We start from the raw sequence: 70,921 nt of genomic DNA on the forward strand, positions 1-70,921 counted from the left end.
ACTGGCAGAACAGCAGTGGGGATCTGTGCTAAACTAGAGACAGCACGTCTCATGGTGCTCGTCCTCGGCAGAGCCTCTTTCCAAAAAGTCAAACGTCGGACTCCTTCTCCAACAAGGAAGGTCGCAGCACTGAAAGTTGGTGCTGATCTTTACCTTCCCTTGGCACCCTATCTACAGGCACAACAGCAGTGGGGATCTGTGCTTAACTAGAGACAACACATCTCGTGGTGCTCGTTCTCGGCAGAGCCTCTTTGCGAAAAGGCAAACGTTCGACTCCTTCTCCCAAAATGAAGATCGCCGACCTGAAAGCTGGTGCTGCTCTTCACCTTCCCTTGGCACCCTATCTACAGGCACAACAGCACTGGGGATCTGTGCTTGCCTAGAGACAGCACATCTCCTGGTCCTCGTCCTCGACAGAGTCTCTTTCCGATAAAGCAAACGTCCAAATCATTCTCCCACAAGGAAGGTCGCAGCCCTGAAAGCCGGTGCTGCTCTTCACCTTCTCTTGGTGCACTATCTACAGGCAGAACAGCACTGGGGATCTGTGCTTTCCTAGAGACAGCACATCTCATGGTGCTCGTCCTCGGCAGAGCCTCTTTCCGAGAAGTCAAACATCCGACTCCTTCTCCCAAATGGAAGGTCGCAGCCCTGAAAGCTGGTGCTGGTCTTCACCTTCTCTTGGTGCACTATCTACAGGCACAACAGCAGTGGGGATCTGTGCTTGCCTAGAGGCAGCACAGCTCATGGTGATCGTCATCGGCAGAGCCTCTTTCCGGAAAGGGAAACATCCAACTCCTTCTCCCACAAGGAAGGTCGCAGCCCTGAAAGGTAGTGCTGCTCTTCACCTTCTCTTGGTGCACTATCTACAGGCACAACAACACTGGGGATCTTGTGCTTTCCTAGAGACAGCACATCTCATGGTGCTCGTCCTCGGCAGAGACTCTTTCCAAAAAGGCAAACATCCGACTCGATCTCCCAGAAGGAAGGTCGCAGCCCTGAAAGATCGTGCTGCTCTTTACAATCCCTTGGTGCCCTATCTACAGGCACAACAGCACTGGGGATCTGTGCTCTCCTAGAGGCAGCACATCTCATGGTGCTCGTCCTCGGCAGAGCCTCTTTCCAGAAAGGCAAACGTCCGACTCCTTCTCACACAAGGAAGGGCGCAGGCCTGAAAGCTCTGTCTCGTCTTCACCTTCCCTTGGCACCCTATCTACAGGCACAACAGCAGTGGGGATCTGTGCTTGCCTAGAGAGAGCACATCTCCTGGTGCTCGCCCTCGGCAGAGCCTCTTTCCGAAAAGGCAAACGTCCGACTCCTTCTCCCAAATGGAAGGGGCCAGCCCTTGAAGCACTTGCGGGTCTTCACCTTCTATTGGTGCACTTTCTACAGGCACAACAGCACTGGGTCTCTGTGCTTTCCTAGAGACAGCACATCTCATGGTGCTCGTCCTCGGCAGAGCCTCTTTCCAAAAAAGCAAACGTCCGACTCCTTGTCTCACAAGAGAGGTCGCAGACCTGAAAGATTGTGCTCCTCTTCACCTTCCCCGTGCAGCTCACTCACTAGGACAACAGCACTGGGGATCTGTTCTAACCTAGAGACAGCACATCTCATGGTGCTTGTCCTCGGCAGAGCTTCTTTCCGAAAAGGCAAACGTCCAACTTCTTCTCCCACAAGGAAGGTCGCAGCCCTTAAAGCACTTGCCGGTCTTCACCTTCCCTTGGCACCCTATCTACAGGCACAACAGCACTGGGGATCTGTGCTTGCCTAGAGACAGCACATCTCATGGTGCTCGTCCTCGGCAGAGCCTCTTTCCGAAAAGTCAAACGTCCGACTCCTTCTCCCACAAGGAAGGTCGCCGCCCTGAATGCTGGTGCTGCTCTTCAACTTCTCTTGTTGCACTATCTACAGGCAGAACAGCACTGGGGATCTGTGCTTTCCTAGAGACAGCACATCTCATGGTGCTCGTCCTCGGCAGAGCCTCTTTCCGAGAAGTCAAACATCCGACTCCTTCTCCCAAATGGAAGGTCGCAGCCCTGAAAGCTGGTGCTGCTCTTCACCTTCTCTTGGTGCACTATCTACAGGCACAACAGCAGTGGGGATCTGTGCTTGCCTAGAGGCAGCACATCTCATGGTGCTCGTCCTCGGCAGAGCCTCTTTCCGGAAAGGGAAACATCCAACTCATTCTCCCATAAGGAAGGTCACAGCCCTTGAAGCACGTGCGGGTATTCACCTTCTCTTGGTGCACTATCTACAGGCACAACAACACTGGGGATCTTGTGCTTTCCTAGAGACATCACATCTCATGGTGCTCGCCCTCGACAGAGCCTCTTTCCAAAAAGGCAAACATCCGACTCGATCTCCCAGAAGGAAGGTCGCAGCCCTGAAAGATCGTGCTGCTCTTTACAATCCCTTGGTGCCCTATCTACAGACACAACAGCACTGGGGATCTGTGCTCTCCTAGAGGCAGCACATCTCATGGTGCTCGTCCTCGGCAGAGCCTCTTTCCAGAAAGGCAAACGTCCGACTCCTTCTCACACAAGGAAGGGCGCAGGCCTGAAAGCTCTGTCTGGTCTTCACCTTCCCTTGGCGCCCTATCTACAGGCACAACAGCAGTGGGGATCTGTGCTTGCCTAGAGAGAGCACATCTCCTGGTGCTCGCCCTCGGCAGAGCCTCTTTCCGAAAAGGCAAACGTCCAACTCCTTCTCCCAAATGGAAGGTCGCAGCCCTGAAAGCTGGTGCTTCTCTTCACCTTCTCTTGGTGCACTATCTACAGGCAAAACAGCAGTGGGGATATGTGCTTTCCTAGAGACAGCACATCTCGTGCTGCTCGTCCTCGGCAGAGCCTGTTTCCGAAAAGGCAAACGTCCCACTCCTTCTCCCAAATGGAAGGAACCAGCCCTTGAAGCACTTGCGGGTCTTCACCTTCTCTTGCTGCACTTTCTACAGGCACAACAGCACTGGGTCTCTGTGCTTTCCTAGAGACAGCACATCTCATGGTGCTCGTCCTCGGCAGAGCCTCTTTCCGAAAAAGCAAACGTCCGACTCCTTGTCTCACAAGAGAGGTCGCAGACCTGAAAGATTGTGCTCCTCTTCACCTTCCCCGTGCAGCTCACTCACTAGGACAACAGCACTGGGGATCTGTTCTTACCTAGAGACAGCACATCTCATGGTGCTTGTCCTCGGCAGAGCCTCTTTCCGAAAAGGCAAACGTCCCACTCCTTCTCCCACAAGGAAGGTCGCAGCCCTGAAAGCTGATACTGCTCTTCACCTTCTCCTGGTGCACTATCTACAGGCACAACAGCACTGGGGATCTGTGGTTTTGTAGAGACAGCACATCTCCTGGTGCTCGTCCATGGCAGAGCCTCTTTCCGAAAAGGCAAACGTCCCACTCCTTCTCCCACAAGGAAGGTCGCAGCCCTTAAAGCACTTGCCGGTCTTCACCTTCCCTTGGCACCCTATCTACAGGCACAACAGCACTGGGGAGCTCTGCTTGCCTAGAGACAGCACATCTCCTGGTGCTCGTCCTCGGCAGAGCCTCTTTCCGAAAGGACAAACGTCCGACTCCTTCTCCCAAATGGAATGTCGCCGCCCTGAAAGCTGGAGCTCCTCTTCCCCTTCCCTTGCCACCATATATACTGGCAGAACAGCAGTGGGGATCTGTGCTAAACTAGAGACAGCACGTCTCATGGTGCTCGTCCTCGGCAGAGCCTATTTCCGAAAAGGCAAACATCCGACTCCTTCTCCCACAAGGAAGGTCGCAGCCCTGAAAGCTGGTGCTGCTCTTCACCTTCTCTTGGTGCACTATCTACAGGCACAACAGCAGTGGGGATATGTGCTTTCCTAGAGACAGCACATCTCGTGGTGCTCGTCCTTGGCAGAGCCTCTTTCCGGAAAGGCAAACGTCCGACTCCTTCTCCCAAATGGAAGGGGCCAGCCCTTGAAGCACTTGCGGGTCTTCACCTTCTCTTGCTGCACTTTCTACAGGCACAACAGCACTGGGTCTCTGAGCTTTCCTAGAGACAGCACATCTCATGGTGCTCGTGCTCGGCAGAGCCTCTTTCCGATAAAGCAAACGTCGGACTCCTTCTCCCACAAGGAAGGTCGCAGCACTGAAAGTTGGTGCTGATCTTTACCTTCCCTTGGCACCCTATCTACAGGCAGAACAGCAGTGGGGATCTGTGCTTAACTAGAGACAACACATCTCGTGGTGCTCGTTCTCGGCAGAGCCTCTTTCCGAAAAGGCAAACGTCCGACTCCTTCTCCCAAATTGAAGGTCGCCGACCTGAAAGCTGGTGCTGCTCTTCACCTTCCCTTGGCACCCTATCTACAGGCACAAAAGCACTGGGAATCTGTGCTTGCCTAGAGACAGCACATCTCCTGGTCCTCGTCCTTCGCAGAGTCTCTTTCCGATAAAGCAAACGTCCCAATCCTTCTCCCACAAGGAAGGTCGCAGCCCTGAAAGCCGGTGCTGCTCTTCACCTTCTCTTGGTGCACTATCTATAGGCACAACAGCAGTGGGGATCTGTGCTTGCCTAGAGACAGCACATCTCATGGTGCTCGTCCTCGGCAGAGCCTCTTTCCGAAAAGGCAAACGTCCGACTCCTTCTCCCAAATGGAAGGTCGCCGCCCTGAAAGCTGGTGTTGCTCTTCCCCTTCCCTTGCCACCCTATCTACTGGCAGAACAGCAGTGGGGATCTGTGCTAAACTAGAGACAGCACGTCTCATGGTGCTCGTCCTCGGCAGAGCCTCTTTCCAAAAAGTCAAACGTCCGACTCCTTCTCCCACAAGGAAGGTCGCCGCCCTGAAAGCTGGTGCTGCTCTTCAACTTCTCTTGTTGCACTATCTACAGGCAGAACAGCACTGGGGATCTGTGCTTTCCTAGAGACAGCACATCTCCTGGTGCTCGTCCTCGGCAGAGCCTCTTTCCGAGAAGTCAAACATCCGACTCCTTCTCCCAAATGGAAGGTCGCAGCCCTGAAAGCTGGTGCTGCTCTTAACCTTCTCTTGGTGCACTATCTACAGGCACAACAGCAGTGGGGATCTGTGCTTGCCTAGAGGCAGCACAGCTCATGGTGCTCTTCCTCGCAAGAGCCTCCTTCCGAAAAAGCAAATGTCCGACGCGTTCTCCCACAAGGAAGGTCGCAGCCGTGAAACCTGGTGCTGCTCTTCACTTTCCCTTGGTACCTTATCTACAGGCACAACAGCACTGGGGATCTGTGCTTTCCTAGAGACAGCACATCTCATGGTGCTCGTCCTCCGCAGAGCCTCTTTCCGAAAAGGCAAACGTCCGACTCCTTCTCCCACAAGAAAGGTCGCAGCCCTGAAAGCGGGTGCTGCTCTTCACCTTCTCTTGGTGCACTCTCTAGAGGCAGAAAAGCAGTAGTGATATGTCCTTTCCTAGAGACAGCACATCTCATGGTGCTCGTCCTCGACAGAGCCTCTTTCCGAAAAGGCAAACGTCGGACTCCTGCTCCCACATGGAAGTTCGCAGCCCTGAAAGATCTTGCTGCTCTTTAGCATCCCTTGGTGCCCTATCTACAGGCACAACAGCAGTGGGGATCTCTGCTTTCCTAGAGACAGCACATCTCATGGTGCTCGTCCTCGGCAGAGCCTCTTTCTTAAAAGGCAAACGTCCGACTCCTTCTCCCACAAGGAAGGTCGCAGCCCTGAAACCTGGTGCTGCTCTTCACCTTCTCTTGGTGCACTATCTACAGGCACAACAGCACTTGGAATCTGTGCTTTCCTAGAGACAGCACATATCTTGGTGCTCGTCCTCCGCAGAGCCTCCTTCCGAAAAAGCAAACGTCCGAATCCTTCTCCCACAAGGAAGGGCGCAGCCGTGAAACCTGGTGCTGCTCTTCACTTTCCCTTGGCACCTTATCTACAGGCACAACAGCAGTGGGGATATGTGCTTTCCTAGAGACAGCACATCTCATGGTGCTCGTCCTCGGCAGACCCTCTTTCCGATAAAGCAAACGTCCCACTTCTTCTCCCACAAGGAAGGTCGCAGCCCTGAAAGCTGGTGCTTCTCTTCACCTTCTCTTGGTGCACTATCTACAGGCACAACAGCAGTGGGGATATGTGCTTTCCTAGAGACAGCACATCTCGTGCTGCTCGTCCTCGGCAGAGCCTCTTTCCGAAAAGGCAAACGTCCGACTCCTTCTCCCAAATGCAAGGAACCAGCCCTTGAAGCACTTGCGGGTCTTCACCTTCTCTTGGTGCACTTTCTACAGGCACAACAGCACTGGGTCTCTGTGCTTTCCTAGAGACAGCACATCTCATGGTGCTCGTCCTCGGCAGAGCCTCTTCCCGAAAAGGCAAACGTCCGACTCCTTCTCACACAAGGAAGGTCGCAGACCAGAAAGATTGTGCTCCTCTTCACCTTCCCCGTGCAGCTCACTCACTAGGACAACAGCACTGGGGATCTGTTCTTAGCTAGAGACAGCACATCTCATGGTGCTTGTCCTCGGCAGAGCCTCTTTCCGAAAAGGCAAACGTCCCACTCCTTCTCCCACAACGAAGGTCGCAGCCCTGAAAGCTGATACTGCTCTTCAACTTCTCCTGGTGCCCTATCTACAGGCACAACAGCACTGGGGATCTGTGCTTTCCTAGAGACAGCACATCTCATGGTGCTCGTCCTTGGCAGAGCCTCTTTCCGAAAAGGCAAACGTCCAACTCCTACTCCCACAAAGAAGGTCGCAGCCCTGAAAGCTGGTGCTCCTCTTCACCTTCTCTTGGCACCTTATCTACAGGCACAACAGCAGTGGGGATATGTGCTTTCCTAGTGACAGCACATCTCACGTGGCTCGTCCTCGGCAGACCCTCTTTCCGATAAAGCAAACGTCCCACTCCTTCTCCCACAAGGAAGGGCGCAGCCCTGAAAGCTGGTGCTGCTTTTCACCTTCTCTTAGTGCACTATCTACAGGCAAAACAGCAGTGGGGATCTGTGCTTTCCTAGAGACAGCACATCTCATGGTGCTCGTCCACGGCAGAGCCTCTTTCCGAAAAAGCAAACGTCCGACTACTTCTCTCACAAGAAACGTCGCAGCCCTGAAAGCTGGTGCTGCTCTTCACCTTCTCTTGGTGCACTATCTAGAGGCAGAACAGCACTGGGGATCTGTGCTTTCCTAGAGACAGCACATCTCATGGTGCTCGTCCTCGACAGAGCCTCTTTCCGAAAAGTCAAACGTCCCACTCCTTCTCCCACAAGGAAGGTCGCAGCCCTTGAAGCACTTGCGGATCTTCACCTTCCCTTGGCACCCTATCTACAGGCACAACAGTAGTGGGGATCTGTGCTTGCCTATAGACAGCACGTCACATGGTGCTCGTCCTCGGCAGAGCCTCCTTCCAAAAAGGCAAACATCTGACTCTTTCTCCCACAAGAAAGGTCGCAGCCCTGAAAGCTGGTGCTGCTATTCGCCTTCTCTTGTTGCAATATCTACAGGCAGAACAGCACTGGGGATCTGTGCTTTCCTAGAGACAGCACATCTCATGGTGCTCGTCCTCGACAGAGCCTCTTTCCGAACAGGCAAACGTCGGACTCCTTCTCCCACATGGAAACTCGCAGCCCTGAAAGATCTTGCTGCTCTTTAGCATCCCTTGGTGCCCTATCTACAGGCACAACAGCAGTGGGGATCTTTGCTTTCCTAGAGACAGCACATCTCATGGTGCTCGTCCTCGGCAGAGCCTCTTTCCGAAAAGGCAAACGTCCGACTCCTTCTCCCACAAAGAAGGTCGCAGCCCTGAAAGCTCTTGCTGCTCTTCACCTTCCCTTGGCACCTTATCTACAGGCACAACAGCAGTGGGGATCTGTGCTTTCCTAGAAACAGCACATCTCGTCGTGCTCGTCCTCGTCAGAGCCTCTTTCCGAAAAGGCAAACGTCCGACTCCTTCTCCCACAAGGAAGGTCGCAGCCCGGAAAGATCTTGCTGCTCTTTACCATCCCTTGGTGCACTATCTACAAGCACAACAGCACTGGGGATCTGTGCTTTCCTACAGACAGCACATCTCATGGTGCTCGTCCTCGGCAGAGCCTCTTTCCGAAAAGGCAAACGTCCCACTCCTTCTCCCACAAGAAATGTCACAGCCCTGAAAGCTGGTGCTGCTCTTCACCTTCTCTTGGCACACTATCTACAGGCAGAACAGCACTGGGGATCTGTGCTTTCCTAGAGACAGCACATCTCATGGTGCTCGTCCATGGCAGAGACTCTTTCCGAAAAGGCAAACGTCCCACTCCTTATCCCACAAGAAATGTCACAGCCCTGAAAGCTGGTGCTGCTCTTCACCTTCTCTTGGTGCACTATCTACAGGCACAACAGCACTGGGAATCTGTGCTTTCCTATAGACAGCACGTCTCATGGTGCTCGTCCTCGGCAGAGCCTCTTTCCGAAAAGGCAAACGTCCGACTTCTTCTCCCACAAGGAAGTTCACAGCCCTGAAAGATCTTTCTGCTCTTTAGCATTCCTTGGTGCCCTATCTGCAGGCACAACAGCACTGGGGATCTGTGCTTTCCTAGAGACAGCACGTCTCATGGTGCTCGTCCTCGGCAGAGCCTCTTTCCGAAAAGGCAAACGTCCGATTCCTTCTCCCACAAGGAATGGCGCAGCCCTGAAAGCTGGTGCTGCTCTTCACCTTCCCTTGGCACATTAACGACAGGCAGAAAAGCACTGGGGATCTGTGCTTTCCTAGAGACAGCACATCTCATGGTGCTCGTCCTCGGCAGAGCCTCTTTCCGAAATGGCAAACGTCCGACTCCTTCTCCCACAAAGAAGGTCGCAGCCCTGAAAGCTGGTGCTGCTCTTCACCTTCCCTTGGCACCTTATCTACAGGCACAAAAGCACTGGGGATCTGTGCTTTCCTAGAGACAGCACATCTCATGGTGCTCGTCCTCGGCAGAGCCTCTTTGCGAAAAGGCAAACGTCCGACTACTTCTCCCACAAGAAAGGTCGCAGCCCTGAAAGCTGGTGCTGCTTTTCACCTTCTCTTGGTGCACTATCTAGAGGCAAAAAAGCAGTACTGATATGTCCTTTCCTAGAGACAGCACATCTCATGGTGCTCGTCATCGGCAGAGCCTCTTTCCGAAAAGGCAAACGTCCGACTCCTTCTCCCACAAGGAATGGCGCCAGGCCTTGAAGCACTTGCGGGTCTTCACCTTCTCTTGGTGCCCTATCTACAAGCACAACAGCACTTGGGATCTGTGCTTTCTTAGAGACAGCACATCTCATGGTGCTCGTCCTCGGCAGAGCCTCTTTCCGAAAAGGCAAACGTCCGACTCCTTCTCCCACAAGAAAGGTCGCAGCCCTGAAAGCGGGTGCTGCTCTTCACCTTCTCTTGGCACACTATCTACAGGCAGAACAGCACTGGGGATCTGTGCTTTCCTAGAGACAGCACATCTCATGGTGCTCGTCCATGGCAGAGCCTCTTTCCGGAAAGGCAAACGTCCCACTCATTATCCCACAAGAAATGTCACAGCCCTGAAAGCTGGTGCTGCTCTTCACCTTCTCTTGGTGCACTATCTACAGGCACAACAGCAGTGGGGATCTGTGCTTTCCTATAGACAGCACGTCTCATGGTGCTCGTCCTCGGCAGAGCCTCTTTCCGAAAAGGCAAACGTCCGACTTCTTCTCCCACAAGAAAGTTCACAGCCCTGAAAGATCTTTCTGCTCTTTACCATTCCTTGGTGCCCTATCTGCAGGCACAACAGCACTGGGGATCTGTGCTTTCCTAGAGACAGCACGTCTCATGGTGCTCGTCCTCGGCAGAGCCTCTTTCCGAAAAGGCAAACGTCCGATTCCTTCTCCCACAAGGAAGGTCGCAGCCCTGAAAGCTGGTACTGCTCTTCACCTTCCCTTGGCACATTATCGACAGGCAGAAAAGCACTGGGGATCTGTGCTTTCCTAGAGACAGCACATCTCATGGTGCTCGTCCTCGGCAGAGCCTCTTTCCGAAAAGGCAAACGTCTGACTCCTTCTCGCAAAATGAATGTCGCCGCCGTGAAACCTGGTGCTGCTCTTCACCTTCTCTTGTTGCACTATCTACAGGCAGAACAGCAGTGGGGATCTGTGCTTTCCTAGAGACAGCACGTCTCATGGTGCTCTTCCTCGGCAGAGCCTCTTTCCGATAAAGCAAACGTCCGACTCCTTCTCTCACAAGAAACGTCGCAGCCCTGAAAGCTGGTGCTGCTCTTCACCTTCCCTTGGCACATTATCGACAGGCACAACAGCACTGGGGATCTGTGCTTGCCTAGAGACAGCACATCTCCTGGTGCTCGTCCTCGACAGAGTCTCCTTCCGATAAAGCACACGTCCCAATCCTTCTCCCACAAGGAAGGTCGCAGCCCTGAAAGCCGGTGCTGCTCTTCACCTTCTCTTAGTGCACTATCTACAGGCACAACAGCAGTGGGGATCTGTGCTTGCCTAGAGACAGCACATCTCATGGTGCTCGTCCTCGGCAGAGCCTCTTTCCGAAAAGGCAAACGTCCGACTCTTTCTCCCAAAAGGAAGGTCGCCGCCGTGAAAGCTGGTGCTGCTCTTCCCCTTCCCTTGGCACCCTATATACAGGCAGAACAGCAGTGGGGATCTGTGCTTAACTAGAGACAGCACATCTCATGGTGCTCGTCCTCGGCAGAGCCTCTTTCCGAAAAGGCAAACGTCCGACTCCTTCTCCCAAATGGAAGGTCGCCGCCCTGAAAGCTGGTGCTGCTCTTCCCCTTCCCTTGGCACCCTATATACAGGCAGAACAGCAGTGGGGATCTGTGCTTTCCTAGAGACAGCACATCTCATGGTGCTCGTCCTCGGCAGAGCCTCTTTCCGATAAAGCAAACGTCCCACTTCTTCTCCCACAAGAACGGTCACAGCCCTGAAAGCTGGTGCTGCTCTTCACCTTCTCCTAGTGCACTATCTACAGGCACAACAGCACTGAGGATCTCTGCTTTCCTAGAGACAGCACATCTCATGGTGCTCGTCCTCGGCAGAGTCTCTTTCCGATAAAGCAAACGTCAAACTCCTTCTCCCACAAGGAAGGTCGCAGAACTGACAGTTGGTGCTGATCTTTACCTTCCCTTGGCACCCTATCTACAGGCAGAACAGCACTGGGGATCTGTGCTTAACTAGAGACAACACATCTCGTGGTGCTCGTTCTCGGCAGAGCCTCTTTCCGAAAAGGCAAACGTCCGACTCCTTCTCCCAAATTGAAGGTCGCCGACATGAAAGCTGGTGCTGCTCTTCACCTTCTCTTGGCACCCTATCTACAGGCACAACAGCACTGGGGATCTGTGCTTGCCTAGAGACAGCACATCTCATGGTCCTTGTCCTCGACAGAGTCTCTTTCCGATAAAGCACACGTCCCAATCCTTCTCCCACAAGGAAGGTCGCAGCCCTGAAAGCCGGTGCTGCTCTTCACCTTCTCTTGGTGCACTATCTACAGGCACAACAGCAGTGGGGATCTGTGCTTGCCTAGAGACAGCACATCTCATGGTGCTCGTCCTCGGCAGAGCCTCTTTGCGAAAAGGCAAACGTCCGACTCTTTCTCCCAAAAGGAAGGTCGCCGCCGTGAAAGCTGGTGCTGCTCTTCCCCTTCCCTTGGCACCCTATATACAGGCAGAACAGCAGTGGGGATCTGTGCTTAACTAGAGACAGCACATCTCATGGTGCTCGTCCTCGGCAGAGCCTCTTTCCGATAAAGCAAACGTCCGACTCCTTCTCCCAAATTGAAGGTCGCAGCCCTGAAAGCTGGTGCTGCTCTTCACCTTCTCTTGGTGCACTATCTACAGGCAGAGCAGCACTGAGGATCTCTGCTTTCCTAGAGACAGCACATCTCATGGTGCTCGTCCTCGGCAGAGCCTCTTTCCGAAAAACAAAACGTCAAACTCCTTCTCCCAAATAAAAGGTCGCCGCCCTGAAAGCTGGTGCTGCTCTTCCCCTTCCCTTGCCACCCTATATACTGGCAGAACAGCAGTGGGGATCTGTGCTTTCCTAGAGACAGCACGTCTCATGGTGCTCGTCCTCGGCAGAGCCTCTTTCCGAAATGGCAAACGTCCGACTCCTTCTCCCACAAGGAAGATCGCAGCCCTGAAAGCTGGTGCTGCTCTTCACCTTCTCTTGGTGCACTATCTACAGGCACAACAGCACTGGGGATCTGTGCTTGCCTAGAGGCAGCACAGCTCATGGTGCTCGTCCTCGGCAGAGCCTCTTTCCGGAAAGGCAAACGTCTGACTCCTTCTTCCAGTAGGAAGGTCGCAGCCCTGAAAGCTCTTGCGGGTCTTCACCTTCCCCGTGCAGCTTACTCACAAGCACAACAGCACTGGGGATCTGTGCTTAATAAGAGACAGCACATCTCATGATGTTCATCCTTGGCAGAGCCTCTTTCCGAAAAGGCAAACGTCCGACTCCTTCTCCCACAAGGAAGGGCGCAGGCCTGAAAGCTCTGTCTGGTCTTCACCTTCCCTTGGCGCCCTATCTACAGGCACAATAGCACTGGGGATCTGTGCTTTCCTAGAGACAGCACATCTCGTGGTGCTCGCCCTCGGCAGAGCCTCTTTCCGAAAAGGCAAACGTCCAACTCCTTCTCCCAAATGGAAGGTCGCAGCCCTGAAAGCTGGTGCTTCTCTTCACCTTCTATTGGTGCACTATCTACAGGCACAACAGCAGTGGGGATATGTGCTTTCCTAGAGACAGCACATCTCGTGCTGCTCGTCCTTGGCAGAGCCTCTTTCCGGAAAGGCAAACGTCCGACTCCTTCTCCCAAATGGAAGGGGCCAGCCCTTGAAGCACTTGCGGGTCTTCACCTTCTCTTGGTGCACTTTCTACAGGCACAACAGCACTGGGTCTCTGAGCTTTCCTAGAGACAGCACATCTCATGGTGCTCGTGCTCGGCAGAGCCTCTTTCCGAAAATGCAAACGTCCGACTCCTTGTCTCATAAGAGAGGTCGCAGACCTGAAAGATTGTGCTCCTCTTCACCTTCCCCGTGCAGCTCATTCACTAGGACAACAGCACTGGGGATCTGTTCTTAACTAGAGAAAGCACATCTCATGGTGCTCGTCCTCGGCAGAGCCTCTTTCCGATAAGGCAAACGTACCACTCCTTCTCCCACAAGGAAGGTCGCAGCCCTGAAAGCTGGTGCGGCTCTTCACCTTCTCTTGGTGCACTATCTACAGGAACAACAGCACTGGGGATCTGTGCTTTCCTAGAGACAGCACATCACATGGTGCTCGTCCTCGGAAGAGCCTCTTTCCGAAAAAGCAAACGTCCGACGCGTTCTCCCACAAGGAAGGTCGCAGCCCTGAAAGCTGGTGCTGCTCTTCACCTTCCCTTGGCACATTATCGACAGGCACAACAGCAGTGGGGATCTGTGCTTTCCTAGAGACAGCACATCTCGTCGTGCTCGTCCTCGCCAGAGCCTCTTTCCGAAAAGGGAAACCTCCGACTCCTTCTCCCACAAGGAAGGTCGCAGCCCTGAAAGATCTTGCTGCTCTTTACCATCCCTTGGTGCCCTATCTACAGGCACAACAGCACTGTGGATCTGTGGTTTCATAGAGACAGCAAATGTCATGGTGCTCCTCCATGGCAGAGCCTCTTTTCGAAAAAGCAAACGTCCCAATTCTTCTCCCACAAGGAAGGTCGCAGTCCTGAAAGCTGGTGCTGCTCTTCACCTTCTATTGGTGCACTATCTACAGGCAGAGCAGCACTGGGGATCTGTGCTTTGCTATAGACAGCACATCTCATGGTGCTCGTCCTCGGCAGAGCCTCTTTCCGAAAATGCAAGCGTCCGACTCCTTCTCCCACAAGGAAGGTCGCAGCCCTTGAAGCACTTGCGGATCTTCACCTTCCCTTGGCGCCCTATCTACAGGCACAACAGCAGTGGGGATCTGTGCTTGCCTATAGAGAGCACGTCACATGGTGCTCGTCCTCGGCAGAGCCTCCTTCCGAAAAGGCAAACATCTGACTCTTTCTCCCACAAGAAAGGTTGCAGCCCTGAAAGCTGGTGCTGCTATTCGCCTTCTCTTGTTGCAATATCTACAGGCAGAACAGCACTGGGGATCTGTGCTTTCCTAGAGACAGCACATCTCACGGTGCTCGTCCTCGGCAGAGCCTCTTTGCGAAAAGGCAAACGTCCGACTCCTTCTCCCACAAGAAAGGTCGCAGCCCTGAAAGCTGGTGCTGCTTTTCACCTTCTCTTGGTGCACTATCTAGAGGCAAAAAAGCAGTACTAATATGTCCTTTCTTAGAGACAGCACATCTCATGGTGCTCGTCATCGGCAGAGCCTCTTTCCGAAAAGGCAAACGTCCGACTCCTTCTCCCACAAGGAATGGCGCCAGGCCTTGAAGCACTTGCGGGTCTTCACCTTCTCTTGGTGCCCTATCTACAAGCACAACAGCACTTGGGATCTGTGCTTTCTTAGAGACAGCACATCTCATGGTGCTCGTCCTCGGCAGAGCCTCTTTCCGAAAAGGCAAACGTCCGACTCCTTCTCCCACAAGAAAGGTCGCAGCCCTGAAAGCGGGTGCTGCTCTTCACCTTCTCTTGGCACACTATCTACAGGCAGAACAGCACTGGGGATCTGTGCTTTCCTAGAGACAGCACATCTCATGGTGCTCGTCCATGGCAGAGCCTCTTTCTGAAAAGGCAAACGTCCCACTCCTTATCCCACAAGAAATGTCACAGCCCTGAAAGCTGGTGCTGCTCTTCACCTTCTCTTGGTGCACTATCTACAGGCACAACAGCAGTGGGGATCTGTGCTTTCCTATAGACAGCACGTCTCATGGTGCTCGTCCTCGGCAGGGCCTCTTTCCGAAAAGGCAAACGTCCGACTTCTTCTCCCACAAGAAAGTTCACAGCCCTGAAAGATCTTTCTGCTCTTTACCATTCCTTGGTGCCCTATCTGCAGGCACAGCAGCACTGGGGATCTATGCTTTCCTAGAGACAGCACGTCTCATTGTGCTCGTCCTCGGCAGAGCCTCTTTCCGAAAAGGCAAACGTCCGATTCCTTCTCCCACAAGGAAGGTCGCAGCCCTGAAAGCTGGTGCTGCTCTTCACCTTCCCTTGGCACATTATCGACAGGCAGAAAAGCACTGGGGATCTGTGGTTTCCTAGAGACAGCACATCTCATGGTGCTCGTCCTCGGCAGAGCCTCCTTCCGAAAAGGCAAACGTCCGACTCCTTCTCCCACAAGGAAGGTCGCAGCCCTGAAAGCTGGTGCTGCTCTTCACCTTCTCTTGGTGCACTATGTAGAGGCAGAAAAGCAGTAGTGATATGTCCTTTCCTAGAGACAGCACATCTCATGGTGCTCTCCCTCGGCAGAGCCTCTTTCCGAAAAGGCAAACGTCCGACTCCTTCTCCCACAAGGAAGGGCGCAGGCCTTGAAGCACTTGCGGGTCTTCACCTTCTTTTGGTGCCCTATCTACAGGCACAACAGCACTGGGGATCTGTGCTTTCTTAGAGACAGCACATCTCATGGTGCTCGTCCTCGGCAGAGCCTCTTTCCGAAAAGGCAAACATCCGACTCCTTCTCCCACAAGGAAGGTCGCCGCCCTGAAAGCTGGTGCTGCTTTCACCTTCTCTTGGCACCTTATCTACAGGCAAAACATCAGTGGGGATCTGTGCTTTCCTAGAGACAGCACATCTCATGGTGCTCGTCCTCGGCAGAGCCTCTTTCCGAAAATGCAAGCGTCCGACTCCTTCTCCCACAAGGAAGGTCGCAGCCCTTGAAGCACTTGCGGATCTTCACCTTCCCTTGGCGCCCTATCTACAGGCACAACAGCAGTGGGGATCTGTGCTTGCCTATAGACAGCACGTCACATGGTGCTCGTCCTCGGCAGAGCCTCCTTCCAAAAAGGCAAACATCTGACTCTTTCTCCCACAAGAAAGGTCGCAGCCCTGAAAGCTGGTGCTGCTATTCGCCTTCTCTTGTTGCAATATCTACAGGCAGAACAGCACTGGGGATCTGTGCTTTCCTAGAGACAGCACATCTCATGGTGCTCGTCCTCGACAGAGCCTCTTTCCGAAAAGGCAAACGTCGGACTCCTTCTCCCACATGGAAGGTCGCAGCCCTGAAAGATCTTGCTGCTCTTTAGCATCCCTTGGTGCCCTATCTACAGGCACAACAGCAGTGGGGATCTTTGCTTTCCTAGAGACAGCACATCTCATGGTGCTCGTCCTCGGCAGAGCCTCTTTCCGAAAAGGCAAACGTCCGACTCCTTCTCCCACAAAGAAGGTCGCAGCCCTGAAAGCTCTTGCTGCTCTTCACCTTCCCTTGGCACCTTATCTACAGGCACAACAGCAGTGGGGATCTGTGCTTTCCTAGAGACAGCATATCTCATGGTGCTCTTCCTCGGAAGAGCCTCCTTCCGAAAAAGCAAACGTCCGACGCGTTCTCCCACAAGGAAGGTCGCAGACCTGAAAGCTGGTGCTGCTCTTCACCTTCCCTTGGCACATTATCGACAGGCACAACAGCAGTGGGGATCTGTGCTTTCCTAGAAACAGCACATCTCGTCGTGCTCGTCCTCGCCAGAGCCTCTTTCCGAAAAGGCAAACGTCCGACTCCTTCTCCCACAAGGAAGGTCGCAGCCCGGAAAGATCTTGCTGCTCTTTACCATCCCTTGGTGCACTATCTACAGGCAGAGCAGCACTGGGGATCTGTGCTTTCCTACAGACAGCACATCTCATGGTGCTCGTCCTCGGCAGAGCCTCTTTCCGAAAAGGCAAACGTCCCACTCCTTCTCCCACAAGAAATGTCACAGCCCTGAAAGCTGGTGCTGCTCTTCACCTTCTCTTGGCACACTATCTACAGGCAGAACAGCACTGGGGATCTGTGCTTTCCTAGAGACAGCACATCTCATGGTGCTCGTCCATGGCAGAGACTCTTTCCGAAAAGGCAAACGTCCCACTCCTTATCCCACAAGAAATGTCACAGCCCTGAAAGCTGGTGCTGCTCTTCACCTTCTCTTGTTGCACTATCTACAGGCACAACAGCACTGGGAATCTGTGCTTTCCTAGAGACAGCACATCTCATGGTGCTCGTCCTCGGCAGAGCCTCTTTCCGAAAAGTCAAACGTCCCACTCCTTGTCTCACAAGAGAGGTCGCAGACCTGAAAGATTGTGCTACTCTTCACCTTCTCTTGGTGCACTATCTACAGGCACAACAGCAGTGGGGATCTGTGCTTTCCTATAGACAGCACGTCTCATGGTGCTCGTCCTCGGCAGAGCCTCTTTCCGAAAAGGCAAACGTCCGACTTCTTCTCCCACAAGGAAGTTAACAGCCCTGAAAGATCTTTCTGCTCTTTACCATTCCTTGGTGCCCTATCTGCAGGCACAACAGCACTGGGGATCTGTGCTTTCCTAGAGACAGCACGTCTCATGGTGCTCGTCCTCGGCAGAGCCTCTTTCCGAAAAGGCAAACGTCCGATTCCTTCTCCCACAAGGAAGGTCGCAGCCCTGAAAGCTGGTGCTGCTCTTCACCTTCCCTTGGCACATTATCGACAGGCAGAAAAGCACTGGGGATCTGTGCTTTCCTAGAGACAGCACATCTCATGGTGCTCGTCCTCGGCAGAGCCTCTTTCCGAAAAGGCAAACGTCTGACTCCTTCTCGCAAAATGAATGTCGCCGCCGTGAAACCTGGTGCTGCTCTTCACCTTCTCTTGTTGCACTATCTACAGGCACAACAGCAGTGGGGATCTGTGCTTTCCTAGAGACAGCACGTCTCATGGTGCTCTTCCTCGGCAGAGCCTCTTTCCGAAAAGGCAAACGTCCGACTCCTTCTCCCAAATGGAAGGTCGCCGCCCTGAAAGCTGGTGCTGCTCTTCCCCTTCCCTTGGCACCCTATATACAGGCAGAACAGCAGTGGGGACCTGTGCTTTCCTAGAGACAGCACATCTCATGGTGCTCGTCCTCGGCAGAGCCTCTTTCCGATAAAGCAAACGTCCCACTTCTTCTCCCACAAGAAAGGTCACAGCCCTGAAAGCTGGTGCTGCTCTTCAACTTCTCCTAGTGCACTATCTACAGGCACAACAGCACTGAGGATCTCTGCTTTCCTAGAGACAGCACATCTCATGGTGCTCGTCCTCGGCAGAGTCTCTTTCCGATAAACCAAACGTCGGACTCCTTCTCCCACAAGGAAGGTCGCAGCACTGACAGTTGGTGCTGATCTTCACCTTCCCTTGGCACCCTATCTACAGGCAGAACAGCACTGGGGATCTGTGCTTAACTAGAGACAACACATCTCGTGGTGCTCATTCTCGGCAGAGCCTCTTTCCGAAAAGGCAAACGTCCGACTCCTTCTCCCAAATTGAAGGTCGCCGACATGAAAGCTGGTGCTGCTCTTCACCTTCCCTTGGCACGCTATCTACAGGCACAACAGCACTGGGGATCTGTGCTTGCCTAGAGACAGCACATCTCCTGGTCCTCGTCCTCGACAGAGTCTCCTTCCGATAAAGCACACGTCCCAATCCTTCTCCCACAAGGAAGGTCGCAGCCCTGAAAGCCGGTGCTGCTCTTCACCTTCTCTTAGTGCACTATCTACAGGCACAACAGCAGTGGGGATCTGTGCTTGCCTAGAGACAGCACATCTCATGGTGCTCGTCCTCGGCAGAGCCTCTTTGCGAAAAGGCAAACGTCCGACTCCTTCTCCCACAAGAAAGGTCGCAGCCCTGAAAGCTGGTGCTGCTTTTCACCTTCTCTTGGTGCACTATCTAGAGGCAAAAAAGCAGTACTAATATGTCCTTTCTTAGAGACAGCACATCTCATGGTGCTCGTCATCGGCAGAGCCTCTTTCCGAAAAGGCAAACGTCCGACTCCTTCTCCCACAAGGAATGGCGCCAGGCCTTGAAGCACTTGCGGGTCTTCACCTTCTCTTGGTGCCCTATCTACAAGCACAACAGCACTTGGGATCTGTGCTTTCTTAGAGACAGCACATCTCATGGTGCTCGTCCTCGGCAGAGCCTCTTTCCGAAAAGGCAAACGTCCGACTCCTTCTCCCACAAGAAAGGTCGCAGCCCTGAAAGCGGGTGCTGCTCTTCACCTTCTCTTGGCACACTATCTACAGGCAGAACAGCACTGGGGATCTGTGCTTTCCTAGAGACAGCACATCTCATGGTGCTCGTCCATGGCAGAGCCTCTTTCTGAAAAGGCAAACGTCCCACTCCTTATCCCACAAGAAATGTCACAGCCCTGAAAGCTGGTGCTGCTCTTCACCTTCTCTTGGTGCACTATCTACAGGCACAACAGCAGTGGGGATCTGTGCTTTCCTATAGACAGCACGTCTCATGGTGCTCGTCCTCGGCAGGGCCTCTTTCCGAAAAGGCAAACGTCCGACTTCTTCTCCCACAAGAAAGTTCACAGCCCTGAAAGATCTTTCTGCTCTTTACCATTCCTTGGTGCCCTATCTGCAGGCACAACAGCACTGGGGATCTGTGCTTTCCTAGAGACAGCACGTCTCATGGTGCTCGTCCTCGGCAGAGCCTCTTTCCGAAAAGGCAAACGTCCGATTCCTTCTCCCACAAGGAAGGTCGCAGCCCTGAAAGCTGGTGCTGCTCTTCACCTTCCCTTGGCACATTATCGACAGGCAGAAAAGCACTGGGGATCTGTGCTTTCCTAGAGACAGCACATCTCATGGTGCTCGTCCTCGGCAGAGCCTCTTTCCGAAAAGGCAAACGTCTGACTCCTTCTCGCAATATGAATGTCGCCGCCGTGAAACCTGGTGCTGCTCTTCACCTTCTCTTGTTGCACTATCTACAGGCAGAACAGCAGTGGGGATCTGTGCTTTCCTAGAGACAGCACGTCTCATGGTGCTCTTCCTCGGCAGAGCCTCTTTCCGATAAAGCAAACGTCCGACTCCTTCTCTCACAAGAAAGGTCGCAGCCCTGAAAGCTGGTGCTGCTCTTCACCTTCCCTTGGCACCTTATCTACAGGCACAAAAGCACTGGGGATCTGTGGTTTCCTAGAGACAGCACATCTCATGGTGCTCGTCCTCGGCAGAGCCTCCTTCCGAAAAGGCAAACGTCCGACTCCTTCTCCCACAAGGAAGGTCGCAGCCCTGAAAGCTGGTGCTGCTCTTCACCTTCTCTTGGTGCACTATGTAGAGGCAGAAAAGCAGTAGTGATATGTCCTTTCCTAGAGACAGCACATCTCATGGTGCTCTCCCTCGGCAGAGCCTCTTTCCGAAAAGGCAAACGTCCGACTCCTTCTCCCACAAGGAAGGGCGCAGGCCTTGAAGCACTTGCGGGTCTTCACCTTCTTTTGGTGCCCTATCTACAGGCACAACAGCACTGGGGATCTGTGCTTTCTTAGAGACAGCACATCTCATGGTGCTCGTCCTCGGCAGAGCCTCTTTCCGAAAAGGCAAACATCCGACTCCTTCTCCCACAAGGAAGGTCGCCGCCCTGAAAGCTGGTGCTGCTTTCACCTTCTCTTGGCACCTTATCTACAGGCAAAACATCAGTGGGGATCTGTGCTTTCCTAGAGACAGCACATCTCATGGTGCTCGTCCTCGGCAGAGCCTCTTTCCGAAAATGCAAGCGTCCGACTCCTTCTCCCACAAGGAAGGTCGCAGCCCTTGAAGCACTTGCGGATCTTCACCTTCCCTTGGCGCCCTATCTACAGGCACAACAGCAGTGGGGATCTGTGCTTTCCTAGAGACAGCACATCTCATGGTGCTCGTCCTCGACAGAGCCTCTTTCCGAAAAGGCAAACGTCGGACTCCTTCTCCCACATGGAAGGTCGCAGCCCTGAAAGATCTTGCTGCTCTTTAGCATCCCTTGGTGCCCTATCTACAGGCACAACAGCAGTGGGGATCTTTGCTTTCCTAGAGACAGCACATCTCATGGTGCTCGTCCTCGGCAGAGCCTCTTTCCGAAAAGGCAAACGTCCGACTCCTTCTCCCACAAAGAAGGTCGCAGCCCTGAAAGCTCTTGCTGCTCTTCACCTTCCCTTGGCACCTTATCTACAGGCACAACAGCAGTGGGGATCTGTGCTTTCCTAGAGACAGCATATCTCATGGTGCTCTTCCTCGGAAGAGCCTCCTTCCGAAAAAGCAAACGTCCGACGCGTTCTCCCACAAGGAAGGTCGCAGACCTGAAAGCTGGTGCTGCTCTTCACCTTCCCTTGGCACATTATCGACAGGCACAACAGCAGTGGGGATCTGTGCTTTCCTAGAAACAGCACATCTCGTCGTGCTCGTCCTCGCCAGAGCCTCTTTCCGAAAAGGCAAACGTCCGACTCCTTCTCCCACAAGGAAGGTCGCAGCCCTGAAAGATCTTGCTGCTCTTTACCATCCCTTGGTGCACTATCTACAGGCAGAGCAGCACTGGGGATCTGTGCTTTCCTACAGACAGCACATCTCATGGTGCTCGTCCTCGGCAGAGCCTCTTTCCGAAAAGGCAAACGTCCCACTCCTTCTCCCACAAGAAATGTCACAGCCCTGAAAGCTGGTGCTGCTCTTCACCTTCTCTTGGCACACTATCTACAGGCAGAACAGCACTGGGGATCTGTGCTTTCCTAGAGACAGCACATCTCATGGTGCTCGTCCATGGCAGAGACTCTTTCCGAAAAGGCAAACGTCCCACTCCTTATCCCACAAGAAATGTCACAGCCCTGAAAGCTGGTGCTGCTCTTCACCTTCTCTTGTTGCACTATCTACAGGCACAACAGCACTGGGGATCTGTGCTTTCCTAGAGACAGCACATCTCATGGTGCTCGTCCTCGGCAGAGCCTCTTTCCGAAAAGTCAAACGTCCCACTCCTTGTCTCACAAGAGAGGTCGCAGACCTGAAAGATTGTGCTACTCTTCACCTTCTCTTGGTGCACTATCTACAGGCACAACAGCAGTGGGGATCTGTGCTTTCCTATAGACAGCACGTCTCATGGTGCTCGTCCTCGGCAGAGCCTCTTTCCGAAAAGGCAAACGTCCGACTTCTTCTCCCACAAGGAAGTTAACAGCCCTGAAAGATCTTTCTGCTCTTTACCATTCCTTGGTGCCCTATCTGCAGGCACAACAGCACTGGGGATCTGTGCTTTCCTAGAGACAGCACGTCTCATGGTGCTCGTCCTCGGCAGAGCCTCTTTCCGAAAAGGCAAACGTCCGACTCCTTCTCCCACAAGGAAGGTCGCAGCCCTGAAAGCTGGTGCTGCTCTTCACCTTCCCTTGGCACATTATCGACAGGCAGAAAAGCACTGGGGATCTGTGCTTTCCTAGAGACAGCACATCTCATGGTGCTCGTCCTCGGCAGAGCCTCTTTCCGAAATGGCAAACGTCCGACTCCTTCTCCCACAAAGAAGGTCGCAGCCCTGAAAGCTGGTGCTGCTCTTCACCTTCCCTTGGCACCTTATCTACAGGCACAAAAGCACTGGGGATCTGTGCTTTCCTAGAGACAGCACATCTCATGGTGCTCGTCCTCGGCAGAGCCTCTTTGCGAAAAGGCAAACGTCCGACTACTTCTCCCACAAGAAAGGTCGCAGCCCTGAAAGCTGGTGCTGCTTTTCACCTTCTCTTGGTGCACTATCTAGAGGCAAAAAAGCAGTACTGATATGTCCTTTCCTAGAGACAGCACATCTCATGGTGCTCGTCATCGGCAGAGCCTCTTTCCGAAAAGGCAAACGTCCGACTCCTTCTCCCACAAGGAATGGCGCCAGGCCTTGAAGCACTTGCGGGTCTTCACCTTCTCTTGGTGCCCTATCTACAAGCACAACAGCACTTGGGATCTGTGCTTTCTTAGAGACAGCACATCTCATGGTGCTCGTCCTCGGCAGAGCCTCTTTCCGAAAAGGCAAACGTCCGACTCCTTCTCCCACAAGAAAGGTCGCAGCCCTGAAAGCGGGTGCTGTTCTTCACCTTCTCTTGGCACACTATCTACAGGCAGAACAGCACTGGGGATCTGTGCTTTCCTAGAGACAGCACATCTCATGGTGCTCGTCCATGGCAGAGCCTCTTTCCGAAAAGGCAAACGTCCCACTCCTTATCCCACAAGAAATGTCACAGCCCTGAAAGCTGGTGCTGCTCTTCACCTTCTCTTGGTGCACTATCTACAGGCACAACAGCAGTGGGGATCTGTGCTTTCCTATAGACAGCACGTCTCATGGTGCTCGTCCTCGGCAGAGCCTCTTTCCGAAAAGGCAAACGTCCGACTTCTTCTCCCACAAGAAAGTTCACAGCCCTGAAAGATCTTTCTGCTCTTTACCATTCCTTGGTGCCCTATCTGCAGGCACAACAGCACTGGGGATCTGTGCTTTCCTAGAGACAGCACGTCTCATGGTGCTCGTCCTCGGCAGAGCCTCTTTCCGAAAAGGCAAACGTCCGATTCCTTCTCCCACAAGGAAGGTCGCAGCCCTGAAAGCTGGTGCTGCTCTTCACCTTCCCTTGGCACATTATCGACAGGCAGAAAAGCACTGGGGATCTGTGCTTTCCTAGAGACAGCACATCTCATGGTGCTCGTCCTCGGCAGAGCCTCTTTCCGAAAAGGCAAACGTCTGACTCCTTCTTGCAAAATGAATGTCGCCGCCGTGAAACCTGGTGCTGCTCTTCACCTTCTCTTGTTGCACTATCTACAGGCAGAACAGCAGTGGGGATCTGTGCTTTCCTAGAGACAGCACGTCTCATGGTGCTCTTCCTCGGCAGAGCCTCTTTCCGAAAAGGCAAACGTCCGACTCCTTCTCCCAAATGGAAGGTCGCCGCCCTGAAAGCTGGTGCTGCTCTTCCCCTTCCCTTGGCACCCTATATACAGGCAGAACAGCAGTGGGGACCTGTGCTTTCCTAGAGACAGCACATCTCATGGTGCTCGTCCTCGGCAGAGCCTCTTTCCGATAAAGCAAACGTCCCACTTCTTCTCCCACAAGAAAGGTCACAGCCCTGAAAGCTGGTGCTGCTCTTCAACTTCTCCTAGTGCACTATCTACAGGCACAACAGCACTGAGGATCTCTGCTTTCCTAGAGACAGCACATCTCATGGTGCTCGTCCTCGGCAGAGTCTCTTTCCGATAAACCAAACGTCGGACTCCTTCTCCCACAAGGAAGGTCGCAGCACTGACAGTTGGTGCTGATCTTCACCTTCCCTTGGCACCCTATCTACAGGCAGAACAGCACTGGGGATCTGTGCTTAACTAGAGACAACACATCTCGTGGTGCTCATTCTCGGCAGAGCCTCTTTCCGAAAAGGCAAACGTCTGACTCCTTCTCCCAAATTGAAGGTCGCCGACATGAAAGCTGGTGCTGCTCTTCACCTTCCCTTGGCACGCTATCTACAGGCACAACAGCACTGGGGATCTGTGCTTGCCTAGAGACAGCACATCTCCTGGTCCTCGTCCTCGACAGAGTCTCCTTCCGATAAAGCACACGTCCCAATCCTTCTCCCACAAGGAAGGTCGCAGCCCTGAAAGCCGGTGCTGCTCTTCACCTTCTCTTAGTGCACTATCTACAGGCACAACAGCAGTGGGGATCTGTGCTTGCCTAGAGACAGCACATCTCATGGTGCTCGTCCTCGGCAGAGCCTCTTTCCGAAAAGGCAAACGTCCGACTCTTTCTCCCAAAAGGAAGGTCGCCGCCGTGAAAGCTGGTGCTGCTCTTCCCCTTCCCTTGGCACCCTATATACAGGCAGAACAGCAGTGGGGATCTGTGCTTAACTAGAGACAGCACATCTCATGGTGCTCGTCCTCGGCAGAGCCTCTTTCCGAAAAGGCAAACGTCCGACTCCTTCTCCCAAATGGAAGGTCGCCGCCCTGAAAGCTGGTGCTGCTCTTCCCCTTCCCTTGGCACCCTATATACAGGCAGAACAGCAGTGGGGATCTGTGCTTTCCTAGAGACAGCACATCTCATGGTGCTCGTCCTCGGCAGAGCCTCTTTCCGATAAAGCAAACGTCCCACTTCTTCTCCCACAAGAACGGTCACAGCCCTGAAAGCTGGTGCTGCTCTTCACCTTCTCCTAGTGCACTATCTACAGGCACAACAGCAGTGGGGATCTGTGCTTTCCTATAGACAGCACGTCTCATGGTGCTCGTCCTCGGCAGGGCCTCTTTCCGAAAAGGCAAACGTCCGACTTCTTCTCCCACAAGAAAGTTCACAGCCCTGAAAGATCTTTCTGCTCTTTACCATTCCTTGGTGCCCTATCTGCAGGCACAACAGCACTGGGGATCTGTGCTTTCCTAGAGACAGCACGTCTCATGGTGCTCGTCCTCGGCAGAGCCTCTTTCCGAAAAGGCAAACGTCCGATTCCTTCTCCCACAAGGAAGGTCGCAGCCCTGAAAGCTGGTGCTGCTCTTCACCTTCCCTTGGCACATTATCGACAGGCAGAAAAGCACTGGGGATCTGTGCTTTCCTAGAGACAGCACATCTCATGGTGCTCGTCCTCGGCAGAGCCTCTTTCCGAAAAGGCAAACGTCTGACTCCTTCTCGCAATATGAATGTCGCCGCCGTGAAACCTGGTGCTGCTCTTCACCTTCTCTTGTTGCACTATCTACAGGCAGAACAGCAGTGGGGATCTGTGCTTTCCTAGAGACAGCACGTCTCATGGTGCTCTTCCTCGGCAGAGCCTCTTTCCGATAAAGCAAACGTCCGACTCCTTCTCTCACAAGAAAGGTCGCAGCCCTGAAAGCTGGTGCTGCTCTTCACCTTCCCTTGGCACCTTATCTACAGGCACAAAAGCACTGGGGATCTGTGGTTTCCTAGAGACAGCACATCTCATGGTGCTCGTCCTCGGCAGAGCCTCCTTCCGAAAAGGCAAACGTCCGACTCCTTCTCCCACAAGGAAGGTCGCAGCCCTGAAAGCTGGTGCTGCTCTTCACCTTCTCTTGGTGCACTATGTAGAGGCAGAAAAGCAGTAGTGATATGTCCTTTCCTAGAGACAGCACATCTCATGGTGCTCTCCCTCGGCAGAGCCTCTTTCCGAAAAGGCAAACGTCCGACTCCTTCTCCCACAAGGAAGGGCGCAGGCCTTGAAGCACTTGCGGGTCTTCACCTTCTTTTGGTGCCCTATCTACAGGCACAACAGCACTGGGGATCTGTGCTTTCTTAGAGACAGCACATCTCATGGTGCTCGTCCTCGGCAGAGCCTCTTTCCGAAAAGGCAAACATCCGACTCCTTCTCCCACAAGGAAGGTCGCCGCCCTGAAAGCTGGTGCTGCTTTCACCTTCTCTTGGCACCTTATCTACAGGCAAAACATCAGTGGGGATCTGTGCTTTCCTAGAGACAGCACATCTCATGGTGCTCGTCCTCGGCAGAGCCTCTTTCCGAAAATGCAAGCGTCCGACTCCTTCTCCCACAAGGAAGGTCGCAGCCCTTGAAGCACTTGCGGATCTTCACCTTCCCTTGGCGCCCTATCTACAGGCACAACAGCAGTGGGGATCTGTGCTTGCCTATAGACAGCACGTCACATGGTGCTCGTCCTCGGCAGAGCCTCCTTCCAAAAAGGCAAACATCTGACTCTTTCTCCCACAAGAAAGGTCGCAGCCCTGAAAGCTGGTGCTGCTATTCGCCTTCTCTTGTTGCAATATCTACAGGCAGAACAGCACTGGGGATCTGTGCTTTCCTAGAGACAGCACATCTCATGGTGCTCGTCCTCGACAGAGCCTCTTTCCGAAAAGGCAAACGTCGGACTCCTTCTCCCACATGGAAGGTCGCAGCCCTGAAAGATCTTGCTGCTCTTTAGCATCCCTTGGTGCCCTATCTACAGGCACAACAGCAGTGGGGATCTTTGCTTTCCTAGAGACAGCACATCTCATGGTGCTCGTCCTCGGCAGAGCCTCTTTCCGAAAAGGCAAACGTCGGACTCCTTCTCCCACAAAGAAGGTCGCAGCCCTGAAAGCTCTTGCTGCTCTTCACCTTCCCTTGGCACCTTATCTACAGGCACAACAGCAGTGGGGATCTGTGCTTTCCTAGAGACAGCATATCTCATGGTGCTCTTCCTCGGAAGAGCCTCCTTCCGAAAAAGCAAACGTCCGACGCGTTCTCCCACAAGGAAGGTCGCAGACCTGAAAGCTGGTGCTGCTCTTCACCTTCCCTTGGCACATTATCGACAGGCACAACAGCAGTGGGGATCTGTGCTTTCCTAGAAACAGCACATCTCGTCGTGCTCGTCCTCGCCAGAGCCTCTTTCCGAAAAGGCAAACGTCCGACTCCTTCTCCCACAAGGAAGGTCGCAGCCCGGAAAGATCTTGCTGCTCTTTACCATCCCTTGGTGCACTATCTACAGGCAGAGCAGCACTGGGGATCTGTGCTTTCCTACAGACAGCACATCTCATGGTGCTCGTCCTCGGCAGAGCCTCTTTCCGAAAAGGCAAATGTCCCACTCCTTCTCCCACAAGAAATGTCACAGCCCTGAAAGCTGGTGCTGCTCTTCACCTTCTCTTGGCACACTATCTACAGGCAGAACAGCACTGGGGATCTGTGCTTTCCTAGAGACAGCACATCTCATGGTGCTCGTCCATGGCAGAGACTCTTTCCGAAAAGGCAAACGTCCCACTCCTTATCCCACAAGAAATGTCACAGCCCTGAAAGCTGGTGCTGCTCTTCACCTTCTCTTGTTGCACTATCTACAGGCACAACAGCACTGGGAATCTGTGCTTTCCTAGAGACAGCACATCTCATGGTGCTCGTCCTCGGCAGAGCCTCTTTCCGAAAAGTCAAACGTCCCACTCCTTGTCTCACAAGGAAGGTCGCAGCCCTGAAAGATTGTGCTACTCTTCACCTTCTCTTGGTGCACTATCTACAGGCACAACAGCAGTGGGGATCTGTGCTTTCCTATAGACAGCACGTCTCATGGTGCTCGTCCTCGGCAGAGCCTCTTTCCGAAAAGGCAAACGTCCGACTTCTTCTCCCACAAGGAAGTTAACAGCCCTGAAAGATCTTTCTGCTCTTTACCATTCCTTGGTGCCCTATCTGCAGGCACAACAGCACTGGGGATCTGTGCTTTCCTAGAGACAGCACGTCTCATGGTGCTCGTCCTCGGCAGAGCCTCTTTCCGAAAAGGCAAACGTCCGACTCCTTCTCCCACAAGGAAGGTCGCAGCCCTGAAAGCTGGTGCTGCTCTTCACCTTCCCTTGGCACATTATCGACAGGCAGAAAAGCACTGGGGATCTGTGCTTTCCTAGAGACAGCACATCTCATGGTGCTCGTCCTCGGCAGAGCCTCTTTCCGAAAAGGCAAACGTCCCACTCCTTATCCCACAAGAAATGTCACAGCCCTGAAAGCTGGTGCTGCTCTTCACCTTCTCTTGGTGCACTATCTACAGGCACAACAGCAGTGGGGATCTGTGCTTTCCTATAGACAGCACGTCTCATGGTGCTCGTCCTCGGCAGAGCCTCTTCCGAAAAGGCAAACGTCCGACTTCTTCTCCCACAAGAAAGTTCACAGCCCTGAAAGATCTTTCTGCTCTTACCATTCCTTGGTGCCCTATCTGCAGGCACAACAGCACTGGGGATCTGTGCTTTCCTAGAGACAGCACGTCTCATGGTGCTCGTCCTCGGCAGAGCCTCTTTCCGAAAAGGCAAACGTCCGATTCCTTCTCCCACAAGGAAGGTCGCAGCCCTGAAAGGCTGGTGCTGCTCTTCACCTTCCCTTGGCACATTATCGACAGGCAGAAAAGCACTGGGGATCTGTGCTTTCCTAGAGACAGCACATCTCATGGTGCTCGTCCTCGGCAGAGCCTCTTTCCGAAAAGGCAAACGTCTGACTCCTTCTCGCAAAATGAATGTCGCCGCCGTGAAACCTGGTGCTGCTCTCACCTTCTCTTGTTGCACTATCTACAGGCACAACAGCAGTGGGGATCTGTGCTTTCCTAGAGACAGCACGTCTCATGGTGCTCTTCCTCGGCAGAGCCTCTTTCCGAAAAGGCAAACGTCCGACTCCTTCTCCCAAATGGAAGGTCGCCGCCCTGAAAGCTGGTGCTGCTCTTCCCCTTCCCTTGGCACCCTATATACAGGCAGAACAGCAGTGGGGACCTGTGCTTTCCTAGAGACAGCACATCTCATGGTGCTCGTCCTCGGCAGAGCCTCTTTCCGATAAAGCAAACGTCCCACTTCTTCTCCCACAAGAAAGGTCACAGCCCTGAAAGCTGGTGCTGCTCTTCAACTTCTCCTAGTGCACTATCTACAGGCACAACAGCACTGAGGATCTCTGCTTTCCTAGAGACAGCACATCTCATGGTGCTCGTCCTCGGCAGAGTCTCTTTCCGATAAACCAAACGTCGGACTCCTTCTCCCACAAGGAAGGTCGCAGCACTGACAGTTGGTGCTGATCTTCACCTTCCCTTGGCACCCTATCTACAGGCAGAACAGCACTGGGGATCTGTGCTTAACTAGAGACAACACATCTCGTGGTGCTCATTCTCGGCAGAGCCTCTTTCCGAAAAGGCAAACGTCCGACTCCTTCTCCCAAATTGAAGGTCGCCGACATGAAAGCTGGTGCTGCTCTTCACCTTCCCTTGGCACGCTATCTACAGGCACAACAGCACTGGGGATCTGTGCTTGCCTAGAGACAGCACATCTCCTGGTCCTCGTCCTCGACAGAGTCTCCTTCCGATAAAGCACACGTCCCAATCCTTCTCCCACAAGGAAGGTCGCAGCCCTGAAAGCCGGTGCTGCTCTTCACCTTCTCTTAGTGCACTATCTACAGGCACAACAGCAGTGGGGATCTGTGCTTGCCTAGAGACAGCACATCTCATGGTGCTCGTCCTCGGCAGAGCCTCTTTCCGAAAAGGCAAACGTCCGACTCCTTCTCCCACAAGGAAGGTCGCCGCCGTGAAAGCTGGTGCTGCTCTTCCCCTTCCCTTGGCACCCTATATACAGGCAGAACAGCAGTGGGGATCTGTGCTTAACTAGAGACAGCACATCTCATGGTGCTCGTCCTCGGCAGAGCCTCTTTCCAAAAAGGCAAACGTCCGACTCCTTCTCCCAAATGGAAGGTCGCCGCCCTGAAAGCTGGTGCTGCTCTTCCCCTTCCCTTGGCACCCTATATACAGGCAGAACAGCAGTGGGGATCTGTGCTTTCCTAGAGACAGCACATCTCATGGTGCTCGTCCTCGGCAGAGCCTCTTTCCGATAAAGCAAACGTCCGACTCCTTCTCCCAAATTGAAGGTCGCAGCCCTGAAAGCTGGTGCTGCTCTTCACCTTCTCTTGGTGCACTATCTACAGGCAGAGCAGCACTGAGGATCTCTGCTTTCCTAGAGACAGCACATCTCATGGTGCTCGTCCTCGGCAGAGCCTCTTTCCGAAAAACAAAACGTCCGACTCCTTCTCCCAAATAAAAGGTCGCCGCCCTGAAAGCTGGTGCTGCTCTTCCCCTTCCCTTGCCACCCTATATACTGGCAGAACAGCAGTGGGGATCTGTGCTTTCCTAGAGACAGCACGTCTCATGGTGCTCGTCCTCGGCAGAGCCTCTTTCCGAAATGGCAAACGTCCGACTCCTTCTCCCACAAGGAAGATCGCAGCCCTGAAAGCTGGTGCTGCTCTTCACCTTCTCTTGGTGCACTATCTACAGGCACAACAGCACTGGGGATCTGTGCTTGCCTAGAGGCAGCACAGCTCATGGTGCTCGTCCTCGGCAGAGCCTCTTTCCGGAAAGGCAAACGTCTGACTCCTTCTTCCAGTAGGAAGGTCGCAGCCCTGAAAGCTCTTGCGGGTCTTCACCTTCCCCGTGCAGCTTACTCACAAGCACAACAGCACTGGGGATCTGTGCTTAATAAGAGACAGCACATCTCATGATGTTCATCCTTGGCAGAGCCTCTTTCCGAAAAGGCAAACGTCCGACTCCTTCTCCCACAAGGAAGGGCGCAGGCCTGAAAGCTCTGTCTGGTCTTCACCTTCCCTTGGCGCCCTATCTACAGGCACAATAGCACTGGGGATCTGTGCTTTCCTAGAGACAGCACATCTCGTGGTGCTCGCCCTCGGCAGAGCCTCTTTCCGAAAAGGCAAACGTCCAACTCCTTCTCCCAAATGGAAGGTCGCAGCCCTGAAAGCTGGTGCTTCTCTTCACCTTCTCTTGGTGCAGTATCTACAGGCACAACAGCAGTGGGGATATGTGCTTTCCTAGAGACAGCACATCTCGTGGTGCTCGTCCTTGGCAGAGCCTCTTTCCGGAAAGGCAAACGTCCGACTCCTTCTCCCAAATGGAAGGGGCCAGCCCTTGAAGCACTTGCGGGTCTTCACCTTCTCTTGGTGCACTTTCTACAGGCACAACAGCACTGGGTCTCTGAGCTTTCCTAGAGACAGCACATCTCATGGTGCTCGTGCTCGGCAGAGCCTCTTTCCGAAAATGCAAACGTCCGACTCCTTGTCTCATAAGAGAGGTCGCAGACCTGAAAGATTGTGCTCCTCTTCACCTTCCCCGTGCAGCTCATTCACTAGGACAACAGCACTGGGGATCTGTTCTTAACTAGAGACAGCACATCTCATGGTGCTCGTCCTCGGCAGAGCCTCTTTCCGATAAGGCAAACGTACCACTCCTTCTCCCACAAGGAAGGTCGCAGCCCTGAAAGCTGGTGCGGCTCTTCACCTTCTCTTGGTGCACTATCTACAGGCACAACAGCACTGGGGATCTGTGCTTTCCTAGAGACAGCACATCACATGGTGCTCGTCCTCGGAAGAGCCTCTTTCCGAAAAAGCAAACGTCCGACGCGTTCTCGCACAAGGAAGGTCGCAGCCCTGAAAGATCTTGCTGCTCTTTACCATCCCTTGGTGCCCTATCTATAGGCACAACAGCACTGTGGATCTGTGGTTTCATAGAGACAGCAAATGTCATGGTGCTCCTCCATGGCAGAGCCTCTTTCCGAAAAAGCAAACGTCCCAATTCTTCTCCCACAAGGAAGGTCGCAGTCCTGAAAGCTGGTGCTGCTCTTCACCTTCTATTGGTGCACTATCTACAGGCAGAGCAGCACTGGGGATCTGTGCTTTCCTAGAGACAGCACATCTCATGGTGCTCGTCCTCGGCAGAGCCTCTTTCCGAAAATGCAAGCGTCCGACTCCTTCTCCCACAAGGAAGGTCGCAGCCCTTGAAGCACTTGCGGATCTTCACCTTCCCTTGGCGCCCTATCTACAGGCACAACAGCAGTGGGGATCTGTGCTTGCCTATAGAGAGCACGTCACATGGTGCTCCTCCATGGCAGAGCCTCTTTCCGAAAAAGCAAACGTCCCAATTCTTCTCCCACAAGAAAGGTTGCAGCCCTGAAAGCTGGTGCTGCTATTCGCCTTCTCTTGTTGCAATATCTACAGGCAGAACAGCACTGGGGATCTGTGCTTTCCTAGAGACAGCACATCTCATGGTGCTCGTCCTCGACAGAGCCTCTTTCCGAAAAGGCAAACGTCGGACTCCTTCTCCCACATGGAAGGTCGCAGCCCTGAAAGATCTTGCTGCTCTTTAGCATCCCTTGGTGCCCTATCTACAGGCACAACAGCAGTGGGGATCTGTGCTTTCCTAGAGACAGCACATCTCATGGTGCTCGTCCTCGGCAGAGCCTCTTTCTTAAAAGGCAAACGTCCGACTCCTTCTCCCACAAGGAAGGTCGCAACCCGGAAAGATCTTGCTGCTCTTTACCATCCCTTGTTGCAATATCTACAGGCAGAGCAGCACTGGGGATCTGTGCTTTCCTACAGACAGCACATCTCATGGTGCTCGTCCTCGGCAGAGCCTCTTTCCGAAAAGGCAAACGTCCCACTCCTTATCCCACAAGAAATGTCACAGCCCTGAAAGCTGGTGCTGCTCTTCACCTTCTCTTGTTGCACTATCTACAGGCACAACAGCACTGGGAATCTGTGCTTTCCTAGAGACAGCACATCTCATGGTGCTCGTCCTCGGCAGAGCCTCTTTCCGAAAAGTCAAACGTCCCACTCCTTGTCTCACAAGAGAGGTCGCAGACCTGAAAGATTGTGCTACTCTTCACCTTCTCTTGGTGCACTATCTACAGGCACAACAGCAGTGGGGATCTGTGCTTTCCTATAGACAGCACGTCTCATGGTGCTCGTCCTCGGCAGAGCCTCTTTCCGAAAAGGCAAACGTCCGACTTCTTCTCCCACAAGGAAGTTCACAGCCCTGAAAGATCTTTCTGCTCTTTACCATTCCTTGGTGCCCTATCTGCAGGCACAACAGCACTGGGGATCTGTGCTTTCCTAGAGACAGCACGTCTCATGGTGCTCGTCCTCGGCAGAGCCTCTTTCCGAAAAGGCAAACGTCCGATTCCTTCTCCCACAAGGAAGGTCGCAGCCCTGAAAGCTGGTGCTGCTCTTCACCTTCCCTTGGCACATTATCGACAGGCAGAAAAGCACTGGGGATCTGTGCTTTCCTAGAGACAGCACATCTCATGGTGCTCGTCCTCAGCAGAGCCTCTTTCCGAAAAGGCAAACGTCCGACTCCTTCTCCCACAAGGAATGGCGCCAGGCCTTGAAGCACTTGCGGGTCTTCACCTTCTCTTGGCACACTATCTACAGGCAGAACAGCACTGGGGATCTGTGCTTTCCTAGAGACAGCACATCTCATGGTGCTAGTCCATGGCAGAGCCTCTTTCCGAAAAGGCAAACGTCCCACTCCTTATCCCACAAGAAATGTCACAGCCCTGAAAGCTGGTGCTGCTCTTCACCTTCTCTTGGTGCACTATCTACAGGCACAACAGCAGTGGGGATCTGTGCTTTCCTATAGACAGCACGTCTCATGGTGCTCGTCCTCGGCAGAGCCTCTTTCCGAAAAGGCAAACGTCCGACTTCTTCTCCCACAAGAAAGTTCACAGCCCTGAAAGGATCTTTCTGCTCTTTACCATTCCTTGGTGCCCTATCTGCAGGCACAACAGCACTGGGGATCTGTGCTTTCCTAGAGACAGCACGTCTCATGGTGCTCGTCCTCGGCAGAGCCTCTTTCCGAAAAGGCAACGTCCGATTCCTTCTCCACAAGGAAGGTCGCAGCCCTGAAAGCTGGTGCCTGCTCTTCACCTTCCCTTGGCACATTATCGACAGGCAGAAAAGCACTGGGGATCTGTGCTTTCCTAGAGACAGCACATCTCATGGTGCTCGTCCTCGGCAGAGCCTCTTTCCGAAAAGGCAAACGTCTGACTCCTTCTCGCAAAATGAATGTCGCCGCCGTGAAACCTGGTGCTGCTCTTCACCTTCTCTTGTTGCACTATCTACAGGCAGAACAGCAGTGGGGATCTGTGCTTTCCTAGAGACAGCACGTCTCATGGTGCTCTTCCTCGGCAGAGCCTCTTTCCGATAAAGCAAACGTCCGACTCCTTCTCTCACAAGAAACGTCGCAGCCCTGAAAGCTGGTGCTGCTCTTCACCTTCCCTTGGCACATTATCGACAGGCACAACAGCACTGGGGATCTGTGCTTGCCTAGAGACAGCACATCTCATGGTGCTCGTCCTCGGCAGAGCCTCTTTCCGAAAAGGCAAACGTCCGACTCCTTCTCCCAAATGGAAGGTCGCCGCCCTGAAAGCTGGTGCTGCTCTTCCCCTTCCCTTGGCACCCTATATACAGGCAGAACAGCAGTGGGGACCTGTGCTTTCCTAGAGACAGCACATCTCATGGTGCTCGTCCTCGGCAGAGCCTCTTTCCGATAAAGCAAACGTCCCACTTCTTCTCCCACAAGAAAGGTCACAGCCCTGAAAGCTGGTGCTGCTCTTCACCTTCTCCTAGTGCACTATCTACAGGCACAACAGCACTGAGGATCTCTGCTTTCCTAGAGACAGCACATCTCATGGTGCTCGTCCTCGGCAGAGTCTCTTTCCGATAAACCAAACGTCGGACTCCTTCTCCCACAAGGAAGGTCGCAGCACTGACAGTTGGTGCTGATCTTCACCTTCCCTTGGCACCCTATCTACAGGCAGAACAGCACTGGGGATCTGTGCTTAACTAGAGACAACACATCTCGTGCTGCTCATTCTCGGCAGAGCCTCTTTCCGAAAAGGCAAACGTCCGACTCCTTCTCCCAAATTGAAGGTCGCCGACATGAAAGCTGGTGCTGCTCTTCACCTTCCCTTGGCACGCTATCTACAGGCACAACAGCACTGGGGATCTGTGCTTGCCTAGAGACAGCACATCTCCTGGTCCTCGTCCTCGACAGAGTCTCCTTCCGATAAAGCACACGTCCCAATCCTTCTCCCACAAGGAAGGTCGCAGCCCTGAAAGCCGGTGCTGCTCTTCACCTTCTCTTAGTGCACTATCTATAGGCACAACAGCAGTGGGGATCTGTGCTTGCCTAGAGACAGCACATCTCATGGTGCTCGTCCTCGGCAGAGCCTCTTTCCGAAAAGGCAAACGTCCGACTCTTTCTCCCAAAAGGAAGGTCGCCGCCGTGAAAGCTGGTGCTGCTCTTCCCCTTCCCTTGGCACCCTATATACAGGCAGAACAGCAGTGGGGATCTGTGCTTAACTAGAGACAGCACATCTCATGGTGCTCGTCCTCGGCAGAGCCTCTTTCCGAAAAGGCAAACGTCCGACTCCTTCTCCCAAATGGAAGGTCGCCGCCCTGAAAGCTGGTGCTGCTCTTCACCTTCCCTTGGCACCCTATATACAGGCAGAACAGCAGTGGGGATCTGTGCTTTCCTAGAGACAGCACATCTCATGGTGCTCGTCCTCGGCAGAGCCTCTTTCCGATAAAGCAAACGTCCCACTTCTTCTCCCACAAGAAAGGTCACAGCCCTGAAAGCTGGTGCTGCTCTTCAACTTCTCCTAGTGCACTATCTACAGGCACAACAGCACTGAGGATCTCTGCTTTCCTAGAGACAGCACATCTCATGGTGCTCGTCCTCGGCAGAGTCTCTTTCCGATAAAGCAAACGTCAAACTCCTTCTCCCACAAGGAAGGTCGCAGAACTGACAGTTGGTGCTGATCTTTACCTTCCCATGGCACCCTATCTACAGGCAGAACAGCACTGGGGATCTGTGCTTAACTAGAGACAACACATCTCGTGCTGCTCGTTCTCGGCAGAGCCTCTTTCCGAAAAGGCAAACGTCCGACTCATTCTCCCAAATTGAAGGTCGCCGACATGAAAGCTGGTGCTGCTCTTCACCTTCCCTTGGCACCCTACCTACAGGCACAACAGCACTGGGGATCTGTGCTTGCCTAGAGACAGCACATCTCATGGTCCTTGTCCTCGACAGAGTCTCCTTCCGATAAAGCACACGTCCCAATCCTTCTCCCACAAGGAAGGTCGCAGCCCTGAAAGCCGGTGCTGCTCTTCACCTTCTCTTGGTGCACTATCTACAGGCACAACAGCAGTGGGGATCTGTGCTTGCCTAGAGACAGCACATCTCATGGTGCTCGTCCTCGGCAGAGCCTCTTTCCGAAAAGGCAAACGTCCGACTCTTTCTCCCAAAAGGAAGGTCGCCGCCGTGAAAGCTGGTGCTGCTCTTCCCCTTCCCTTGGCACCCTATATACAGGCAGAACAGCAGTGGGGATCTGTGCTTAACTAGAGACAGCACATCTCATGGTGCTCGTCCTCGGCATAGCCTCTTTCCGATAAAGCAAACGTCCGACTCCTTGTCCCACAAGGAAGGTCGCAGCCCTGAAAGCTGGTGCTGCTCTTCATCTTCTCTTGGTGCACTATCTACAGGCAGAGCAGCACTGAGGATCTCTGCTTTCCTAGAGACAGCACAGCTCATGGTGCTCGCCCTCGGCAGAGCCTCTTTCCGGAAAGGCAAACGTCTGACTCCTTCTTCCAGTAGGAAGGTCGCAGCCCTGAAAGCTCTTGCGGGTCTTCACCTTCCCCGTGCAGCTTACTCACAAGCACAACAGCACTGGGGATCTGTGCTTAATAAGAGACAGCACATCTCATGATGTTCATCCTTGGCAGAGCCTCTTTCCGAAAAGGCAAACGTCCGACTCCTTCTCCCACAAGGAAGGGCGCAGGCCTGAAAGCTCTGTCTGGTCTTCACCTTCCCTTGGCGCCCTATCTACAGGCACAATAGCACTGGGGATCTGTGCTTTCCTAGAGACAGCACATCTCGTGGTGCTCGCCCTCGGCAGAGCCTCTTTCCGAAAAGGCAAACGTCCAACTCCTTCTCCCAAATGGAAGGTCGCAGCCCTGAAAGCTGGTGCTTCTCTTCACCTTCTCTTGGTGCACTTTCTACAGGCACAACAGCACTGGGTCTCTGAGCTTTCCTAGAGACAGCACATCTCATGGTGCTCGTGCTCGGCAGAGCCTCTTTCCGAAAATGCAAACGTCCGACTCCTTGTCTCATAAGAGAGGTCGCAGACCTGAAAGATTGTGCTCCTCTTCACCTTCCCCGTGCAGCTCATTCACTAGGACAACAGCACTGGGGATCTGTTCTTAACTAGAGACAGCACATCTCATGGTGCTCGTCCTCGGCAGAGCCTCTTTCCGATAAGGCAAACGTACCACTCCTTCTCCCACAAGGAAGGTCGCAGCCCTGAAAGCTGGTGCGGCTCTTCACCTTCTCTTGGTGCACTATCTACAGGCACAACAGCACTGGGGATCTGTGCTTTCCTAGAGACAGCACATCACATGGTGCTCGTCCTCGGAAGAGCCTCTTTCCGAAAAAGCAAACGTCCGACGCGTTCTCCCACAAGGAAGGTCGCAGCCCTGAAAGCTGGTGCTGCTCTTCACCTTCCCTTGGCACATTATCGACAGGCACAACAGCAGTGGGGATCTGTGCTTTCCTAGAGACAGCACATCTCGTCGTGCTCGTCCTCGCCAGAGCCTCTTTCCGAAAAGGGAAACCTCCAACTCCTTCTCCCACAAGGAAGGTCGCAGCCCTGAAAGATCTTGCTGCTCTTTACCATCCCTTGGTGCCCTATCTACAGGCACAACAGCACTGTGGATCTGTGGTTTCATAGAGACAGCAAATGTCATGGTGCTCCTCCATGGCAGAGCCTCTTTCCGAAAAAGCAAACGTCCCAATTCTTCTCCCACAAGGAAGGTCGCAGTCCTGAAAGCTGGTGCTGCTCTTCACCTTCTATTGGTGCACTATCTACAGGCAGAGCAGCACTGGGGATCTGTGCTTTGCTATAGACAGCACATCTCATGGTGCTCGTCCTCGGCAGAGCCTCTTTCCGAAAATGCAAGCGTCCGACTCCTTCTCCCACAAGGAAGGTCGCAGCCCTTGAAGCACTTGCGGATCTTCACCTTCCCTTGGCGCCCTATCTACAGGCACAACAGCAGTGGGGATCTGTGCTTGCCTATAGAGAGCACGTCACATGGTGCTCGTCCTCGGCAGAGCCTCCTTCCGAAAAGGCAAACATCTGACTCTTTCTCCCACAAGAAAGGTTGCAGCCCTGAAAGCTGGTGCTGCTATTCGCCTTCTCTTGTTGCAATATCTACAGGCAGAACAGCACTGGGGATCTGTGCTTTCCTAGAGACAGCACATCTCATGGTGCTCGTCCTCGACAGAGCCTCTTTCCGAAAAGGCAAACGTCGGACTCCTTCTCCCACATGGAAGGTCGCAGCCCTGAAAGATCTTGCTGCTCTTTAGCATCCCTTGGTGCCCTATCTACAGGCACAACAGCAGTGGGGATCTTTGCTTTCCTAGAGACAGCACATCTCATGGTGCTCGTCCTCGGCAGAGCCTCTTTCTTAAAAGGCAAACGTCCAACTCCTTCTCCCACAAGGAAGGGCGCAGCCCTGAAACCTGGTGCTGCTCTTCACCTTCTCTTGGTGCACTATCTACAGGCACAACAGCACTGGGAATCTGTGCTTTCCTAGAGACAGCACATATCTTGGTGCTCGTCCTCCGCAGAGCCTCCTTCCGAAAAAGCAAACGTCCGACGCGTTCTCCCACATGGAAGGGCGCAGCCGTGAAACCTGGTGCTGCTCTTCACTTTCCCTTGGCACCTTATCTACAGGCACAAAAGCACTGGGGATCTGTGCTTTCCTAGAGACAGCACATCTCATGGTGCTCGTCCTCCGCAGAGCCTCTTTCCGAAAAGGCAAACGTCCTACTACTTATCCCACAAGGAATGTTGCAGCCCTTGAAGCACTTGCGGGTCTTCACCTTCTCTTGTTGCACTATCTACAGCCACAACAGCACTGGGGATCTGTGCTTTCCTAGAGACAGCACATCTCATGGTGCTCGTCCTCGGCAGAGCCTCTTTCCGAAATGGCAAACGTCCGACTCCTTCTCCCACAAAGAAGGTCGCAGCCCTGAAAGCTCTTGCTGCTCTTCACCTTCCCTTGGCACCTTATCTACAGGCACAACAGCAGTGGGGATCTGTGCTTTCCTAGAGACAGCACATCTCATGGTGCTCTTCCTCGGAAGAGCCTCCTTCCGAAAAAGCAAACGTCCGACGCGTTCTCCCACAAGGAAGGTCAAAGCCCTGAAAGCTGGTGCTGCTCCTCACCTTCCCTTGGCACATTATCGACAGGCACAACAGCAGTGGGGATCTGTGCTTTCCTAGAAACAGCACATCTTGTCGTGCTCTTCCTCGCCAGAGCCTCTTTCCGAAAAGGCAAACGTTCGACTCCTTCTCCCACAAGGAAGGTAGCAGCCCTGAAAGTTGGTGCTACTCTTCACCTTTCCTTGGCACCTTATCTACTGGCACAATAGCACTGGGGATCTGTGCTTTCCTAGAGACAGCACATCTCATGGTGCTCGTCCTCGGCAGAGCCTCTTTCCGAAAAGGCAAACGTCCGACTCCTTCTCCCACAAGAAATGTCACAGCCCTGAAAGCTGGTGCTGCTCTTCACCTTCTCTTAGCACACTATCTACAGGCAGAACAGCACTGGGGATCTGTACTTTCCTAGAGACAGCACATCTCATGGTGCTCGTCCATGGCAGAGCCTCTTTCCGAAAAGGCAAACGTCCCACTCCTTATCCCACAAGAAATGTCACAGCCCTGAAAGCTGGTGCTGCTCTTCACCTTCTCTTGTTGCACTATCTACAGGCACAACAGCACTGGGAATCTGTGCTTTCCTAGAGACAGCACATCTCATGGTGCTCGTCCTCGGCAGAGCCTCTTTCCGAAAAGTCAAACGTCCGACTCCTTCTCTCACAAGAGAGGTCGCAGACCTGAAAGATTGTGCTGCTCTTCACCTTCTCTTGGTGCACTATCTACAGGCACAACAGCAGTGGGGATCTGTGCTTTCCTATAGACAGCACGTCTCATGGTGCTCGTCCTCGGCAGAGCCTCTTTCCAAAAAGGCAAACGTCCGACTTCTTCTCCCACAAGGAAGTTCACAGCCCTGAAAGATCTTTCTGCTCTTTACCATTCCTTGGTGCCCTATATGCAGGCACAACAGCACTGGGGATCTGTGCTTTCCTAGAGACAGCACGTCTCATGGTGCTCGTCCTCGGCAGAGCCTCTTTCCGAAAAGGGAAACCTCCGATTCCTTCTCCCACAAGGAAGGTCGCAGCCCTGAAAGATCTTGCTGCTCTTTACCATCCCTTGGTGCCCTATCTACAGGCACAACAGCACTGTGGATCTGTGGTTTCATAGAGACAGCAAATGTCATGGTGCTCCTCCATGGCAGAGCCTCTTTCCGAAAAAGCAAACGTCCCAATTCTTCTCCCACAAGGAAGGTCGCAGTCCTGAAAGCTGGTGCTGCTCTTCACCTTCTATTGGTGCACTATCTACAGGCAGAGCAGCACTGGGGATCTGTGCTTTGCTATAGACAGCACATCTCATGGTGCTCGTCCTCGGCAGAGCCTCTTTCCGAAAATGCAAGCGTCCGACTCCTTCTCCCACAAGGAAGGTCGCAGCCCTTGAAGCACTTGCGGATCTTCACCTTCCCTTGGCGCCCTATCTACAGGCACAACAGCAGTGGGGATCTGTGCTTGCCTATAGAGAGCACGTCACATGGTGCTCGTCCTCGGCAGAGCCTCCTTCCGAAAAGGCAAACATCTGACTCTTTCTCCCACAAGAAAGGTTGCAGCCCTGAAAGCTGGTGCTGCTATTCGCCTTCTCTTGTTGCAATATCTACAGGCAGAACAGCACTGGGGATCTGTGCTTTCCTAGAGACAGCACATCTCATGGTGCTCGTCCTCGACAGAGCCTCTTTCCGAAAAGGCAAACGTCGGACTCCTTCTCCCACATGGAAGGTCGCAGCCCTGAAAGATCTTGCTGCTCTTTAGCATCCCTTGGTGCCCTATCTACAGGCACAACAGCAGTGGGGATCTTTGCTTTCCTAGAGACAGCACATCTCATGGTGCTCGTCCTCGGCAGAGCCTCTTTCTTAAAAGGCAAACGTCCAACTCCTTCTCCCACAAGGAAGGGCGCAGCCCTGAAACCTGGTGCTGCTCTTCACCTTCTCTTGGTGCACTATCTACAGGCACAACAGCACTGGGAATCTGTGCTTTCCTAGAGACAGCACATATCTTGGTGCTCGTCCTCCGCAGAGCCTCCTTCCGAAAAAGCAAACGTCCGACGCGTTCTCCCACATGGAAGGGCGCAGCCGTGAAACCTGGTGCTGCTCTTCACTTTCCCTTGGCACCTTATCTACAGGCACAAAAGCACTGGGGATCTGTGCTTTCCTAGAGACAGCACATCTCATGGTGCTCGTCCTCCGCAGAGCCTCTTTCCGAAAAGGCAAACGTCCTACTACTTATCCCACAAGGAATGTTGCAGCCCTTGAAGCACTTGCGGGTCTTCACCTTCTCTTGTTGCACTATCTACAGCCACAACAGCACTGGGGATCTGTGCTTTCCTAGAGACAGCACATCTCATGGTGCTCGTCCTCGGCAGAGCCTCTTTCCGAAATGGCAAACGTCCGACTCCTTCTCCCACAAAGAAGGTCGCAGCCCTGAAAGCTCTTGCTGCTCTTCACCTTCCCTTGGCACCTTATCTACAGGCACAACAGCAGTGGGGATCTGTGCTTTCCTAGAGACAGCACATCTCATGGTGCTCTTCCTCGGAAGAGCCTCCTTCCGAAAAAGCAAACGTCCGACGCGTTCTCCCACAAGGAAGGTCAAAGCCCTGAAAGCTGGTGCTGCTCCTCACCTTCCCTTGGCACATTATCGACAGGCACAACAGCAGTGGGGATCTGTGCTTTCCTAGAAACAGCACATCTTGTCGTGCTCTTCCTCGCCAGAGCCTCTTTCCGAAAAGGCAAACGTTCGACTCCTTCTCCCACAAGGAAGGTAGCAGCCCTGAAAGTTGGTGCTACTCTTCACCTTTCCTTGGCACCTTATCTACTGGCACAATAGCACTGGGGATCTGTGCTTTCCTAGAGACAGCACATCTCATGGTGCTCGTCCTCGGCAGAGCCTCTTTCCGAAAAGGCAAACGTCCGACTCCTTCTCCCACAAGAAATGTCACAGCCCTGAAAGCTGGTGCTGCTCTTCACCTTCTCTTAGCACACTATCTACAGGCAGAACAGCACTGGGGATCTGTACTTTCCTAGAGACAGCACATCTCATGGTGCTCGTCCATGGCAGAGCCTCTTTCCGAAAAGGCAAACGTCCCACTCCTTATCCCACAAGAAATGTCACAGCCCTGAAAGCTGGTGCTGCTCTTCACCTTCTCTTGTTGCACTATCTACAGGCACAACAGCACTGGGAATCTGTGCTTTCCTAGAGACAGCACATCTCATGGTGCTCGTCCTCGGCAGAGCCTCTTTCCGAAAAGTCAAACGTCCGACTCCTTCTCTCACAAGAGAGGTCGCAGACCTGAAAGATTGTGCTGCTCTTCACCTTCTCTTGGTGCACTATCTACAGGCACAACAGCAGTGGGGATCTGTGCTTTCCTATAGACAGCACGTCTCATGGTGCTCGTCCTCGGCAGAGCCTCTTTCCAAAAAGGCAAACGTCCGACTTCTTCTCCCACAAGGAAGTTCACAGCCCTGAAAGATCTTTCTGCTCTTTACCATTCCTTGGTGCCCTATATGCAGGCACAACAGCACTGGGGATCTGTGCTTTCCTAGAGACAGCACGTCTCATGGTGCTCGTCCTCGGCAGAGCCTCTTTCCGAAAAGGGAAACCTCCGATTCCTTCTCCCACAAGGAAGGTCGCAGCCCTGAAAGATCTTGCTGCTCTTTACCATCCCTTGGTGCCCTATCTACAGGCACAACAGCACTGTGGATCTGTGGTTTCATAGAGACAGCAAATGTCATGGTGCTCCTCCATGGCAGAGCCTCTTTCCGAAAAAGCAAACGTCCCAATTCTTCTCCCACAAGGAAGGTCGCAGTCCTGAAAGCTGGTGCTGCTCTTCACCTTCTATTGGTGCACTATCTACAGGCAGAGCAGCACTGGGGATCTGTGCTTTGCTATAGACAGCACATCTCATGGTGCTCGTCCTCGGCAGAGCCTCTTTCCGAAAATGCAAGCGTCCGACTCCTTCTCCCACAAGGAAGGTCGCAGCCCTTGAAGCACTTGCGGATCTTCACCTTCCCTTGGCGCCCTATCTACAGGCACAACAGCAGTGGGGATCTGTGCTTGCCTATAGAGAGCACGTCACATGGTGCTCGTCCTCGGCAGAGCCTCCTTCCGAAAAGGCAAACATCTGACTCTTTCTCCCACAAGAAAGGTTGCAGCCCTGAAAGCTGGTGCTGCTATTCGCCTTCTCTTGTTGCAATATCTACAGGCAGAACAGCACTGGGGATCTGTGCTTTCCTAGAGACAGCACATCTCATGGTGCTCGTCCTCGACAGAGCCTCTTTCCGAAAAGGCAAACGTCGGACTCCTTCTCCCACATGGAAGGTCGCAGCCCTGAAAGATCTTGCTGCTCTTTAGCATCCCTTGGTGCCCTATCTACAGGCACAACAGCAGTGGGGATCTTTGCTTTCCTAGAGACAGCACATCTCATGGTGCTCGTCCTCGGCAGAGCCTCTTTCTTAAAAGGCAAACGTCCAACTCCTTCTCCCACAAGGAAGGGCGCAGCCCTGAAACCTGGTGCTGCTCTTCACCTTCTCTTGGTGCACTATCTACAGGCACAACAGCACTGGGAATCTGTGCTTTCCTAGAGACAGCACATATCTTGGTGCTCGTCCTCCGCAGAGCCTCCTTCCGAAAAAGCAAACGTCCGACGCGTTCTCCCACATGGAAGGGCGCAGCCGTGAAACCTGGTGCTGCTCTTCACTTTCCCTTGGCACCTTATCTACAGGCACAAAAGCACTGGGGATCTGTGCTTTCCTAGAGACAGCACATCTCATGGTGCTCGTCCTCCGCAGAGCCTCTTTCCGAAAAGGCAAACGTCCTACTACTTATCCCACAAGGAATGTTGCAGCCCTTGAAGCACTTGCGGGTCTTCACCTTCTCTTGTTGCACTATCTACAGCCACAACAGCACTGGGGATCTGTGCTTTCCTAGAGACAGCACATCTCATGGTGCTCGTCCTCCGCAGAGCCTCTTTCCGAAAAGGCAAACGTCCTACTACTTATCCCACAAGGAATGTTGCAGCCCTTGAAGCACTTGCGGGTCTTCACCTTCTCTTGTTGCACTATCTACAGCCACAACAGCACTGGGGATCTGTGCTTTCCTAGAGACAGCACATCTCATGGTGCTCGTCCTCGGCAGAGCCTCTTTCCGAAATGGCAAACGTCCGACTCCTTCTCCCACAAAGAAGGTCGCAGCCCTGAAAGCTCTTGCTGCTCTTCACCTTCCCTTGGCACCTTATCTACAGGCACAACAGCAGTGGGGATCTGTGCTTTCCTAGAGACAGCACATCTCATGGTGCTCTTCCTCGGAAGAGCCTCCTTCCGAAAAAGCAAACGTCCGACGCGTTCTCCCACAAGGAAGGTCAAAGCCCTGAAAGCTGGTGCTGCTCCTCACCTTCCCTTGGCACATTATCGACAGGCACAACAGCAGTGGGGATCTGTGCTTTCCTAGAAACAGCACATCTCGTCGTGCTCTTCCTCGCCAGAGCCTCTTTCCGAAAAGGCAAACGTTCGACTCCTTCTCCCACAAGGAAGGTAGCAGCCCTGAAAGTTGGTGCTACTCTTCACCTTTCCTTGGCACCTTATCTACTGGCACAATAGCACTGGGGATCTGTGCTTTCCTAGAGACAGCACATCTCATGGTGCTCGTCCTCGGCAGAGCCTCTTTCCGAAAAGGCAAGCGTCCGACTCCTTCTCCCACAAGAAATGTCACAGCCCTGAAAGCTGGTGCTGCTCTTCACCTTCTCTTAGCACACTATCTACAGGCAGAACAGCACTGGGGATCTGTACTTTCCTAGAGACAGCACATCTCATGGTGCTCGTCCATGGCAGAGCCTCTTTCCGAAAAGGCAAACGTCCCACTCCTTCTCCCACAAGAAATGTCACAGCCCTGAAAGCTGGTGCTGCTCTTCACCTTCTCTTGTTGCACTATCTACAGGCACAACAGCACTGGGAATCTGTGCTTTCCTAGAGACAGCACATCTCATGGTGCTCGTCCTCGGCAGAGCCTCTTTCCGAAAAGTCAAACGTCCGACTCCTTCTCTCACAAGAGAGGTCGCAGACCTGAAAGATTGTGCTGCTCTTCACCTTCTCTTGGTGCACTATCTACAGGCACAACAGCAGTGGGGATCTGTGCTTTCCTATAGACAGCACGTCTCATGGTGCTCGTCCTCGGCAGAGCCTCTTTCCGAAAAGGCAAACGTCCGACTTCTTCTCCCACAAGGAAGTTCACAGCCCTGAAAGATCTTTCTGCTCTTTACCATTCCTTGGTGCCCTATATGCAGGCACAACAGCACTGGGGATCTGTGCTTTCCTAGAGACAGCACGTCTCATGGTGCTCGTCCTCGGCAGAGCCTCTTTCCGAAAAGGCAAACGTCCGATTCCTTCTCCCACAAGGAAGGTCGCAGCCCTGAAAGCTGGTGCTGCTCTTCACCTTCCCTTGGCACATTATCGACAGGCAGAAAAGCACTGGGGATCTGTGCTTTCCTAGAGACAGCACATCTCATGGTGCTCGTCCTCGGCAGAGCCTCTTTCCGAAATGGCAAAGGTCCGACTCCTTCTCCCACAAAGAAGGTCGCAGCCCTGAAAGCTGGTGCTGCTCTTCACCTTCCCTTGGCACCTTATCTACAGGCACAAAAGCACTGGGGATCTGTGCTTTCCTACAGACAGCACATCTCACGGTGCTCGTCCTCGGCAGAGCCTCTTTGCGAAAAGGCAAACGTCCGACTCCTTCTCCCACAAGAAAGGTCGCAGCCCTGAAAGCTGGTGCTGCTCTTCACCTTCTCTTGGTGCACTATCTAGAGGCAAAAAAGCAGTACTGATATGTCCTTTCCTAGAGACAGCACATCTCATGGTGCTCGTCATCGGCAGAGCCTCTTTCCGAAAAAGCAAACGTCCGACTCCTTCTCTCACAAGAAAGGTCGCAGCCCTGAAAGCTGGTGCTGCTCTTCACCTTCCCTTGGCACCTTATCTACAGGCACAAAAGCACTGGGGATCTGAGCTTTCCTAGAGACAGCACATCTCATGGTGCTCGTCCTCGGCAGAGCCTCTTTCCGAAAAGGCAAACGTCCGACTCCTTCTCCCACAAGGAAGGTCGCAGCCCTGAAAGCAGGTGCTGCTCTTCACCTTCTCTTGGCACACTATCTACAGGCAGAACAGCACTGGGGATCTGTGCTTTCCTAGAGACAGCACATCTCATGGTGCTCGTCCATGGCAGAGCCTCTTTCCGAAAAGGCAAACATCCCACTCCTTATCCCACAAGAAATGTCACAGCCCTGAAAGCTGGTGCTGCTCTTCACCTTCTCTTGGTGCACTATCTACAGGCACAACAGCAGTGGGGATCTGTGCTTTCCTATAGACAGCACGTCTCATGGTGCTCGTCCTCGGCAGAGCCTCTTTCCGAAAAGGCAAACCTCCGACTTCTTCTCCCACAAGAAAGTTCACAGCCCTGAAAGATCTTTCTGCTCTTTACCATTCCTTGGTGCGCTATCTGCAGGCAGAAAAGCACTGGGGATCTGTGCTTTCCTAGAGACAGCACATCTCATGGTGCTCGTCCTTGGCAGAGCCTCTTTCCGAAAAGGCAAACGTCTGACTCCTTCTCGCAAAATGAAGGTCGCCGCCGTGAAACCTGGTGCTGCTCTTCACCTTCTCTTGTTGCACTATCTACAGGCAGAACAGCAGTGGGGATCTGTGCTTTCCTAGAGACAGCACATCTCATGGTGCTCGTCCTCGGCAGAGCCTCTTCCCGAAAAGGCAAACGTCCGACGCCTTCTCCCACAAGGAAGGCCGCCGCTCTGAAAGCTGGTGCTGCTCTTCACCTTCCCTTGGCACATTATCGACAGGCACAACAGCACTGGGGATCTGTGCTTGCCTAGAGACAGCACATCTCATGGTGCTCGTCCTCGGCAGAGCCTCTTTCCGAAAAGGCAAACGTCCGACTCCTTCTCCCAAATGGAAGGTCGCCGCCCTGAAAGCTGGTGCTGCTCTTCCCCTTCCCTTGGCACCCTATATACAGGCAGAACAGCAGTGGGGATCTTTGCTTTCCTAGAGACAGCACATCTCATGGTGCTCGTCCTCGGCAGAGCCTCTTTCCGATAAAGCAAACGTCCCACTTCTCCCACAAGAAAGGTCACAGCCCTGAAAGCTGGTGCTGCTCTTCACCTTCTCCTAGTGCACTATCTACAGGCACAACAGCACTGAGGATCTCTGCTTTCCTAGAGACAGCACATCTCATGGTGCTCGTCCTCGGCAGAGTCTCTTTCCGATAAAGCAAACGTCGGACTCCTTCTCCCACAAGGAAGGTCGCAGCACTGACAGTTGGTGCTGATCTTTACCTTCCCTTGGCACCCTATCTACAGGCAGAACAGCACTGGGGATCTGTGCTTAAATAGAGACAAAACATCTCGTCGTGCTCTTCCTCGCCAGAGCCTCTTTCCGAAAAGGCAAACGTTCGACTCCTTCTCCCACAAGGAACGTAGCAGCCCTGAAAGTTGGTGCTACTCTTCACCTTTCCTTGGCACCTTATCTACTGGCACAATAGCACTGGGGATCTGTGCTTTCCTAGAGACAGCACATCTCATGGTGCTCGTCCTCGGCAGAGCCTCTTTCCGAAAAGGCAAACGTCCGACTCCTTCTCCCACAAGAAATGTCACAGCCCTGAAAGCTGGTGCTGCTCTTCACCTTCTCTTAGCACACTATCTACAGGCAGAACAGCACTGGGGATCTGTACTTTCCTAGAGACAGCACATCTCATGGTGCTCGTCCATGGCAGAGCCTCTTTCCGAAAAGGCAAACGTCCCACTCCTTCTCCCACAAGAAATGTCACAGCCCTGAAAGCTGGTGCTGCTCTTCACCTTCTCTTGTTGCACTATCTACATGCACAACAGCACTGGGAATCTGTGCTTTCCTAGAGACAGCACATCTCATGGTGCTCGTCCTCGGCAGAGCCTCTTTCCGAAAAGTCAAACGTCCGACTCCTTCTCTCACAAGAGAGGTCGCAGACCTGAAAGATTGTGCTGCTCTTCACCTTCTCTTGGTGCACTATCTACAGGCACAACAGCAGTGGGGATCTGTGCTTTCCTATAGACAGCACGTCTCATGGTGCTCGTCCTCGGCAGAGCCTCTTTCCAAAAAGGCAAACGTCCGACTTCTTCTCCCACAAGGAAGTTCACAGCCCTGAAAGATCTTTCTGCTCTTTACCATTCCTTGGTGCCCTATATGCAGGCACAACAGCACTGGGGATCTGTGCTTTCCTAGAGACAGCACGTCTCATGGTGCTCGTCCTCGGCAGAGCCTCTTTCCGAAAAGGCAAACGTCCGATTCCTTCTCCCACAAGGAAGGTCGCAGCCCTGAAAGATCTTGCTGCTCTTTACCATCCCTTGGTGCCCTATCTACAGGCACAACAGCACTGTGGATCTGTGGTTTCATAGAGACAGCAAATGTCATGGTGCTCCTCCATGGCAGAGCCTCTTTCCGAAAAAGCAAACGTCCCAATTCTTCTCCCACAAGGAAGGTCGCAGTCCTGAAAGCTGGTGCTGCTCTTCACCTTCTATTGGTGCACTATCTACAGGCAGAGCAGCACTGGGGATCTGTGCTTTGCTATAGACAGCACATCTCATGGTGCTCGTCCTCGGCAGAGCCTCTTTCCGAAAATGCAAGCGTCCGACTCCTTCTCCCACAAGGAAGGTCGCAGCCCTTGAAGCACTTGCGGATCTTCACCTTCCCTTGGCGCCCTATCTACAGGCACAACAGCAGTGGGGATCTGTGCTTGCCTATAGAGAGCACGTCACATGGTGCTCGTCCTCGGCAGAGCCTCCTTCCGAAAAGGCAAACATCTGACTCTTTCTCCCACAAGAAAGGTTGCAGCCCTGAAAGCTGGTGCTGCTATTCGCCTTCTCTTGTTGCAATATCTACAGGCAGAACAGCACTGGGGATCTGTGCTTTCCTAGAGACAGCACATCTCATGGTGCTCGTCCTCGACAGAGCCTCTTTCCGAAAAGGCAAACGTCGGACTCCTTCTCCCACATGGAAGGTCGCAGCCCTGAAAGATCTTGCTGCTCTTTAGCATCCCTTGGTGCCCTATCTACAGGCACAACAGCAGTGGGGATCTTTGCTTTCCTAGAGACAGCACATCTCATGGTGCTCGTCCTCGGCAGAGCCTCTTTCTTAAAAGGCAAACGTCCAACTCCTTCTCCCACAAGGAAGGGCGCAGCCCTGAAACCTGGTGCTGCTCTTCACCTTCTCTTGGTGCACTATCTACAGGCACAACAGCACTGGGAATCTGTGCTTTCCTAGAGACAGCACATATCTTGGTGCTCGTCCTCCGCAGAGCCTCCTTCCGAAAAAGCAAACGTCCGACGCGTTCTCCCACATGGAAGGGCGCAGCTGTGAAACCTGGTGCTGCTCTTCACTTTCCCTTGGCACCTTATCTACAGGCACAAAAGCACTGGGGATCTGTGCTATCCTAGAGACAGCACATCTCATGGTGCTCGTCCTCCGCAGAGCCTCTTTCCGAAAAGGCAAACGTCCTACTACTTATCCCACAAGGAATGTTGCAGCCCTTGAAGCACTTGCGGGTCTTCACCTTCTCTTGTTGCACTATCTACAGCCACAACAGCACTGGGGATCTGTGCTTTCCTAGAGACAGCACATCTCATGGTGCTCGTCCTCGGCAGAGCCTCTTTCCGAAAAGGCAAACGTCGGACTCCTTCTCCCACATGGAAGGTCGCAGCCCTGAAAGATCTTGCTGCTCTTTAGCATCCCTTGGTGCCCTATCTACAGGCACAACAGCAGTGGGGATCTTTGCTTTCCTAGAGACAGCACATCTCATGGTGCTCGTCCTCGGCAGAGCCTCTTTCTTAAAAGGCAAACGTCCAACTCCTTCTCCCACAAGGAAGGGCGCAGCCCTGAAACCTGGTGCTGCTCTTCACCTTCTCTTGGTGCACTATCTACAGGCACAACAGCACTGGGAATCTGTGCTTTCCTAGAGACAGCACATATCTTGGTGCTCGTCCTCCGCAGAGCCTCCTTCCGAAAAAGCAAACGTCCGACGCGTTCTCCCACATGGAAGGGCGCAGCCGTGAAACCTGGTGCTGCTCTTCACTTTCCCTTGGCACCTTATCTACAGGCACAAAAGCACTGGGGATCTGTGCTTTCCTAGAGACAGCACATCTCATGGTGCTCGTCCTCCGCAGAGCCTCTTTCCGAAAAGGCAAACGTCCTACTACTTATCCCACAAGGAATGTTGCAGCCCTTGAAGCACTTGCGGGTCTTCACCTTCTCTTGTTGCACTATCTACAGCCACAACAGCACTGGGGATCTGTGCTTTCCTAGAGACAGCACATCTCATGGTGCTCGTCCTCCGCAGAGCCTCTTTCCGAAAAGGCAAACGTCCTACTACTTATCCCACAAGGAATGTTGCAGCCCTTGAAGCACTTGCGGGTCTTCACCTTCTCTTGTTGCACTATCTACAGCCACAACAGCACTGGGGATCTGTGCTTTCCTAGAGACAGCACATCTCATGGTGCTCGTCCTCGGCAGAGCCTCTTTCCGAAATGGCAAACGTCCGACTCCTTCTCCCACAAAGAAGGTCGCAGCCCTGAAAGCTCTTGCTGCTCTTCACCTTCCCTTGGCACCTTATCTACAGGCACAACAGCAGTGGGGATCTGTGCTTTCCTAGAGACAGCACATCTCATGGTGCTCTTCCTCGGAAGAGCCTCCTTCCGAAAAAGCAAACGTCCGACGCGTTCTCCCACAAGGAAGGTCAAAGCCCTGAAAGCTGGTGCTGCTCCTCACCTTCCCTTGGCACATTATCGACAGGCACAACAGCAGTGGGGATCTGTGCTTTCCTAGAAACAGCACATCTCGTCGTGCTCTTCCTCGCCAGAGCCTCTTTCCGAAAAGGCAAACGTTCGACTCCTTCTCCCACAAGGAAGGTAGCAGCCCTGAAAGTTGGTGCTACTCTTCACCTTTCCTTGGCACCTTATCTACTGGCACAATAGCACTGGGGATCTGTGCTTTCCTAGAGACAGCACATCTCATGGTGCTCGTCCTCGGCAGAGCCTCTTTCCGAAAAGGCAAGCGTCCGACTCCTTCTCCCACAAGAAATGTCACAGCCCTGAAAGCTGGTGCTGCTCTTCACCTTCTCTTAGCACACTATCTACAGGCAGTACAGCACTGGGGATCTGTACTTTCCTAGAGACAGCACATCTCATGGTGCTCGTCCATGGCAGAGCCACTTTCCGAAAAGGCAAACGTCCCACTCCTTCTCCCACAAGAAATGTCACAGCCCTGAAAGCTGGTGCTGCTCTTCACCTTCTCTTGTTGCACTATCTACAGGCACAACAGCACTGGGAATCTGTGCTTTCCTAGAGACAGCACATCTCATGGTGCTCGTCCTCGGCAGAGCCTCTTTCCGAAAAGTCAAACGTCCGACTCCTTCTCTCACAAGAGAGGTCGCAGACCTGAAAGATTGTGCTGCTCTTCACCTTCTCTTGGTGCACTATCTACAGGCACAACAGCAGTGGGGATCTGTGCTTTCCTATAGACAGCACGTCTCATGGTGCTCGTCCTCGGCAGAGCCTCTTTCCGAAAAGGCAAACCTCCGACTTCTTCTCCCACAAGGAAGTTCACAGCCCTGAAAGATCTTTCTGCTCTTTACCATTCCTTGGTGCCCTATATGCAGGCACAACAGCACTGGGGATCTGTGCTTTCCTAGAGACAGCACGTCTCATGGTGCTCGTCCTCGGCAGAGCCTCTTTCCGAAAAGGCAAACGTCCGATTCCTTCTCCCACAAGGAAGGTCGCAGCCCTGAAAGCTGGTGCTGCTCTTCACCTTCCCTTGGCACATTATCGACAGGCAGAAAAGCACTGCGAATCTGTGCTTTCCTAGAGACAGCACATCTCATGGTGCTCGTCCTCGGCAGAGCCTCTTTCCGAAATGGCAAACGTCCGACTCCTTCTCCCACAAAGAAGGTCGCAGCCCTGAAAGCTCTTGCTGCTCTTCACCTTCCCTTGGCACCTTATCTACAGGCACAAAAGCACTGGGGATCTGTGCTTTCCTACAGACAGCACATCTCACGGTGCTCGTCCTCGGCAGAGCCTCTTTGCGAAAAGGCAAACGTCCGACTCCTTCTCCCACAAGAAAGGTCGCAGCCCTGAAAGCTGGTGCTGCTCTTCACCTTCTCTTGGTGCACTATCTAGAGGCAAAAAAGCAGTACTGATATGTCCTTTCCTAGAGACAGCACATCTCATGATGCTCGTCATCGGCAGAGCCTCTTTCCGAAAAAGCAAACGTCCGACTCCTTCTCTCACAAGAAAGGTCGCAGCCCTGAAAGCTGGTGCTGCTCTTCACCTTCCCTTGGCACCTTATCTACAGGCACAAAAGCACTGGGGATCTGAGCTTTCCTAGAGACAGCACATCTCATGGTGCTCGTCCTCGGCAGAGCCTCTTTCCGAAAAGGCAAACGTCCGACTCCTTCTCCCACAAGGAAGGTCGCAGCCCTGAAAGCAGGTGCTGCTCTTCACCTTGTCTTGGCACACTATCTACAGGCAGAACAGCACTGGGGATCTGAGCTTTCCTAGAGACAGCACATCTCATGGTGCTCGTCCTCGGCAGAGCCTCTTTCCGAAAAGGCAAACATCCCACTCCTTCTCCCACAAGAAATGTCACAGCCCTGAAAGCTGGTGCTACTCTTCACCTTCTCTTGGTGCACTATCTACAGGCACAACAGCAGTGGGGATCTGTGCTTTCCTATAGACAGCACGTCTCATGGTGCTCGTCCTCGGCAGAGCCTCTTTCCGAAAAGGCAAACCTCCGACTTCTTCTCCCACAAGAAAGTTCACAGCCCTGAAAGATCTTTCTGCTCTTTACCATTCCTTGGTGCGCTATCTGCAGGCAGAAAAGCACTGGGGATCTGTGCTTTCCTAGAGACAGCACATCTCATGGTGCTCGTCCTTGGCAGAGCCTCTTTCCGAAAAGGCAAACGTCTGACTCCTTCTCGCAAAATGAAGGTCGCCGCCGTGAAACCTGGTGCTGCTCTTCACCTTCTCTTGTTGCACTATCTACAGGCAGAACAGCAGTGGGGATCTGTGCTTTCCTAGAGACAGCACATCTCATGGTGCTCGTCCTCGACAGAGCCTCTTTCCGAAAAGGCAAACGTCGGACTCCTTCTCCCACATGGAAGGTCGCAGCCCTGAAAGATCTTGCTGCTCTTTAGCATCCCTTGGTGCCCTATCTACAGGCACAACAGCAGTGGGGATCTTTGCTTTCCTAGAGACAGCACATCTCATGGTGCTCGTCCTCGGCAGAGCCTCTTTCTTAAAAGGCAAACGTCCAACTCCTTCTCCCACAAGGAAGGGCGCAGCCCTGAAACCTGGTGCTGCTCTTCACCTTCTCTTGGTGCACTATCTACAGGCACAACAGCACTGGGAATCTGTGCTTTCCTAGAGACAGCACATATCTTGGTGCTCGTCCTCCGCAGAGCCTCCTTCCGAAAAAGCAAACGTCCGACGCGTTCTCCCACATGGAAGGGCGCAGCTGTGAAACCTGGTGCTGCTCTTCACTTTCCCTTGGCACCTTATCTACAGGCACAAAAGCACTGGGGATCTGTGCTATCCTAGAGACAGCACATCTCATGGTGCTCGTCCTCCGCAGAGCCTCTTTCCGAAAAGGCAAACGTCCTACTACTTATCCCACAAGGAATGTTGCAGCCCTTGAAGCACTTGCGGGTCTTCACCTTCTCTTGTTGCACTATCTACAGCCACAACAGCACTGGGGATCTGTGCTTTCCTAGAGACAGCACATCTCATGGTGCTCGTCCTCGGCAGAGCCTCTTTCCGAAAAGGCAAACGTCGGACTCCTTCTCCCACATGGAAGGTCGCAGCCCTGAAAGATCTTGCTGCTCTTTAGCATCCCTTGGTGCCCTATCTACAGGCACAACAGCAGTGGGGATCTTTGCTTTCCTAGAGACAGCACATCTCATGGTGCTCGTCCTCGGCAGAGCCTCTTTCTTAAAAGGCAAACGTCCAACTCCTTCTCCCACAAGGAAGGGCGCAGCCCTGAAACCTGGTGCTGCTCTTCACCTTCTCTTGGTGCACTATCTACAGGCACAACAGCACTGGGAATCTGTGCTTTCCTAGAGACAGCACATATCTTGGTGCTCGTCCTCCGCAGAGCCTCCTTCCGAAAAAGCAAACGTCCGACGCGTTCTCCCACATGGAAGGGCGCAGCCGTGAAACCTGGTGCTGCTCTTCACTTTCCCTTGGCACCTTATCTACAGGCACAAAAGCACTGGGGATCTGTGCTTTCCTAGAGACAGCACATCTCATGGTGCTCGTCCTCCGCAGAGCCTCTTTCCGAAAAGGCAAACGTCCTACTACTTATCCCACAAGGAATGTTGCAGCCCTTGAAGCACTTGCGGGTCTTCACCTTCTCTTGTTGCACTATCTACAGCCACAACAGCACTGGGGATCTGTGCTTTCCTAGAGACAGCACATCTCATGGTGCTCGTCCTCCGCAGAGCCTCTTTCCGAAAAGGCAAACGTCCTACTACTTATCCCACAAGGAATGTTGCAGCCCTTGAAGCACTTGCGGGTCTTCACCTTCTCTTGTTGCACTATCTACAGCCACAACAGCACTGGGGATCTGTGCTTTCCTAGAGACAGCACATCTCATGGTGCTCGTCCTCGGCAGAGCCTCTTTCCGAAATGGCAAACGTCCGACTCCTTCTCCCACAAAGAAGGTCGCAGCCCTGAAAGCTCTTGCTGCTCTTCACCTTCCCTTGGCACCTTATCTACAGGCACAACAGCAGTGGGGATCTGTGCTTTCCTAGAGACAGCACATCTCATGGTGCTCTTCCTCGGAAGAGCCTCCTTCCGAAAAAGCAAACGTCCGACGCGTTCTCCCACAAGGAAGGTCAAAGCCCTGAAAGCTGGTGCTGCTCCTCACCTTCCCTTGGCACATTATCGACAGGCACAACAGCAGTGGGGATCTGTGCTTTCCTAGAAACAGCACATCTCGTCGTGCTCTTCCTCGCCAGAGCCTCTTTCCGAAAAGGCAAACGTTCGACTCCTTCTCCCACAAGGAAGGTAGCAGCCCTGAAAGTTGGTGCTACTCTTCACCTTTCCTTGGCACCTTATCTACTGGCACAATAGCACTGGGGATCTGTGCTTTCCTAGAGACAGCACATCTCATGGTGCTCGTCCTCGGCAGAGCCTCTTTCCGAAAAGGCAAGCGTCCGACTCCTTCTCCCACAAGAAATGTCACAGCCCTGAAAGCTGGTGCTGCTCTTCACCTTCTCTTAGCACACTATCTACAGGCAGTACAGCACTGGGGATCTGTACTTTCCTAGAGACAGCACATCTCATGGTGCTCGTCCATGGCAGAGCCACTTTCCGAAAAGGCAAACGTCCCACTCCTTCTCCCACAAGAAATGTCACAGCCCTGAAAGCTGGTGCTGCTCTTCACCTTCTCTTGTTGCACTATCTACAGGCACAACAGCACTGGGAATCTGTGCTTTCCTAGAGACAGCACATCTCATGGTGCTCGTCCTCGGCAGAGCCTCTTTCCGAAAAGTCAAACGTCCGACTCCTTCTCTCACAAGAGAGGTCGCAGACCTGAAAGATTGTGCTGCTCTTCACCTTCTCTTGGTGCACTATCTACAGGCACAACAGCAGTGGGGATCTGTGCTTTCCTATAGACAGCACGTCTCATGGTGCTCGTCCTCGGCAGAGCCTCTTTCCGAAAAGGCAAACCTCCGACTTCTTCTCCCACAAGGAAGTTCACAGCCCTGAAAGATCTTTCTGCTCTTTACCATTCCTTGGTGCCCTATATGCAGGCACAACAGCACTGGGGATCTGTGCTTTCCTAGAGACAGCACGTCTCATGGTGCTCGTCCTCGGCAGAGCCTCTTTCCGAAAAGGCAAACGTCCGATTCCTTCTCCCACAAGGAAGGTCGCAGCCCTGAAAGCTGGTGCTGCTCTTCACCTTCCCTTGGCACATTATCGACAGGCAGAAAAGCACTGCGAATCTGTGCTTTCCTAGAGACAGCACATCTCATGGTGCTCGTCCTCGGCAGAGCCTCTTTCCGAAATGGCAAACGTCCGACTCCTTCTCCCACAAAGAAGGTCGCAGCCCTGAAAGCTCTTGCTGCTCTTCACCTTCCCTTGGCACCTTATCTACAGGCACAAAAGCACTGGGGATCTGTGCTTTCCTACAGACAGCACATCTCACGGTGCTCGTCCTCGGCAGAGCCTCTTTGCGAAAAGGCAAACGTCCGACTCCTTCTCCCACAAGAAAGGTCGCAGCCCTGAAAGCTGGTGCTGCTCTTCACCTTCTCTTGGTGCACTATCTAGAGGCAAAAAAGCAGTACTGATATGTCCTTTCCTAGAGACAGCACATCTCATGATGCTCGTCATCGGCAGAGCCTCTTTCCGAAAAAGCAAACGTCCGACTCCTTCTCTCACAAGAAAGGTCGCAGCCCTGAAAGCTGGTGCTGCTCTTCACCTTCCCTTGGCACCTTATCTACAGGCACAAAAGCACTGGGGATCTGAGCTTTCCTAGAGACAGCACATCTCATGGTGCTCGTCCTCGGCAGAGCCTCTTTCCGAAAAGGCAAACGTCCGACTCCTTCTCCCACAAGGAAGGTCGCAGCCCTGAAAGCAGGTGCTGCTCTTCACCTTGTCTTGGCACACTATCTACAGGCAGAACAGCACTGGGGATCTGAGCTTTCCTAGAGACAGCACATCTCATGGTGCTCGTCCTCGGCAGAGCCTCTTTCCGAAAAGGCAAACATCCCACTCCTTCTCCCACAAGAAATGTCACAGCCCTGAAAGCTGGTGCTACTCTTCACCTTCTCTTGGTGCACTATCTACAGGCACAACAGCAGTGGGGATCTGTGCTTTCCTATAGACAGCACGTCTCATGGTGCTCGTCCTCGGCAGAGCCTCTTTCCGAAAAGGCAAACCTCCGACTTCTTCTCCCACAAGAAAGTTCACAGCCCTGAAAGATCTTTCTGCTCTTTACCATTCCTTGGTGCGCTATCTGCAGGCAGAAAAGCACTGGGGATCTGTGCTTTCCTAGAGACAGCACATCTCATGGTGCTCGTCCTTGGCAGAGCCTCTTTCCGAAAAGGCAAACGTCTGACTCCTTCTCGCAAAATGAAGGTCGCCGCCGTGAAACCTGGTGCTGCTCTTCACCTTCTCTTGTTGCACTATCTACAGGCAGAACAGCAGTGGGGATCTGTGCTTTCCTAGAGACAGCACATCTCATGGTGCTCGTCCTCGGCAGAGCCTCTTCCCGAAAAGGCAAACGTCCGACGCCTTCTCCCACAAGGAAGGCCGCCGCTCTGAAAGCTGGTGCTGCTCTTCACCTTCTCTTGGTGCACTATCTACAGGCACAACAGCACTGGGGATCTGTGCTTGCCTAGAGACAGCACATCTCATGGTGCTCGTCCTCGACAGAGCCTCTTTCCGATAAAGCAAACGTCCGATTCCTTCTCCCACAAGGAAGGTCGCAGCCCTGAAAGCTGGTGCTGCTCTTCACCTTCCCTTGGCACATTATCGACAGGCACAACAGCACTGGGGATCTGTGCTTGCCTAGAGACAGCACATCTCATGGTGCTCGTCCTCGGCAGAGCCTCTTTCCGAAAAGGCAAACGTCCGACTCCTTCTCCCAAATGGAAGGTCGCCGCCCTGAAAGCTGGTGCTGCTCTTCCCCTTCCCTTGGCACCCTATATACAGGCAGAACAGCAGTGGGGATCTTTGCTTTCCTAGAGACAGCACATCTCATGGTGCTCGTCCTCGGCAGAGCCTCTTTCCGATAAAGCAAACGTCCCACTTCTCACACAAGAAAGGTCACAGCCCTGAAAGCTGGTGCTGCTCTTCACCTTCTCCTAGTGCACTATCTACAGGCACAACAGCACTGAGGATCTCTGCTTTCCTAGAGACAGCACATCTCATGGTGCTCGTCCTCGGCAGAGTCTCTTTCCGATAAAGCAAACGTCGGACTCCTTCTCCCACAAGGAAGGTCGCAGCACTGACAGTTGGTGCTGATCTTTACCTTCCCTTGGCACCCTATCTACAGGCAGAACAGCACTGGGGATCTGTGCTTAAATAGAGACAAAACATCTCGTCGTGCTCTTCCTCGCCAGAGCCTCTTTCCGAAAAGGCAAACGTTCGACTCCTTCTCCCACAAGGAAGGTAGCAGCCCTGAAAGTTGGTGCTACTCTTCACCTTTCCTTGGCACCTTATCTACTGGCACAATAGCACTGGGGATCTGTGCTTTCCTAGAGACAGCACATCTCATGGTGCTCGTCCTCGGCAGAGCCTCTTTCCGAAAAGGCAAACGTCCGACTCCTTCTCCCACAAGAAATGTCACAGCCCTGAAAGCTGGTGCTGCTCTTCACCTTCTCTTAGCACACTATCTACAGGCAGAACAGCACTGGGGATCTGTACTTTCCTAGAGACAGCACATCTCATGGTGCTCGTCCATGGCAGAGCCTCTTTCCGAAAAGGCAAACGTCCCACTCCTTATCCCACAAGAAATGTCACAGCCCTGAAAGCTGGTGCTGCTCTTCACCTTCTCTTGTTGCACTATCTACAGGCACAACAGCACTGGGAATCTGTGCTTTCCTAGAGACAGCACATCTCATGGTGCTCGTCCTCGGCAGAGCCTCTTTCCGAAAAGTCAAACGTCCGACTCCTTCTCTCACAAGAGAGGTCGCAGACCTGAAAGATTGTGCTGCTCTTCACCTTCTCTTGGTGCACTATCTACAGGCACAACAGCAGTGGGGATCTGTGCTTTCCTATAGACAGCACGTCTCATGGTGCTCGTCCTCGGCAGAGCCTCTTTCCGAAAAGGCAAACGTCCAACTTCTTCTCCCACAAGGAAGTTCACAGCCCTGAAAGATCTTTCTGCTCTTTACCATTCCTTGGTGCCCTATATGCAGGCACAACAGCACTGGGGATCTGTGCTTTCCTAGAGACAGCACGTCTCATGGTGCTCGCCCTCGGCAGAGCCTCTTTCCGAAAAGGCAAACGTCCGATTCCTTCTCCCACAAGGAAGGTCGCAGCCCTGAAAGATCTTGCTGCTCCTTACCATCCCTTGGTGCCCTATCTACAGGCACAACAGCACTGTGGATCTGTGGTTTCATAGAGACAGCAAATGTCATGGTGCTCCTCCATGGCAGAGCCTCTTTCCGAAAAAGCAAACGTCCCAATTCTTCTCCCACAAGGAAGGTCGCAGTCCTGAAAGCTGGTGCTGCTCTTCACCTTCTATTGGTGCACTATCTACAGGCACAAAAGCACTGGGGATCTGTGCTTTGCTATAGACAGCACATCTCATGGTGCTCGTCCTCGGCAGAGCCTCTTTCCGAAAATGCAAGCGTCCGACTCCTTCTCCCACAAGGAAGGTCGCAGCCCTTGAAGCACTTGCGGATCTTCACCTTCCCTTGGCGCCCTATCTACAGGCACAACAGCAGTGGGGATCTGTGCTTGCCTATAGAGAGCACGTCACATGGTGCTCGTCCTCGGCAGAGCCTCCTTCCGAAAAGGCAATCATCTGACTCTTTCTCCCACAAGAAAGGTTGCAGCCCTGAAAGCTGGTGCTGCTATTCGCCTTCTCTTGTTGCAATATCTACAGGCAGAACAGCACTGGGGATCTGTGCTTTCCTAGAGACAGCACATCTCATGGTGCTCGTCCTCGACAGAGCCTCTTTCCGAAAAGGCAAACGTCGGACTCCTTCTCCCACATGGAAGGTCGCAGCCCTGAAAGATCTTGCTGCTCTTTAGCATCCCTTGGTGCCCTATCTACAGGCACAACAGCAGTGGGGATCTTTGCTTTCCTAGAGACAGCACATCTCATGGTGCTCGTCCTCGGCAGAGCCTCTTTCTTAAAAGGCAAACGTCCAACTCCTTCTCCCACAAGGAAGGGCGCAGCCCTGAAACCTGGTGCTGCTCTTCACCTTCTCTTGGTGCACTATCTACAGGCACAACAGCACTGGGAATCTGTGCTTTCCTAGAGACAGCACATATCTTGGTGCTCGTCCTCCGCAGAGCCTCCTTCCGAAAAAGCAAACGTCCGACGCGTTCTCCCACATGGAAGGGCGCAGCCGTGAAACCTGGTGCTGCTCTTCACTTTCCCTTGGCACCTTATCTACAGGCACAAAAGCACTGGGGATCTGTGCTTTCCTAGAGACAGCACATCTCATGGTGCTCGTCCTCCGCAGAGCCTCTTTCCGAAAAGGCAAACGTCCTACTACTTATCCCACAAGGAATGTTGCAGCCCTTGAAGCACTTGCGGGTCTTCACCTTCTCTTGTTGCACTATCTACAGCCACAACAGCACTGGGGATCTGTGCTTTCCTAGAGACAGCACATCTCATGGTGCTCGTCCTCGGCAGAGCCTCTTTCCGAAATGGCAAACGTCCGACTCCTTCTCCCACAAAGAAGGTCGCAGCCCTGAAAGCTCTTGCTGCTCTTCACCTTCCCTTGGCACCTTATCTACAGGCACAACAGCAGTGGGGATCTGTGCTTTCCTAGAGACAGCACATCTCATGGTGCTCTTCCTCGGAAGAGCCTCCTTCCGAAAAAGCAAACGTCCGACGCGTTCTCCCACAAGGAAGGTCAAAGCCCTGAAAGCTGGTGCTGCTCCTCACCTTCCCTTGGCACATTATCGACAGGCACAACAGCAGTGGGGATCTGTGCTTTCCTAGAAACAGCACATCTCGTCATGCTCTTCCTCGCCAGAGCCTCTTTCCGAAAAGGCAAACGTTCGACTCCTTCTCCCACAAGGAAGGTAGCAGCCCTGAAAGTTGGTGCTACTCTTCACCTTTCCTTGGCACCTTATCTACTGGCACAATAGCACTGGGGATCTGTGCTTTCCTAGAGACAGCACATCTCATGGTGCTCGTCCTCGGCAGAGCCTCTTTCCGAAAAGGCAAGCGTCCGACTCCTTCTCCCACAAGAAATGTCACAGCCCTGAAAGCTGGTGCTGCTCTTCACCTTCTCTTAGCACACTATCTACAGGCAGAACAGCACTGGGGATCTGTACTTTCCTAGAGACAGCACATCTCATGGTGCTCGTCCATGGCAGAGCCTCTTTCCGAAAAGGCAAACGTCCCACTCCTTCTCCCACAAGAAATGTCACAGCCCTGAAAGCTGGTGCTGCTCTTCACCTTCTCTTGTTGCACTATCTACAGGCACAACAGCAGTGGGAATCTGTGCTTTCCTAGAGACAGCACATCTCATGGTGCTCGTCCTCGGCAGAGCCTCTTTCCGAAAAGTCAAACGTCCGACTCCTTCTCTCACAAGAGAGGTCGCAGACCTGAAAGATTGTGCTGCTCTTCACCTTCTCTTGGTGCACTATCTACAGGCACAACAGCAGTGGGGATCTGTGCTTTCCTATAGACAGCACGTCTCATGGTGCTCGTCCTCGGCAGAGCCTCTTTCCGAAAAGGCAAACGTCCGACTTCTTCTCCCACAAGGAAGTTCACAGCCCTGAAAGATCTTTCTGCTCTTTACCATTCCTTGGTGCCCTATATGCAGGCACAACAGCACTGGGGATCTGTGCTTTCCTAGAGACAGCACGTCTCATGGTGCTCGTCCTCGGCAGAGCCTCTTTCCGAAAAGGCAAACGTCCGATTCCTTCTCCCACAAGGAAGGTCGCAGCCCTGAAATCTGGTGCTGCTCTTCACCTTCCCTTGGCACATTATCGACAGGCAGAAAAGCACTGCGGATCTGTGCTTTCCTAGAGACAGCACATCTCATGGTGCTCGTCCTCGGCAGAGCCTCTTTCCGAAATGGCAAACGTCCGACTCCTTCTCCCACAAAGAAGGTCGCAGCCCTGAAAGCTCTTGCTGCTCTTCACCTTCCCTTGGCACCTTATCTACAGGCACAAAAGCACTGGGGATCTGTGCTTTCCTACAGACAGCACATCTCACGGTGCTCGTCCTCGGCAGAGCCTCTTTGCGAAAAGGCAAACGTCCGACTCCTTCTCCCACAAGAAAGGTCGCAGCCCTGAAAGCTGGTGCTGCTCTTCACCTTCTCTTGGTGCACTATCTAGAGGCAAAAAAGCAGTACTGATATGTCCTTTCCTAGAGACAGCACATCTCATGGTGCTCGTCATCGGCAGAGCCTCTTTCCGAAAAAGCAAACGTCCGACTCCTTCTCTCACAAGAAAGGTCGCAGCCCTGAAAGCTGGTGCTGCTCTTCACCTTCCCTTGGCACCTTATCTACAGGCACAAAAGCACTGGGGATCTGAGCTTTCCTAGAGACAGCACATCTCATGGTGCTCGTCCTCGGCAGAGCCTCTTTCCGAAAAGGCAAACGTCCGACTCCTTCTCCCACAAGGAAGGTCGCAGCCCTGAAAGCTGGTGCTGCTCTTCACCTTCTCTTGTTGCACTATCTACAGGCAGAACAGCAGTGGGGATCTTTGCTTTCCTAGAGACAGCACATCTCATGGTGCTCGTCCTCGGCAGAGCCTCTTTCCGATAAAGCAAACGTCCCACTTCTCCCACAAGAAAGGTCACAGCCCTGAAAGCTGGTGCTGCTCTTCACCTTCTCCTAGTGCACTATCTACAGGCACAACAGCACTGAGGATCTCTGCTTTCCTAGAGACAGCACATCTCATGGTGCTCGTCCTCGGCAGAGTCTCTTTCCGATAAAGCAAACGTCGGACTCCTTCTCCCACAAGGAAGGTCGCAGCACTGACAGTTGGTGCTGATCTTTACCTTCCCTTGGCACCCTATCTACAGGCAGAACAGCACTGGGGATCTGTGCTTAAATAGAGACAAAACATCTCGTGGTGCTCATTCTCGGCAGAGCCTCTTTCCGAAAAGGCAAACGTCCGACTCCTTCTCCCAAATTGAAGGTCGCCGACATGAAAGCTGGTGCTGCTCTTCACCTTCCCTTGGCACCCTATCTACAGGCACAACAGCACTGGGGATCTGTGCTTGCCTAGAGACAGCACATCTCCTGGTCCTCGTCCTCGACAGAGTCTCTTTCCGATAAAGCAAACGTCCCAATCCTTCTCCCACAAGGAAGGTCGCATGCCTGAAAGCTCTGTCTGGTCTTCACCTTCCCTTGGCGCCCTATCTACAGGCACAACAGCACTGGGTCTCTGAGCTTTCCTAGAGACAGCACATCTCATGGTGCTCGTCCTCGGCAAAGCCTCTTTCCGAAAACTCAAACGTCCCACTCCTTGTCTCACAAGAGAGGTCGCAGCCCTGAAAGCTGGTGCTGCTCTTCACCTTCTCTTGGTGCACTATCTACAGGCACAACAGCAGTGGGGATCTGTGCTTTCCTAGAGACAGCACATCTCATGGTGCTCGTCCTCGGCAGAGCCTCTTTCCGAAAAGGCAAACGTCCGACTCCTTCTCCCACAAGAAAGGTCGCAGCCCTGAAAGCTGGTGCTGCTCTTCACCTTCTCTTGGTGCACTATCTAGAGGCAGAAAAGCAGTAGTGATATGTCCTTTTCTAGAGACAGCACATCTCATGGTGCTCGTCCTCGGCAGAGCCTCTTTCCGAAAAGGCAAACGTCCGACTCCTTCTCCCACATGGAAGGTCGCAGCCCTGAAAGATCTTGCTGCTCTTCACCTTCTCTTGGAGCACTATATACAGGCACAACAGCACTGGGAATCTGTGCTTTCCTAGAGACAGCACATCTCATGGTGCTCTTCCTCGGAAGAGCCTCCTTCCGAAAAAGCAAACGTCCGACTACTTCTCTCAGAAGAAAGGTCGCAGCCCTGAAAGCTGGTGCTGCTCTTCACCTTCCCTTGGCACCTTATCTACAGGCACAAAAGCACTGGGGATCTGTGCTTTCCTAGAGACAGCACATCTCATGGTGCACGTCCTCGGCAGAGCCTCTTTCCGAAAAGGCAAACGTCCGACTCCTTCTCCCACAAGGAAGGTCGCAGCCCTGAAAGCTGGTGCTGCTCTTCACCTTCTCTTGGTGCACTATCTAGAGGCAGAAAAGCAGTAGTGATATGTCCTTTCCTAGAGACAGCACATCTCATTGTGCTCTCCCTCGGCAGAGCCTCTTTCCGAAAAGGCAAACGTCCGACTCCTTCTCCCACAAGGAAGGGCGCAGGCCTTGAAGCACTTGCGGGTCTTCACCTTCTCTTGGTGCCCTATCTACAAGCACAACAGCACTTGGGATCTGTGCTTTCTTAGAGACAGCACATCTCATGGTGCTCGTCCTCGGCAGAGCCTCTTTCCGAAAAGGCAAACGTCCGACTCCTTCTCCCACAAGAAAGGTCGCAGCCCTGAAAGCGGGTGCTGCTCTTCACCTTCTCTTGGCACACTATCTACAGGCAGAACAGCACTGGGGATCTGTGCTTTCCTAGAGACAGCACATCTCATGGTGCTCGTCCATGGCAGAGCCTCTTTCCGAAAAGGCAAACGTCCCACTCCTTATCCCACAAGAAATGTCACAGCCCTGAAAGCTGGTGCTGCTCTTCACCTTCTCTTGTTGCACTATCTACAGGCACAACAGCACTGGGAATCTGTGCTTTCCTAGAGACAGCACATCTCATGGTGCTCGTCCTCGGCAGAGCCTCTTTCCGAAAAGTCAAACGTCCCACTCCTTGTCTCACAAGAGAGGTCGCAGACCTGAAAGATTGTGCTGCTCTTCACCTTCTCTTGGTGCACTATCTACAGGCACAACAGCAGTGGGGATCTGTGCCTTCCTATAGACAGCACGTCTCATGGTGCTCGTCCTCGGCAGAGCCTCTTTCCAAAAAGGCAAACGTCCCACTTCTTCTCCCACAAGGAAGTTCACAGCCCTGAAAGATCTTTCTGCTCTTTACCATTCCTTGGTGCCCTATCTGCAGGCACAACAGCACTGGGGATCTGTGCTTTCCTAGAGACAGCACGTCTCATGGTGCTCGTCCTCGGCAGAGCCTCTTTCCGATAAAGCAAACGTCTGATTCCTTCTCCCACAAGGAAGGTTGCAGCCCTGAAAGCTGGTGCTGCTCTTCACCTTCCCTTGGCACATTATCGACAGGCACAACAGCACTGGGGATCTGTGCTTGCCTAGAGACAGCACATCTCATGGTGCTCGTCCTCGGCAGAGCCTCTTTCCGAAAAGGCAAACGTCCGACTCCTTCTCCCAAATGGAAGGTCGCCGCCCTGAAAGCTGGTGCTGCTCTTCACCTTCTCCTAGTGCACTATCTACAGGCACAACAGCACTGGGGATCTGTGCTTGCCTAGAGGCAGCACAGCTCATGGTGCTCGCCCTCGGCAGAGCCTCTTTCCGGAAAGGCAAACGTCTGACTCCTTCTGCCAGTAGGAAGGTCGCAGCCCTGAAAGCTCTTGCGGGTCTTCACCTTCCCCGTGCAGCTTACTCACAAGCACAACAGCACTGGGGATCTGTGCTTAATAAGAGACAGCACATCTCATGATGTTCATCCTTGGCAGAGCCTCTTTCCGAAAAGGCAAACGTCCAACTCCTTCTCCCACAAGGAAGGGCGCAGGCCTGAAAGCTCTGTCTGGTCTTCACCTTCCCTTGGCGCCCTATCTACAGGCACAATAGCACTGGGGATCTGTGCTTTCCTAGAGACAGCACATCTCGTGGTGCTCGCCCTCGGCAGAGCCTCTTTCCGAAAAGGCAAACGTCCAACTCCTTCTCCCAAATGGAAGGTCGCAGCCCTGAAAGCTGGTGCTTCTCTTCACCTTCTCTTGGTGCAGTATCTACAGGCACAACAGCAGTGGGGATATGTGCTTTCCTAGAGACAGCACATCTCGTGGTGCTCGTGCTCGGCAGAGCCTCTTTCCGAAAATGCAAACGTCCGACTCCTTGTCTCGTAAGAGAGGTCGCAGACCTGAAAGATTGTGCTCCTCTTCACCTTCCCCGTGCACCTCATTCACTAGGACAACAGCACTGGGGATCTGTTCTTAACTAGAGACAGCACATCTCATGGTGCTCGTCCTCGGCAGAGCCTCTTTCCGATAAGGCAAACGTACCACTCCTTCTCCCACAAGGAAGGTCGCAGCCCTGAAAGCTGGTGCGGCTCTTCACCTTCTCTTGGTGCACTATCTACAGGCACAACAGCACTGGGGATCTGTGCTTGCCTAGAGACAGCACATCACATGGCGCTCGTCCTCGGAAGAGCCTCTTTCCGAAAAAGCAAACGTCCCACTCCTTCTCCCACAAGGAAGGTCGCAGCCCTGAAAGCTGGTGCTGCTCTTCACCTTCCCTTGGCACATTATCGACAGGCACAACAGCAGTGGGGATCTGTGCTTTCCTAGAGACAGCACATCTCGTCGTGCTCGTCCTCGCCAGAGCCTCTTTCCGAAAAGGGAAACCTCCGACTCCTTCTCCCACAAGGAAGGTCGCAGCCCTGAAAGATCTTGCTGCTCTTTACCATCCCTTGGTGCCCTATCTACAGGCACAACAGCACTGTGGATCTGTGGTTTCATAGAGACAGCAAATGTCATGGTGCTCCTCCATGGCAGAGCCTCTTTCCGAAAAAGCAAACGTCCCACTTCTTCTCCCACAAGGAAGGTCGCAGTCCTGAAAGCTGGTGCTGCTCTTCACCTTCTATTGGTGCACTATCTACAGGCAGAGCAGCACTGGGGATCTGTGCTTTCCTAGAGACAGCATATCTCGTGATGCTCGTCTTCGGCAGAGCCTCTTTCCGAAAGGCAAACGTCCGACTCCTTCTCCCACAAGGAAGGGCGCAGCCCTTGAAGCACTTGCGGGTCTTCACCTTCTCTTGGTGCCCTATCTACAGGCACAACAGCACTGAGGATCTCTGCTTTCCTAGGGACAGCACATCTCATGTTCCTCGTTCTCCGCAGAGCCTCTTTCCGAAAAAAAGCAAACGTCCGACGCCTTCTCCCACAAGTAACGTCACAGCCCTGAAAGATCTTGCTGCTCTTTACCATCCCTTGGTGCACTATCTGCAGGCACAACAGCACTGGGGATTTGTGGTTTCCTAGAGACAGCACATGTCATGGTGCTCCTCCATGGCAGAGCCTCTTTCCGAAAAGGAAAACGTCCCACTTCTCCAACAAGGAAGGTCGCAGCCCTGAAAGCTGGTGCTGCTCTTCACCTTCTCTTGGTGCACTATCTAGAGGCACAAAAGCACTGGGGATCTGTGCTTTCCTAGAGACAGCACATCTCACGGTGCTCGTCCTCGGCAGAGCCTCTTTGCGAAAAGGCAAACGTCCGACTCCTTCTCCCACAAGAAAGGTCGCAGCCCTGAAAGCTGGTGCTGCTCTTCACCTTCTCTTGGTGCACTATCTAGAGGCAGAAAAGCAGTAGTGATATGTCCTTTTCTAGAGACAGCACATCTCATGGTGCTCGTCCTCGGCAGAGCCTCTTTCCGAAAAGGCAAACGTCCGACTCCTTCTCCCACATGGAAGGTCGCAGCCCTGAAAGATCTTGCTGCTCTTCACCTTCTCTTGGAGCACTATATACAGGCACAACAGCACTGGGAATCTGTGCTTTCCTAGAGACAGCACATCTCATGGAGCTCTTCCTCGGAAGAGCCTCCTTCCGAAAAAGCAAACGTCCGACTACTTCTCTCAGAAGAAAGGTCGCAGCCCTGAAAGCTGGTGCTGCTCTTCACCTTCCCTTGGCACCTTATCTACAGGCACAAAAGCACTGGGGATCTGTGCTTTCCTAGAGACAGCACATCTCATGGTGCACGTCCTCGGTAGAGCCTCTTTCCGAAAAGGCAAACGTCCGACTCCTTCTCCCACAAGGAAGGTCGCAGCCCTGAAAGCTGGTGCTGCTCTTCACCTTCTCTTGGTGCACTATCTAGAGGCAGAAAAGCAGTAGTGATATGTCCTTTCCTAGAGACAGCACATCTCATTGTGCTCTCCCTCGGCAGAGCCTCTTTCCGAAAAGGCAAACGTCCGACTCCTTCTCCCACAAGGAAGGTCGCAGCCCTGAAAGCGGGTGCTGCTCTTCACCTTCTCTTGGCACACTATCTACAGGCAGAACAGCACTGGGGATCTGTGCTTTCCTAGAGACAGCACATCTCATGGTGCTCGTCCATGGCAGAGCCTCTTTCCGAAAAGGCAAACGTCCCACTCCTTATCCCACAAGAAATGTCACAGCCCTGAAAGCTGGTGCTGCTCTTCACCTTCTCTTGTTGCACTATCTACAGGCACAACAGCACTGGGAATCTGTGCTTTCCTAGAGACAGCACATCTCATGGTGCTCGTCCTCGGCAGAGCCTCTTTCCGAAAAGTCAAACGTCCCACTCCTTGTCTCACAAGAGAGGTCGCAGACCTGAAAGATTGTGCTGCTCTTCACCTTCTCTTGGTGCACTATCTACAGGCACAACAGCAGTGGGGATCTGTGCTTTCCTATAGACAGCACGTCTCATGGTGCTCGTCCTCGGCAGAGCCTCTTTCCAAAAAGGCAAACGTCCCACTTCTTCTCCCACAAGGAAGTTCACAGCCCTGAAAGATCTTTCTGCTCTTTACCATTCCTTGGTGCCCTATCTGCAGGCACAACAGCACTGGGGATCTGTGCTTTCCTAGAGACAGCACGTCTCATGGTGCTCGTCCTCGGCAGAGCCTCTTTCCGATAAAGCAAACGTCCGATTCCTTCTCCCACAAGGAAGGTTGCAGCCCTGAAAGCTGGTGCTGCTCTTCACCTTCCCTTGGCACATTATCGACAGGCACAACAGCACTGGGGATCTGTGCTTGCCTAGAGACAGCACATCTCATGGTGCTCGTCCTCGGCAGAGCCTCTTTCCGAAAAGGCAAACGTCCGACTCCTTCTCCCAAATGGAAGGTCGCCGCCCTGAAAGCTGGTGCTGCTCTTCCCCTTCCCTTGGCACCCTATATACAGGCAGAACAGCAGTGGGGATCTGTGCTTTCCTAGAGACAGCACATCTCATGGTGCTTGTCCTCGGCAGAGCCTCTTTCCGATAAAGCAAACGTCCCACTTCTTCTCCCACAAGAAAGGTCACAGCCCTGAAAGCTGGTGCTGCTCTTCACCTTCTCCTAGTGCACTATCTACAGGCACAACAGCACTGGGGATCTGTGCTTGCCTAGAGGCAGCACAGCTCATGGTGCTCGCCCTCGGCAGAGCCTCTTTCCGGAAAGGCAAACGTCTGACTCCTTCTGCCAGTAGGAAGGTCGCAGCCCTGAAAGCTCTTGCGGGTCTTCACCTTCCCCGTGCAGCTTACTCACAAGCACAACAGCACTGGGGATCTGTGCTTAATAAGAGACAGCACATCTCATGATGTTCATCCTTGGCAGAGCCTCTTTCCGAAAAGGCAAACGTCCAACTCCTTCTCCCACAAGGAAGGTCGCATGCCTGAAAGCTCTGTCTGGTCTTCACCTTCCCTTGGCGCCCTATCTACAGGCACAATAGCACTGGGGATCTGTGCTTTCCTAGAGACAGCACATCTCGTGGTGCTCGCCCTCGGCAGAGCCTCTTTCCGAAAAGGCAAACGTCCAACTCCTTCTCCCAAATGGAAGGTCGCAGCCCTGAAAGCTGGTGCGGCTCTTCACCTTCTCTTGGTGCACTATCTAGAGGCACAAAAGCACTGGGGATCTGTGCTTTCCTAGAGACAGCACATCTCACGGTGCTCGTCCTCGGCAGAGCCTCTTTGCGAAAAGGCAAACGTCCGACTCCTTCTCCCACAAGAAAGGTCGCAGCCCTGAAAGCTGGTGCTGCTCTTCACCTTCTCTTGGTGCACTATCTAGAGGCAGAAAAGCAGTAGTGATATGTCCTTTTCTAGAGACAGCACATCTCATGGTGCTCGTCCTCGGCAGAGCCTCTTTCCGAAAAGGCAAACGTCCGACTCCTTCTCCCACATGGAAGGTCGCAGCCCTGAAAGATCTTGCTGCTCTTCACCTTCTCTTGGTGCACTATATACAGGCACAACAGCACGGGGAATCTGTGCTTTCCTAGAGACAGCACATCTCATGGTGCTCTTCCTCGGAAGAGCCTCCTTCCGAAAAAGCAAACGTCCGACGCGTTCTCCCACAAGGAAGGTCAAAGCCCTGAAAGCTGGTGCTGCTCTTCACCTTCCCTTGGCACATTATCGACAGGCACAACAGCAGTGGGGATCTGTGCTTTCCTAGAAACAGCACATCTCGTCGTGCTCGTCCTCGCCAGAGCCTCTTTCCGAAAAGGCAAACGTCCGACTCCTTCTCCCACAAGGAAGGTCACAGCCCGGAAAGATCTTGCTGCTCTTTACCATCCCTTGGTGCACTATCTACAGGCAGAGCAGCACTGGGGATCTGTGCTTTCCTACAGACAGCACATCTCATGGTGCTCCTCCATGGCAGAGCCTCTTTCCGAAAAGGAAAACGTCCCACTTCTTCTCCAACAAGGAAGGTCGCAGCCCTGAAAGCTGGTGCTGCTTTTCACCTTCTCTTGGTGCACTATCTACAGGCAAAACAGCAGTGGGGATCTGTGCTTTCCTAGAGACAGCACATCTCGTGGTGCTCGTCCTCTGCAGAGCCTCTTTCCGAAAAAGCAAACGTCCGACTCCTTCTCTCAGAAGAAAGGTCGCAGCCCTGAAAGCTGGTGCTGCTCTTCACCTTCCCTTGGCACCTTATCTACAGGCACAAAAGCACTGGGGATCTGTGGTTTCCTAGAGACAGCACATCTCATGGTGCTCGTCCTCGGCAGAGCCTCTTTCCGAAAAGGCAAACGTCCGACTCCTTCTCCCACAAGGAAGGTCGCAGCCCTGAAAGCTGGTGCTGCTCTTCACCTTCTCTTGGTGCACTATCT

The sequence above is a fragment of the Harpia harpyja genome, chromosome 10 (assembly GCF_026419915.1).
Source record: "Harpia harpyja isolate bHarHar1 chromosome 10, bHarHar1 primary haplotype, whole genome shotgun sequence".
NCBI classification, from domain to species: Eukaryota; Metazoa; Chordata; class Aves; order Accipitriformes; family Accipitridae; genus Harpia; species Harpia harpyja.